Genomic DNA, 72089 nt, shown 5'->3' with positions numbered 1-72089 from the left:
ATGCAATATGAACGTATACAATATACGGGTTGTTCTATAAAAGTAAAATAATAATTGTACCTATCTTTCAATCTGGAAACATACTTTTTAATAGCCATTTAAAACCTACAAATTTAAATCAAATTCTAAGAAACGTATGTCAATTTGCAACATTACAAGGAAATTTTTACATAATAAACCATACTTGCTCTCTTGAATACCCCTGAAACAATGAGCCGCGCCATGAGAAAACCAACATAGTGGCTTTGCGACAAGCATGGATCCAGACCAGCCTGCGCATCCGCGCAGTCTGGTCAGGATCCATGCTGTTCGCTTTCAAAGCCTATTGGAATTAGAGAAACTGTTAGCGAACAGCATGGATCCTGACCAGACTGCGCGGATGCGCAGGCTGGTCTGGATCCATGCTGGTCGCAAAGCCACTATGTTGGTTTTCCCATGGCGTGGCTCAAATGTGATTTTGACCATCATTTCAAAACGGCCTTACCTTAGCTTTACACTTTAGGTTTCGACGAGAAAAGTGTATGTGAGTATAGTGGTTTCATTTTCATAATATCCAGTTTAGGTTAGTGTAGTTAAGCTAATGCAAAGTTTAATATTTCGGAAAATATACATACTTTATACATAAACATTAGACTATCACTCAATAAAATATCTCATACCTTAGATTTAGAACACAAACTGACATAAACATACATAATATCATAATAGCTGAAACATTTTTTTTTTCTTTTCTTTTGTTTTGTTTTTGTTTGTAAACTTATATAAGCTAAACAGGGAAAGAAATGTAAAAATTCTACTTACACTGAAGCAACATTAAATTACCATTAGAATAAACAGAATACGAGACAAGTTATACTTATATTCTTGTTTCTACATTGGACAGCCTTGTCATGTGCTAAATTATTTAAAACGCTTGTATTTAGGCAGCAAAAAAATGAGCTACAATGATAAAAAAAACACAACAATTTCTAAGAAAAATATTCACCTGAGACTAATTTCCAATCAACCAGAAACAGACACTGTATGAGTAAATAAAACGTTGGCAACATACTGTTAGGAGCTGTACCTAGATTATGAGAATCGTTGGTATCTCGTTTAAATGCAACTCTTTAAAATGTCATGCTTGATCACAAAATGAAAGCATGGAAAGGTTAGACTTTGGCATTTTACTTAGTAAATAGTAATAAATATATAATGGTAATTGATATATAACAACATAATTACATATAACAGCAATACATATATAATTACACCCACTAGCAGGAAAGCAAATACTCGAACGATTTGTCACTTTGTAGGCTAGGCAACAACAAAGCATTATTTTCTACTATTTCTGTCGTTTCTAAAATGATATATTTTTAAACAATACACTTAAAATTGTATAACGGTGAAATTTTCGAAAAGAAAGAGAATAACAATCACAAGGTATCTAAAAGCAAACGTGTTATATTTTCAGGCAAATATTTGCCTATAAAGCTATAACAAAGAATAAATAAAGAGAAAAAAGACATGTTTCCTTTCGCCTCGTTCGAACGTGGTCTAAATACTTAATTGTAAAAAAATGATTAAGATAGAAATCCTCTTACGCCGATACTATAGGTGGTCTCAGTGGAGTGGCACAGTTAAGTTTCTCTAAGGAACAAAAATCAGTTCGAGTCTCTATTATTTTGCTTGGTTACATTTTATATACATTTGAACCATAGTTTCAAGTGTCGCGTTTTTCTCCGAACTTTGCTATTATTTGGTTCTGTGAGTTCATGTAGAAATATCGGCATAAAAATAGACAAGGATCAAATTGACGCGAAGAGGCACTTGAACCTTAGCGACTTACAATACAATTGACCTAATGCGCCACGTTACAAGAGGTATTTACGGCACTCGGCATTGTAATTGAGCCGCACAATGTGAAAACCAACATAGTACGTTTGCGACCAGCATGGATCCAGACCAGCCTGCGCGTCCGCACAGTCTGGTCAGAATCCATGCTGTTCGCATTCAAAGCATTTTGTAACGCTCATTTGTCATAAACAGTTATCATGTAGTGGTAAAATGCTCTGATGAAGAAAACTCTTTCGGTTTCAAATAGCGGGAAAACCCGCAAGTACCCTGCGGTTTGACATATAGGCGTCGTGGTTTACTAACCGCCGTATTTTGACCGTTTTTATCATACATTTGTCTTTGAAAATAATTATGTACTGGCGAAACACACGGCATTGTTTGCAAAATTCTCGAGAACCAAATGCAAAATCCCAGATCTAGCTATTGTTATAATGACCCTTTTATAATAAACCTCTACTTTTTTGTTTGTTGTTTTGTTATTGAACGAAATCTTCAATGTTCATCAATATTAAAATGGAACTAAATGAAGTTTTTATGCGTTAACTGTGTCAGGTCATGCATATTAATGAAGATAGTTTGGCGGCATACAATACGATAAGGTACAATACGGAATTTAAAAGGTACAATACGGAATTCTTTTCTGTCTGTTAATATCTAATTGTGAAATACAAGTTGATTTGTTTACAGAACTTATATAGGTATATAATAAATATGCTCGATTCGATTTAGTATTTTTTTCACGTCTGCTAATCTTGGTTATGTCTCAGCGAATCGGTGACCAGAAGTAAGAAATTCATGTATTATTCCTTGAAATAATTACCGTTTCCTTAAATTTCTTTGATCCTGTGACTGACGAGACAGAGAACAGTAAACATTCTCGTGCAAAATTCATAAATGAAAATGCTAGATTATAAGAGGCAACTCGTATTTAACAAAGGACTCCGCGTTAGTACTACGGAAAAAATACGCCAGTGTCCAACTGATGTAGTTATTAATTAAGAAATAATTTATAACAAAGGAGTGTTTTAACACTATTTATACGTCCGGCGTAATAATTTCACGAGGGCGTAACCCGAGTGAAAATATTTGTACGACCTATAACCGCCCAAAAGTATAAAAAGTTTTAAAACAGGTTTTGCTATGTTAACTTCCACTACATACTGTTCGCATGTGTACGCAACTGATAAGCGTACCGTATAGATCCAGATAAGACTGTACGGATGTGCTGGATGATCTGGATCCAGACTGCTCTCAAAGCCCTAGTGCTGGTTTTCGCATAGCGGTGCTTATCTTTTTATTGAGCAATTGACATAAATTAATTCGACAAAAATCTTATACTTTCGACAAATACCTTATGGTTGTAGTTTCAACAAATATATTAAAGTAGGCAGAGTAATAATAAAATAATGATGTAAAACAATAAATTTTCATTTACCTACAGTAAGATTTGAGAGAACCTTCCGATAAAACCTGTCGAAAAACTGTTTTATTTTATTCCTGTACGGCTACAGTTTAAAAAGTAATTTAAAAATAACTTTGGCTTGTTTAGTGTTTGCCGTAATAATGCTCAGATAATTTCTTAGGTTTTGTACATTCACATCGAGGACAACTTAATTGATCAGTTGGTGTGCACACATGGAGAATAAGTAACACAAATGCGCAACAATTTTTTTTTTATTTACATATGAATAATACTATATAGAATATTGCGAAGTAGTAAAACTGACAGTTTGATAAGAAAGAATAATAGAATCCTAAGTAGTTTAATTCGCACTCATTAAAGGGTAATGAAATCCCCACTCAACTGCGCAGTAGTCTGTTACCTTTTTTGTCCAATCACAGTAAAGAAATAATGGAATCCTTGCTATCATAGCGTTAACAATCCACCAGTTTAAGAACACTCACACAGAGGAATAATAGAATCTCCGCTAACATTGCACTGATAATCTGCCAGTTTAAACTTGTACAATGGAACAAGAACGACGCACGTAGTATTTGTCCCGGCTCTTTTGAAATACTCTGGTCTACCAGGGTGCCAAAGACTAGGCGAAACTGTCGAGTTATCATCCGACCAAACAAAATCTTTAATTGTTGGACTAAATCTTGCAGACAGCCAATATCCTTTTAAGTTTTCTATCCCCCTCATGCTTGTATGTATCATTTCTTCAACTGCGTCGATGGTCCTTTGGTCCTTCAGCGAAGCTAACCTTCCCCCGTCGCTAATGCACTGTTTTGAAGCATCTTCCCTACTGTTTGTACTGTTTTCTGCCATTTTGAAATAACCGATGACAGATGGTAAATACGTGAATTCCGTGCACTTGACAGTTGCGCAGGACGTTGAAAAATTCTGATGTTGGCAGTCGGTATTGTAGAAATATACAGCACCTGGCTGTTTTATCATAAACGTGTTATTACCAGTCGAATCTTTTTCAAACTTCGTAGCATGATGAGTGCACGTTTGCGAGTGTTTTATGTAGAAAAATGAAAGACAGCGGTCGTGATTAAAACACCTGCTCGCGCATTTAATCAAGGTAGTCCTATAAAAGGTATCTAACAGACATCTGTCTGTTATAAGATCTTTAAAGTGTGTGTCTGCTTTCCATGTGGAGTCTATCTGTAAAGCATCGATACATATCATGCAACAGAAAACAAATTTCATTAACATTTTCAACAACATTTTGTTCAAAATAACTCGCCAGCGCCGACATGCCTTTATATAACGCTCTATGACCGGAAAAAACGAACAAAATATCTGGGCATGTGTTTGAAACACGTAACTTGATTGTAGCGACAGACACGGATTGATGGCATGTTTTCGAAATTTATTAATTCTATTTGCAGAAGTGGCTAGCAAAGAGGAAATTAAAACTCAATACTAGATTAAAATATTTCATGTGTTTGAGAATATTGATAGAATGTCACTTCTTGAGATGTAAAGATTTTTCCGTCTCCATTAGAATTGAGTTAAGATTACAAAAAAAGCTTTTTGGTACCGAAGACGATTGACTTAAGTCTTTAAATTTTATTTCCGTTTGCATATAATCTTAGCGTTCATGCATATAATATCTTAGCGTTCATATCTTTAAAAAAAATTCCTTAAACCGATATTGCAAGATTGATATATTAACCGAATAATCGTACATGTGTTTGAAACAGGTGAATAAACTTGTCTGAAAATTAAAACACATTTACTTGAAGAAATTACATGAAACTTTTCAAAATATTACATAATTACAATTTTTGTCAAGCACAGATAAGGTGGATTTTGAATGTTATTTATTTTTATATGCATTAACCGCCTCATTGATAAAGGAAGAAAATTTTATGGATAATTTTTAAAAACCTCTAACAGTGTAAGCATGCCAACTGTATGCGTCATTTATGGATTTGGCAGAAATCCCGATGTAGTTTACAAGGCGATACCCCAATGCGCTCCTAAATGTTCTTGTTCTCAATTTTTTTTATTTTTCTATGTTTTACTTGATTTTTTCTATCTTTACATATCTATACATGTGTTGTTTATTGTCAGGAGAATTAGGGGAGAGGTGGGGGGTTCTAGTAGCGTGGCTTTTCCTAGTAGATCTTTGCCTTCGTTTTTAGGGCTGTGACTAAAAACAGATCTGGTGCGCCTGTGATATATTCCAGACTCCAGTATATACCGGGTTCAAGCAGTTTGAGCGAAAAGTACCTTGAATGGGTATATTTTGCACCCATGGTGATACTAACCCTAACCTTTAGTCAGTATGTTATCCATATTATACACAAAATGCGTTCTGACATGCAAAAATTTGCGTAATTTTGCCGTGCGCTCCAAATGACAATCACTTCCAGGCATGCGCAGAACGGCTGCACTAGATCTGTAACCTAATGAGAAACATCGCGTTTTTAGAAGCGCATGAAAAGTAACATCACCTGATTTGTGCCATTGGTACATCCTTCTGTTACAGTAATTAACAAGTGAAAAAATATGTTAGGTTTTGTATAATTTATAAATACACTCACGAAGTATGTAACTACATGTACTACTGTGTAAAACATTTTTATCACTACGAGGTCCAACATAATAGCTAGAATCCTGTTTTAGTAAGTAAAATAATTATATAAAATATTATGATTCTAAATAGCAGTGATAGCTTACTAAAATGATTTTAGATTTGCAGTAATTAGTTTCTGCATTTACCAGTTACAGATTGCCCTATGAGATCATCTCATGATGTCAAAACATGTATGAAGTTTAAAAACATTTGCTTGACAGTTCCTGGGAAACCTGCTTACATGCTTTAACCGATATATTTTACTTAAAAAGTGCCATAATTTTGAAAACATAAAATCTAGAGTAATGTACCTTGTAGTAAGAGGTCATTTTATGATTCCTAAGACATGTGTGTAGGGATAATACACGTTTTTTTTTGTATTAACGTCTGCAGAAGCCCGCGGGATTGTTTGTGACCGAGACCGAAGGTCGAGGTCACAAACATATCCCAAGGGCTTCTGCAGACGTTAATACACAAAACAAACGTGTATTGTCGCTATTCTTGCATAAAAACATATTTCACGACGATTTATGTGTTGTTTTTATATGTGATGACTTGACGATTCCGGTACATTTTTTATTTACCATTCAAGTTGTTCTTGGAAACGGTAAACATGTTTTAAATATCCGTATCTAGGGTCCGGAAATAAACAACACTATCAAAAGCACATCCTGTAGGTTTTTAAGCGATTTTTTTATCTCTTATTATTACAAACATAAAATTACCAATAACTGTTCATATCATTTCACAATTTAATGGACTCGGTCACAATTTCAAGAATAATAACTTTACATTCGAGTTATATTGAGTACGAACACGCAGTTGGAGTACGGATGAGTACGAACGTATTGTCAAGTTTCCAAGCTGTTTATATAAATTCTTCGAGAAATTAGATAAAAACCTACTGACAGATACTTACCAAAATCATAAATATGATTCCTAAAAACAAAGAATCGCACAGGTAAACACGCGATTCTTTAACATTCACGGTTGTCTACAAAATCAGAATTGAAGAAAATTTTATGGATAATTTTTAAAAACCTCTAACAGTGTAAGCATGCCAACTGTATGCGTCATTTATGGATTTGGCAGAAATCCCGATGTAGTTTACAAGGCGATACCCCAATGCGCTCCTAAATGTTCTTGTTCTCAATTTTTTTTATTTTTCTATGTTTTACTTGATTTTTTCTATCTTTACACATCTATACATGTGTTGTTTATTGTCAGGAGAATTAGGGGAGAGGTGGGGGGTTCTAGTAGCGTGGCTTTTCCTAGTAGATCTTTGCCTTCGTTTTTAGGGCTGTGACTAAAAACAGATCTGGTGCGCCTGTGATATATTCCAGACTCCAGTATATACCGGGTTCAAGCAGTTTGAGCGAAAAGTACCTTGAATGGGTATATTTTGCACCCATGGTGATACTAACCCTAACCTTTAGTCAGTATGTTATCCATATTATACACAAAATGCGTTCTGACATGCAAAAATTTGCGTAATTTTGCCGTGCGCTCCAAATGACAATCACTTCCAGGCATGCGCAGAACGGCTGCACTAGATCTGTAACCTAATGAGAAACATCGCGTTTTTAGAAGCGCATGAAAAGTAACATCACCTGATTTGTGCCATTGGTACATCCTTCTGTTACAGTAATTAACAAGTGAAAAAATATGTTAGGTTTTGTATAATTTATAAATACACTCACGAAGTATGTAACTACATGTACTACTGTGTAAAACATTTTTATCACTACGAGGTCCAACATAATAGCTAGAATCCTGTTTTAGTAAGTAAAATATTATATAAAATATTATGATTCTAAATAGCAGTGATAGCTTACTAAAATGATTTTAGATTTGCAGTAATTAGTTTCTGCATTTACCAGTTACAGATTGCCCTATGAGATCATCTCATGATGTCAAAACATGTATGAAGTTTAAAAACATTTGCTTGACAGTTCCTGGGAAACCTGCTTACATGCTTTAACCGATATATTTTTACTTAAAAAGTGCCATAATTTTGAAAACATAAAATCTAGAGTAATGTACCTTGTAGTAAGAGGTCATTTTATGATTCCTAAGACATGTGTGTAGGGATAATACACGTTTTTTTTTGTATTAACGTCTGCAGAAGCCCGCGGGATTGTTTGTGACCGAGACCGAAGGTCGAGGTCACAAACATATCCCAAGGGCTTCTGCAGACGTTAATACACAAAACAAACGTGTATTGTCGCTATTCTTGCATAAAAACATATTTCACGACGATTTATGTGTTGTTTTTATATGTGATGACTTGACGATTCCGGTACATTTTTTATTTACCATTCAAGTTGTTCTTGGAAACGTTAAACATGTTTTAAATATCCGTATCTAGGGTCCGGAAATAAACAACACTATCAAAAGCACATCCTGTAGGTTTTTAAGCGATTTTTTTATCTCTTATTATTACAACATAAAATTACCAATAACTGTTCATATCATTTCACAATTTAATGGACTCGGTCACAATTTCAAGAATAATAACTTTACATTCGAGTTATATTGAGTACGAACACGCAGTTGGAGTACGGATGAGTACGAACGTATTGTCAAGTTTCCAAGCTGTTTATATAAATTCTTCGAGAAATTAGATAAAAACCTACTGACAGATACTTACCAAAATCATAAATATGATTCCTAAAAACAAAGAATCGCACAGGTAAACACGCGATTCTTTAACATTCACGGTTGTCTACAAAATCAGAATTGAAGAAAATTTTATGGATAATTTTTAAAAACCTCTAACAGTGTAAGCATGCCAACTGTATGCGTCATTTATGGATTTGGCAGAAATCCCGATGTAGTTTACAAGGCGATACCCCAATGCGCTCCTAAATGTTCTTGTTCTCAATTTTTTTTATTTTTCTGTTTTACTTGATTTTTTCTATCTTTACACATCTATACATGTGTTGTTTATTGTCAGGAGAATTAGGGGAGAGGTGGGGGTTCTAGTAGCGTGGCTTTTCCTAGTAGATCTTTGCCTTCGTTTTTAGGGCTGTGACTAAAAACAGATCTGGTGCGCCTGTGATATATTCCAGACTCCAGTATATACCGGGTTCAAGCAGTTTGAGCGAAAAGTACCTTGAATGGGTATATTTTGCACCCATGGTGATACTAACCCTAACCTTTAGTCAGTATGTTATCCATATTATACACAAAATGCGTTCTGACATGCAAAAATTTGCGTAATTTTGCCGTGCGCTCCAAATGACAATCACTTCCAGGCATGCGCAGAACGGCTGCACTAGATCTGTAACCTAATGAGAAACATCGCGTTTTTAGAAGCGCATGAAAAGTAACATCACCTGATTTGTGCCATTGGTACATCCTTCTGTTACAGTAATTAACAAGTGAAAAAATATGTTAGGTTTTGTATAATTTATAAATACACTCACGAAGTATGTAACTACATGTACTACTGTGTAAAACATTTTTATCACTACGAGGTCCAACATAATAGCTAGAATCCTGTTTTAGTAAGTAAAATATTATATAAAATATTATGATTCTAAATAGCAGTGATAGCTTACTAAAATGATTTTAGATTTGCAGTAATTAGTTTCTGCATTTACCAGTTACAGATTGCCCTATGAGATCATCTCATGATGTCAAAACATGTATGAAGTTTAAAAACATTTGCTTGACAGTTCCTGGAAACCTGCTTACATGCTTTAACCGATATATTTTTACTTAAAAAGTGCCATAATTTTGAAAACATAAAATCTAGAGTAATGTACCTTGTAGTAAGAGGTCATTTTATGATTCCTAAGACATGTGTGTAGGGATAATACACGTTTTTTTTGTATTAACGTCTGCAGAAGCCCGCGGGATTGTTTGTGACCGAGACCGAAGGTCGAGGTCACAAACATATCCCAAGGGCTTCTGCAGACGTTAATACACAAAACAAACGTGTATTGTCGCTATTCTTGCATAAAAACATATTTCACGACGATTTATGTGTTGTTTTTATATGTGATGACTTGACGATTCCGGTACATTTTTTATTTACCATTCCAGTTGTTCTTGGAAACGGTAAACATGTTTTAAATATCCGTATCTAGGGTCCGGAAATAAACAACACTATCAAAAGCACATCCTGAAGGTTTTTAAGCGATTTTTTTATCTCTTATTATTACAAACATAAAATTACCAATAACTGTTCATATCATTTCACAATTTGATGGACTCGGTCACAATTTCAAGAATAATAACTTTACATTCGAGTTATATTGAGTACGAACACGCAGTTGGAGTACGGATGAGTACGAACGTATTGTCAAGTTTCCAAGCTGTTTATATAAATTCTTCGAGAAATTAGATAAAAACCTACTGACAGATACTTACCAAAATCATAAATATGATTCCTAAAAACAAAGAATCGCACAGGTAAACACGCGATTCTTTAACATTCACGGTTGTCTACAAAATCAGAATTGACGCAGAGTTCAAAAGGGGAGTAAACAAGGGAAGAAACGTGTACGAACAATGTTGGGGGCAGCGGATTTGGCGTTAGTTAATGATACAGTAAAACATTCTATGGTTTAGATTGCATCTTTAATGCTTCAAGAAGAGGTTTTTATGAAAGAAAAAAGACGCAGATACCAGATGTCAATTTGCGCAGAATTACATATACGTCCCTGGGAAAGCATTTCAAAAATAAAAATCGGGTATTAACAGGACGTGAATTGCCTTGTTTGCACACGATTTTTCTCCCGTTAATACATGGGCGGGTCCAGTGAAAAAAGTAGTTTTTATGCAAGAATGAAGTTTAAAAGTATTTGACAATGCAGCTTTTTAGAAACCTGCTAACATGCAAAACCATAACCAAAATTTCTAAGCTGGAAAGAGGTTTCATTTTGACAAAATAAAGTTTAAGTTATCTAACTTGTCCTGTAGTCATATGATAATGCCGAATATAGGAATGAAGTTTGAAAGCAATTGGACTAGTAGTTCTAGAGAAACCTGCTTATATACATTGTTTTTGTTTAATGCACCAAATTCGTAAAAGGGGTTATTGTGTAAAGCAACTTACTTAGTCCCCTACCGTTGGACCACTAGAGTGGACTACAGGAACGTCTTCCGTCCGTACGTCTGCAAATCTGGATCCTGTGATAACTCAACAAGAGCATCGTGATGCAGAGCAACATACGCCCGAAGGTATGACCTTTGACCCCTTAGTTTAACCTTGACCTTGAAGCGAGCTGTCCAAAACACTCGCTCAGCACGTCGTCTAAATGTGGTGAACATTTGTGCCAAGTTTCTTTAAAATCCTTCATGCAGTCGATTTGGAGTGTTACAGAGTGGACAAGAAACAAATCATATGAACTTTGACCCCTATGTGTTACCTTGACTTTGAAGCGAGTCATCCAAAACATGCTCTTTGCACGTCGTCTTGATGTAATGAACATTCGTGTCAAATTTCTTTGATATTCTTCAAGGGCTTCAAGAGTTACAGAGCGGACACGAAATTGCTAACGGACGCACGGACACCGGCGTCAGAACATACGTCCCGTTGGACGTATAAGAAGTATTCAAGTTAAGTTCATCAAACTTGGTATGTAAATAGAGGGCAATACGTATAATAATACTATATTATGCTCGTACATGACTTAGGCTTGTAGGTCAAAGGTCAAGGTCACTACTGAAGATGAAGTACAAATTGTTTCTGCTCCATAACTTTTAAATGCATAAATGGATTATCTTAATGCTACACACAAATGATCCCCAATGGTGAGACAATGTGTCAACGCATGATTCAGCTTGTCGGGTAAAGGTAAAGGTCACAGTTCAAGGTCAAGAAAACATTTGTTTCTGCTCCATTACTTATAATTCCATGGAAGGATTTTTAGTACTACACAGAAATGTTCCCCATGATTAGACTATAACCCATGGTTGTCGATGAAAGGTCAAGGTCACTACTGAAAGTCAAGTAAAATTGCTTTTTTCACCAGCAGGGGACTTCTGTTACTCGGTCACTTGTTTTTTACAGATATTGTTATCAATTACATTCCAGGATTGCTTAGCAGCTAGTTGAAAAAATTTTCATTTTCCGCCTTGGTCACGTTAAGTAAATACTAGTATGTAACTCTAGTTCCTAATATTATATATCTACAGGCATCCGCTGACCCCCTCAAACCCACCCACCCCTCCCCTCCAATCCACACGCACACAGAATGCGACCGAATATTTTTATAACATGATGTGGTGCTTAGAATTTTGTTTTTAATAACAGCACCGTTTCTACATGCCAACGAGTATCAATAAATTATCATAGCGATTGTCTGATTTGTGCTTAAACTACATTGAATATTACACCATAACTCTCATTATTTATCACATGACAAGAGCTTGTAGAACACGAAATGCCCCCGCCCCTTAAAACATTCAGTAATTGCACAAGAAAAAGAAATAATTTGGTCACAGTGCACTGAATGTTCGGCCTACTGACCTCAAATCAACAATTACCGGTAATTTACCAGTCATACGTAAACTCTGTATCAAATGTGATCTTAGACCAAAGCAATCTCTAGTTATTTGGCAAATAAGTTCCACTGTTCTGGTTCAATGTGACCTCGACCTTTGACATACTGACCTCATAAACAATAGGGGTCATCTGCTGGTCATGACTAAACCAAAGCGTTCTTGAGTTATCATCCAAAAAAAACCGTTTAACTGTTCAGGGTCACTGTGACCTTTACCTTTGACCTACTGACCTCAAAATCGATAAGGGTTGTCTGTTGGTCATGACCATCCTCTCTACCAACTTTCATGATCATAGGCCCAAGCATTCTTGAGTTATCATCTGGAAACTGTTTAACTGTTCGGGGTCACTGTGACCTTAACCTTTCACCATCTGACCTCAAAATCAGTAGGGGTCATCAGCTGGTCATGACCAACTTCCCTATCGAATATCATGATCCTAGGCCCAAGCGTTCTTGAGTTATCATCTGGAAACCGATTGGTCTACGGACCAACCGACTGACATATCGACCGACCGACCAACATCTGCAAAACAATATACCCCACCTTCACATGAAAATACACACATTTTCAATTATTGTGCAATACCAATTCTTTTAAGAATTAAGTGCTAGTTATGAGCCTTTGATACGGGTTTAAACTTGCAACTTTCGATTCTTGGAGGAAAAAGTGCCAATGTGGTTTATACCATTCTAAAAGCACAAACATAGCATTCATCCCTTACATAAGAAGTCGTTTTATTTCTGTTTTTTTTAGCTCCAGCAGCCCCATAGTGCAGTCAAGCAGAGCAAAGGTTCGTCAAAGGATGCTAAGGACATAGCTTGGTAACATACATCCAGTTGTTAATGATAACTAATCGGCACCATACGATACATTATTACATACCTAAAATTATTTTCCATTGAGTGTCAATGGACCGCGATCGTGCAATATTTTCCATATTGACGTGAAACGCTTTTATATCGGACGTGGAGTGTTTTCTTAACGTTGTAATGGAAAGAATCGCGTGACCTCCATGGCGTTCACGCGCACGTTGCGACAACAAGTTGACGTCATTTTCTCGGAAAATATTAATGCGCGTCATTTTGATTTGTTTATTACATTTTCGGAGAAATTATTTTCGTAATTTTCCTGAATTTCGTTAAGGAACGAAAATTTAGACATAAATTAAGTATTTGATAGTGGGTATGTAATAAAAAGGTTATCAACTTTGTATGTGGATATATGCACTCGTTCTTTCGCGGATAATATTGCGCTCCTAAAGTCGCGCAATATTACCGCTACAGAACTCGTGCATATATCCACATACAAACTTAATAACCTGTAAATATTTTGCAATGTCGATCTAAAAGAGTTGTGTAATGAATAAAGGTCAGGCTGTGGTAATTACAAAACGGTTAAAATAAGGTTTTGCGCACATGTCTGCCAAGAGTAACAAGTTCACTCAACTGAGTTTTGTCTCATTTAATGCAATCAAGAACACAAAGTTTTTACTAGATTTTTTTTAACAAAGAATGTTATTGAATATACAACAAACTATAATGCAGCATGTCTGAGTTTGAATTTGCATGTGTGAAACTCTACAACTGCCAATTGTTTTTATTTGGGTTGAACGGCACACCAACATAGAAACTGGTAACATGATGCCAAACAAGACCAAAAATTTTGATTTCACAGCTCATACATATATGCAGGCCTTCCAGCATGGTCTTGCAAAAAAGTAGGAGAAAAGTAGGAGGTCCCTACACAAAAAGTAGGAAAAACAGGTTTGCAGACAAAAAAGTATGAAAAGTAGGAGGTTCTTAAAAAGAAACTTGCAATGTTTACCTTAATAGCTGTTAATACAGCACCTACACCAGGCCCGGACACAGAAAGGTTTGACTGGGTTGGGGATGGGGGGGGGGGGGGGGGGTACAAGTCTAGAACGAAGACATCACCGCTGACGTGCACAGTGAGCGTGGATAGGTACTGGAAGAGTGACTTTGCCCATGTTAGGGGATCTTCCCCTGATTTTTTTTTGAAATACATATATGCAATTATGGCCTCTGCTGCACTGGTGGCTGTACACCCCTCATTCTAGGGGTGTCAGGGGACTCTCGCCCTGGAAATTTTTGAAATACAGGCATAAAATGGTGGCCTCTGGTGCATTTTTAGGTCTAAATTTTGAGGTAATGGAGGGGTTACTCCCCTCTTGGATGTGGGAGAGGGGGTCGGGGGGCTCTTCCCCTGGAAAATTTTGAAATACAGGCATGAAATGGTGGCCTATGGTGCATTTCTGGGTCTAAATTTTGAGGAAAAAATATTCCTTTGCCTAAACAGCAGGGTACATCTTTGATGAGTATGTCACTTCTCAGCCAACTGGGAGATGCACGAGCCCCCTTGGCCCAGCCCTTGATCTGGGCTGTACACTGGCAACCAAAAATGATGACCACAGATATCTTGTCTGGCAGTTTCTGAGCTTTAATCAGTGTGTCCATATGGTTTGGTAGGATTACAGGTACCTTGATATTAGGCAATGTATAGCAGGGGAGACCAAATAGCTCCAGAAACATATCAAGAGTCCATCATCTGCAAATATAACTACTGAAAAGGCTGTTTATTTTTTTCGTTTTATGTCAAGCAAAAAAGTAGGAGAAGTAGGTTTTCATCAAACAGTAGGAAAAAGTAGGAGGCATTTAAAAAAGTAGGAAAATGTAGGAAAAAGTAGGAACGCCGGAAGGCCTGTAATATGAATACTAGGCATGGAATCAAAACTTTTACTCCTACAGGAAACACAGAGATACTACAAAACCAAGTGTCAAGGTCCTATATGACACTTTTTACGACATGCAAGGGTAAAACAGTTTACAAAAACTGTGCCTGAACTAGGTATAACCGGCCAGTTGCCTTTAAATATCTATCAAAATATGCCATCTTTCTTCTAGTAAAATTTCTTTCTTAAATTGGTAAGAAAATATAAGAAATGTAATGAAAAACTTAATTCTATTAAAGGGAAGTAATTCGAAGAAAGGACACTTACCTGGGTCAAAAGGTACATCATCTTATTATGGAGAAATTTCATGGCAAGTTATTTGAATATCTCTTCATGCATAAACATTTTATGACTCCACAAGAAAATCAATAAATGATCGAGTGCAAATGTTATCTTGACTTCTGAGGTAAGGGTCTGGGTGTTGCAAGCAACCAAACATCATGTAACAGTGAATGTCTGGGCCAAATTATTCTTATATAATCTATGTATGGCAAAGCTACTTAGTAGCTGACAAATACAATGACCTGAAATCTTTGAACACCGAGTGTGACAATAGCCTTTAAACTAGTGGCAGAGTTTAGCTGCATTATCTCTTTATTGGAAAGTTTGTGTCAAAACAGTATCAAATTCCTTTGATACATTGAAAAGTTACGAAGCTAACACAAAACATACCTTGTTGACCTTCGACCTAAAATGTGACCTTGAGCTACGGCCTACATGTTGTGCATGACATGTCTACAATTATGGATAGTATTTATGCAAAGTTCTCATTTGAAATATGAGATAAGAGAGAGCAGTTCTAGAGCTGGTACAAAAATTTGCACAGACTGAGTGAATGATAGAAAGATGGAATGATAGTTTGACAGATGGAAAAGTGTTGTATCCTACAGACTTCATCCCTGTCCTTGAACAGGTAGGGGACTAAAGTATGTAAAAAGATATCCTGATAATGATACATAATAAATTACTGATTGTCAATGACAAAATCATTAATACTAAATCTCAATATATTTTTTAAATGACTAGCCATCAGAATAACCAGTCAACAGACTCATACTATTTAATCAATAAAATTAGATAGATACTTTTAATCTTCATTATGTGCGAAGGACACAAACTTGTTCAAAGAAATGAGAACATTCTTCATAATATATACTTGACCTTGCATGTGTTTAAGAATAGATTTGCAACGATACATAAAACTCTGAATTAAGTGTACATTGAATACAACAAGGCAGTCTGAAAGACAGCTATATTCCCCACCATTGTTATGGATTGCGAAAGGGTTTATGGTATTGGGTGGAACCATTAAACAATCGAGTTGTGACCTTGAACTTAAGCTGGCAGGGGTGAATTTTGAATTCTGCATAATTATAGTCTTGTCAAAGGGAATATTAATATGTATTTATTTATTTATTTGGGTTTTACGGCCCACCAACACAGTATAGGTTATATGGCGCCAAACAGGACTACAAGTTTTGGTTTCACATCTCATTTACATCGAAATAAAAACACGAGGTATGGAATCAAAATTTGCATACCTGCTGGAATCACAGAGTTACAGCAAAACTAAGTGTTAAGACCCTATTAGTCGCCTCTTACGATCAAGCAAGGGTAAGGCAGTGGTTCCAATTCTTTTCATACACAGATTAAAGCCAAGTCATATTAAAGTCCTTCAAGGGGTTAAGAAGATATTGAGCAGACATAAAATAGAAGGCTCTAACCTTTGACCTTGAGATGTAACCTTGACCTTGAGCCAAAAAGACTGTCTCATAAGTTCTGCACATCGTCTTGATGATGTGAATAACTGACCCAAATTTCAGATGTGAATAATTGACCCAAATTTCATGAAAATCCTTTGAGGAGTTTAGGAGATACAGAGCGGACAATGGGAGGCTCAAACAGTTAACCCCGAGTTGTGACCTTGACCTTAAGCCGAAATGGCTGACTCATATGTTCTGTGCTTTGTCTTGATAAGGTGATTATTTGACCAGTTTCATGATTATCCTTCAGTGGGTTTAGGAGATACAGAGCGGACACAAGCTTGAAGACTCAAATGTTTGACCTCGAGTTGTGACCTTGACATTTAACCAACATGGCTGACTTATACATTCTGCATATCGTCTTAATGAGGTGATCATTTGACCCAAATTTCATGATTATTCTCCAAGGGGTGTAGGCGATACAGAGCGGACACGAAATGGAAGGTTCAAACCTTTGACCTAGAGTTGTGACCTTGACCTTGAGCCGAAATGGCTGACTCATAGGTTAGGCACATCGTCTTGATGAGGTACTTATATGACCAAAGTTTCATGAAAATTCTTCAAGGGGTTTAGGAGATACAGAGCGGACACGAAATCCTACAGAAGGACAGAAGGATGGGCAGATAGACAATTCCTATAACCCCCACCACTCGTGGCGGGGGATTAAACAAGAGGGCCAAGAGACACACCATAACAGTTTGACCTAGTAATTTCATGGAATCAAATATTCTGGCCAATTTTCATTAAGACTGCAACAAAAATGTATTGTCTTAATATGACTTAGTGACCTAGTTTTTGACCCCAGATGACCCATATTCAAACTTAAACTAGATAATTATCAAGGCAAACATTCTGACCAAATTTCTTGAAGATCAATTGAAAAATAAGCCTCTATCGCATACACAATGTTTTTCTTTGATTTGACCTAGTGACCCAGTTTTTGACCCCAAATGTCCCATCTTCAAACTTGACCTAGATTTTATCAAAGCAATCATTTTGACCATAATTCACGAAGATCAATTGAAAAATACAGCCTCTATCAACTACACAAGGTTTTTCTTTGATTTGACTTAGTGACCTAGTTTTTGAACCCAAATGACCCATATTCAAACTCTACCTAGATGTCATCTAGGCAATAATTCTGACCATATTTAATGAAGATCAATTGAAAAATACAGCCTCTATCGCATACACAAGCTTTTACTTTGATTTGACCTAATGACCTAGTTTTTGATCCAGATGACTGATATTCAAACTCGGCCTAGATTTTATCGAGGCAATCATTCTGACCAAATTTTATGAAGATTAATTGAAAAATACAGTCGCTATCGCATACACAAGGTTTATCTTTGATTTGACCAAGTGACCTAGTTTTAGACCCCAGATGACCTATTTTTGAACTTGGCCTAGATTTCATCAAGGTTATCATTCTGACAAAATGTCATGAAGATCAACTGAAAAATACAGCCTCTATCGCATACACAAGCTAACTGCTGACAGACAGACGTCGGACGCCTGACATCGAGCGATCACAAAAACTCACCTTAACATGGCTCAGATGAGCTAAAAATATGTATGAACACGTTATTCTTTTGAACACATAGGTGGCTTTACATCATTCAGTATAATACTATTTCAGATATGTAAATATCTGTTAGCACAGCTAATGTAAATTAACATGTAGGTATCACAAACACATTTGTTTCACTTGATTTTACACAATACATTTGAATATATTAGCATATATACAATAGGCAAAATTGTTTAAATTAATGAAGAGTATCTCTGGAAAACTAGTTTTCTCCATAAAAAACTTTACAATGTAGTTTGAGCAGGGGAACAACAAAACTTGTTGTACACAATAAATTGAGACAGTCAAGCCTTTCATTTTACAAAGCTGTTCATTATCACTAGTGGAAAATTCAACCTTAGTTCAATTTAAAAATGAATATATATATACACAAGAGCTGTCTAATGACAGCACGCTTGACTATTTGAAGCCCTTCGACCTAATACTACCTAACCTAATATACAAAAGCTTTAGCAAAATTTCAAACTTGATAAAGGGGCATAATTTTGCTAAAATGTAAGCCAGAGTTAAGAAACTTACCATGTTAGATCATCCCATGATGCCAAAGACATGTGCGGAATCTAAATATATTTAGTCAAGTAATTTTTGAGAAACATACATGTACATGCAAATCTATCACAAAATTTCTATGATAAAAAGGAGCATGCATAATTTTGACAAAGTAAAAGCTAGTTATCTAACTTGACATCTAATGTGTGAAGTTTGAAAGCAATTGGCTATGTAGTTTTCGAGAAATTTAACTTGACATTCTAAGATAAACAAGGGCTTATTTTAGACATGATAAAAGCTAGAGTTATGTAACTTGCAGGGGTGGCAAATTCAATTGTCCGTATTGCCCAGGTTGTCCCAAAGTATGTACAGACAAGTGAAATTTGACCAGAATTTACTATATAACTATCATATGGACAAGTACAAAATACATGTAGCAACTGACAACAAGAGCTGTCAGTAGACAGCGCGCTCGACTATTCTCAGTGCTCGATAGTATAATATAAGCTATGAGTAAAACTTTAACATTACAATAAGCATATTCTAAGTCGAAAAGTGGCCATAATTCAGTCAAAATGTTTGATAGAGTTGCCTCCTCCTTTTTACAGACTGGGATCATGATGGTAAACAAGTATGCAAAATATGAAAGCAATATCTCAATGGACTTTGAAAATATTTGGGGTGGTACGCAAACTTTAAAATTTGTGTGATGCTAACGCTCACGCCGATGCCGGGGCTAGTAGGATAGTTCCCCGATTCTTCGAATAGTCGAGCTAAAAACGGACAAGCAAGTCAGTCTCGGATTTTGCCACCCCTGACTTTTCATGGGAGGTCATCTCGTGATGCCAAAAGACACATCTGAAGATTGCTTACATGCCAAACTTCAACAGAATTCTAAGTTAAAGAGGGACATATAATTATTGTTATGTTACTTGCTTATGATGGGGAAGACATGTGTGAAGACATGTCTGAGAAACATGCAAAACTGTTTTGAAGCAGACCCCAAAGCCAATGAATGGGTAATCACAATGGTTGTACCATTTGAAACATTTTAAATAGTCGAGATGATAAATTATTGCTGAATGAAGTATCATTTCCAAATTTTCTTGCATTCTATAATTATGCTTATAAACCAATATAAAACTAAATCCAAGAATGAATTGTTATTTCAATTGCCAAATTCTTCCACTCAGAATTGAATTATTTGATTGGCACAGTTGACGTTTATTGAGAAATTCATTATTAGATTTCTTAGAATAATTGATATTTACTTACTTATGACATACTCTATTAAACAATAAGGAAAATCTTCAAATAAACTAAAAATAAATACAACAAGAGGGTCATGATGACCCTGAATCACTCACCTGAGTAATATGAGCAACAAGTTTCAAATGTCAAACTGATGATAAAATATTAAGAAAGTCAGTAGGTCACATTCATAGTCAATGCAATTCAGTTTTATGATCGGTGTGCAAAACTGTACATGTCATCTAAATTTCAAGGCTGTATCTTAAAAAACAACAAAGTAGGTCAGCAGGTCAAGGCCACAGTCAAGTGACATCATAATACTTAGGGTCATCAGGCCCCGTGTTCACAAAACATTTTTCGGTCTCAGTTGAGTCTGAGTTTAAAATTTTAATATCAGTTTTACTAAAACTTAAAGGGTTTAATTCCAACTAAGACTACCCGTCAATACTGAATAGTCATTTAAAAATAGTTATTAACGTAAAAGTTTTAACAGGCTATATTTATATAAATGACAAATAAAGTTTCATTATCAAACTCAGCTGAGACTGAAAATGTTTTGTGAACACGGGGCCAGGTAATTATTATTAAACAGTCTTGGAAATAGGATCAGATAATTCTTCAAGTATTTTTCCTATATAACTCATATAATAATTAAGTGACCCCAGGGTGGGGCCTCTTTTAACCCCAGGGGCATAATTTAAACAATTTTGGTAGAGTACTATTAGGCAATGCATCATACCAAATATCAAAAGCCTAGGTTGTGTGGTTTCAGACAAGAAGATTTTTAAAGTTATTTCCTATATAAGTCTATATAAAACATGGGACCCCCAAGGCAGGGCCTCTTTTCACCCCAGGGGTACAATTTGAACAAATTTGGTTGAGTACCATAAGACAATGCTACAAACAAAATATCAAATGCTTACGTCATGTGGTTTCAGACAGGAAGATTTTTAAAGTTTTTTCCTATATAAGTCTATGTAAAACTTGGGACCCCCGGGGCAGGGCCATATTTGACCCTAGGGGGATAATTTGAACAATCTTGATAGAGGACCGCTAGATAATGCTACATACCAAATATCAAAGCCCTAGGCCTTGTGGTTTTGTATAAGAAGATTTTCAAAGTTTTCTCTATATAAGACTATATAAACTATGTGACCCCCGGTGTGGGGTCATAGTTGACCCTAGGGGGATAATTTGAATTATTTTGGTAGAGGACCACTAGATGATGCTACATACCAGATATCAAAGCCCTAGGCCCTGTGGTTTTGGACAAGAAGATTTTTAAAGTTTTTCCTTCCGGTTGCCATGGCAACCAGAGTTCTGCATGGAATTCAATTCTTTGAACAATTTTGAAAGGGGGCCACCCAAGGATCATTCCTGTGAAGTTTGGTGTAATTCTGCCCAGTGGTTTTCAAGAAGAAGATTTTTTTAGAAATTGTTGACGGACGACGAACATCAAGCGGTCACAATAGCTCACCTTGTCACTTCGTGGCAGGTGAGCTAAAAATACACAGAAACACAAATATGAAACAATTCATACTGTTTTTAAAAGTAAAAGATAAAGTTTAAACTACAACCAGCACAAATTCTATCACACATTTAACACACACTACTTCTCAAAAGGTTAAAAAATAATAAAATCACATAACTGAACAACGAAAATAAAATAATACATACTTTTAAATTTGTAGTTTTACTTCAAAATGTACGAGATATAAGACAATGTACTGTTCTATTTAAGGTAGTTCTCAGGGCCTCCGCTGCCGATCGCCAATGTCGCCATTTGCGATAATTTTAAGAATTTGGCGCTAAATTTTGCGCACTGGCGAAAATAAGTGGCGCATAGTTTTTTTCCTCGGCATCTGTTTTTTCCGTAGTGATATAAGCGGCCCAAGAATTGGTTCCCGATACACGTGTTTACCTAGACGCTGGTAGTGAATAAAATCGATAACCAGTCTAGGCGGTGTATTTGACAATTCGACTATTGAAGTTGGTTGACACTTTGAGAAGATAATTGCGTAATAATGTGTGAATAGAAGATTAATCAGTAATCAAAACATCTGCTAGCTTGTATGTTTGACCTCTGCCGAGAATTCACCAAAATTAACGCCGATTACGGTGTACTTTTTGTGTTGCGATTTTTTACAAAAAAAAAAAGATTGTCATGTTTGTGGCATGCAGTTGTATGACTGACGAATTTTAAATAAGTACGAAAGATACATTTAATTTGTTACTTTTTTGCAAGATAATTTTTGATTAAAATTAAAACACATCGGCCTCAATTTGCATCCTGGACCTGGTTAATTTCTTTGAAATTGAAATGTTCAGAAACTGGAAGGTATCACTTGCTACTGGCTTCTTAAAAATCATTAGAAGAATGTTCAACTCGGCCTTTTAGAATAGAAAAAAATCCGAATTTTCCTTTCCGAAAATAAATGAGTCCTGAAATATTGGTAATTCTGACATGGATAGATATGATTCTTAAATTAGAGAATGATTTGTGTCATTTTTTATCCAACTACAAATTGAATTTACTTCTACAATAAACTAATACACCTTCAAAAGTTGTTATTATTCCTAATGAAAATATTTACAATATTTTATTTCTCTATGCACACTATGACAGCCAACTAAAAGAAATAAAAGTGGCTCAGAACTTGGGCTCAAAAATGGCTCTAAAGTGGCTCCAACTTTTTCAAATTGGCGAAAAGGTTGGCGACAAGTATGAAAAACCCAGAGGAGGCCCTGAGTTCTGCACGTTATGATTGAAATTTTTTCTACAATGTAGAATTTGATTAAACTCTGATTTTTCAAAACTTCTGAATATACTAAGAAAATTCAGCAAATAAAGAAGATTGGGTCGTGTGCTTGATTTTTTGCTAGACTGATTTGAAACATTTCACCCTCACGCAAGTTTTCATAATGGGAGTCTATGGGAATTTATTTATTTATTTGGGTTTTACGGCGCACCAACACAGTATAGGTTATATGGCGCCAAACAGGACTACAAATTTTGGTTTCACATCTCATTTACAGCGAAATAAAATCGCAACTTTCATAACATTTTCGCGAATAGAAATTTTTCTAAAATGTAGATTTTAATAAAACTTCTCAGTTGTAAATAAATATATGGCCTATAATATGGTGGAATAAAATATAAAGGTCCGTGTGCTTTTGAGATATTTGGCTGTGATTAAAGTGAACCGCCTATTTCAAGATAATTGTAAGACATTATTTTGAATTATTTGAAGTGTCAGATGGTTTGATATCATATTTTAATTTTAAAAGATAGTAACAGTGCCATTTTAATAAATTTACTCACTGGTTGCCATTAACTCATAAAATGATTTTCGTTTCCGTATGCTGAATCCAGGTATTATTCTACGTTTTACAGATAAATGACGTAACGCCATCACTTAAGGTTTATCAAACGTGCAGAACTACCTTAATCACAAATATGTATCAGAGCGTTATTTGAAATTTCATTTCTGTTAATCATATTAACATGAAAAAGTGAACTAAAAATGAAACTGACTTTTCAAAACTTGAAATTAAATTATTTTAGAAATAAAATGATACATGATGATTTTATAAAACTTCTTCTTTTACAACTAGCAACAAGAGGGCCAAGAAGGCCCTGTATCGCTCACCTGACCTATTGACCTATAGGTCATAAAGATTAACATTCTGACCAAGTTTCATTAAGATATGGTCATAAATGTGGCCTCTAAAGTGTTAACTAGCTTTTCCTTTGATTTGACCCAGTGACCTAGTTTTTGACCCCACATGACCCAGATTCGAACTTGACCTAAAGATCATCAGGATTAACATTCTGACTAAGTTTTATGAAGATATAGTCATAAATGAGGCCTCTAGACTGTTAACAAGCTTTTCCTTTAATTTGACCTGGTGACCTTGTTTTTGCCCCACATGACTTAAGACTTAAATTTGACCTAAAGATCATCAAGATTATCATTCTGACTAAGTTTTATAAAGATACAGTCATAAATGTGGCCTCCAGAGTGTTAACAAGCTTTTCCTTTGATTGACCTAGTGACCTAGTTTTTCACCCCACCTGACCCAGATTTGAATGTGACCTATAAATCAACAAGATTAACATTCTGACCAAGTTTCATTAAGATATGGTCATAAATGTGGCCTCTGGAGTGTTAAATAGCTTTTCCTTTGATTTGACCTGGTGACCTAGTTTTTGACCCTACAAGACTCAGATTCTAACTGGACCTTAAGATCATCAAGATAAACATTCTGACGAAGTTTCATCAAGGTGCAGTCATAAATGTGGTCTCCACAGTGTTAACAAGCTTTTCCTTTTATTTGACCTGGTGACCTAGTTTTGACCCCAGATGACCCAATATAGAACTGGTCCAAGATTTTATCGAGGGTAACATTCTGACCAAGTTTCATTAAGATTAGGCCAAAATTGTGACCTCTACAGTGTTAACAGTCAAATTGTTGATGACGAAAACGACGAAGACAGACTGACGACGGACACAGGGTGATCATAAAAGCTCACCTTTGAGCACTGTTTGCTCAGGTGAGCTAAAAAGGGTCCAATAATATGTGCAACATTGCTTTTGGCGATTTTTAAAATTAAACAATGCTAGAACTATAAGACCAGTCTCCAGATTTTGCCTTTGTATTTCTTGACATTGCTCATTTAACAAATCAAGACAACATGTATCATAAGTCAATATGCATCATAAGATAATAATTATGTATTTTAATTAAGTTTTGACTTTTCTTCCTTGTAATCCTTTGCTATCTTGAGCATAAGATTATTCAACTTCGGCTGCTCAAAACCAACCTTTGGGCATTCTGCCACAGCTCTCTTAAAGCTCTGAAGGCATGCTTCATCTGCTTTTATCTCTTTCCATTTCTGAAGCACCTTGTAAATTATGACCTCTGCACCTTTGTTATCTGTCTGTATCTGCCAAACCTCAGTGTCATTCAGTTCTAATTCTGCTGCTAGTAATTCCCAGTTTACATTTATGCACTGTGCTATTTTTGCTAAATCCTTTGAAGTGAGTGGAATCTTCTCCTCAGTGGGTATGTTGTTTCCAACAGGGAGATCATCTGAAGTTATTGTTGAAGTACATGGACCTGAAAAGTAGTAACATGTTGGCTACTCACTCAAAGAAATACCATTGCTCTTAATGGCAAGTTGAAGACAATAGGATAACATCCGAAAATCATAGTTTTGTTCAAGAAACCTAGTTTATCGAACATAAACCTAGGTTCACGTTTGTAAACTTTGGTTCATGGTCGTAAACATAGCTGCTCGTTCATAAACACAGGTTCAAGTCCATAAACTATAGTTCACAGCAAGCCAATTATCTAATAATTAAGTTCTTGGTCAAAAAAGTAGGATTATCTAATACTAACCTATATTTTCGAGTGAAAACATAGGATAACAGGCGTAAACCTTTGCTAACCACCTTGAACCAATGTTTACTTTCGATAAACTAGGTTTTTCGATTGAGCAAGAACCTATGTTTACTGGAGTGAACCTGGGTTTACGAGCATGAACCATAGTTTATGAACATGAACCTATGTTTACGACCAAATATCATACTTTTGTTCAAGAAACCTAGTTTATCAAAGGTAAACCTAGGTTCACGCTCGTATACCCAAGTTCACGGTTGTAAACATAGGTTCATGTCCGTAAACTATGGTTCATGGCAGAAATTCATGGTTGATTTTATTATCCTAAAGTAGCGATCGTAAACCATGGTTTACATTTGATAAACTCAGTTTCTCCATTTGACAATGAATTTCAGTCGTAATCCTATGTTTATGGTCCTTATCCTATGTTAACACTCATGAACCCCGGTTCACGCTCGTAAACTATAGTTTATGAACCTGAACCCATCTCTTAATGACAGTAAACTTGGGTTTACAAATGGATTCTATGTTTATGAGCGTGAACTATGTTTTACGGGCATTGTCCTTTGTTTTCACTCGAAAATATAGTTTATTAAAAAAAACTGGTTTATCGATCATTAATCTTAGTTTTTGGACCATGAACCTCGGTTCAAATTATTGGACAATTGGCGTGCCAATTATGAAATCATGTACTTATGTAATTAGATGATAACAACGTGTTCGAAGTTTCAAAGACATATGGCATACAGTTTTGAAAAAACATGTACTTGTACATAAATCTGAACCAATTTCCAAGTCCAAAAAGGGCCATAATTCACCAAAAAATTTACAAAGTTATGTACTCTTGCCTACAGGTAGAGACTGTTACGATGAACTTTTGTTCCAAGTTTGAAGTGCATATTTTTATGGTATACAAGATATTACCATTTCATAAAAACTTTAACCACACCGACACCAGGGTGAGTAGTATAGCTCTCCATATTTTTCAAATACTTAACAAAAGTGCCAGAATGTCACAATATACGCCCGTCACAGCAACTTTCCTTACTCTAGCATCTGTATTTGCAAATGGATTTTAATTTTTTGGCTGTTTAGTAATTATTGTAATTCTTTTGTTCTAAATCTGCATAAAAACTTACCAGGTAGAGATACCTTAAAATACACTTAAAATTTGAAAGTAACATCAATGTTGTACCACAGAAAAGTGGTCTTGGTTTTTCCCTACGGTCAATTACAAACAAGAGTGCCAGAATGTCACAATATACGCCCGTCACAGCAAATTTCTTTACTACAGCACCTGTATTTGCAAATGGAATTTTAATTTTGTGGTTGTTTAGTAATCACTGTAAGTCTTTTGTTTTTCTAAGTCCCACAAAAAAACTCCTTACCAGGTAGAGATACCTTAAAATACACCTAAAATAGGAAAGTAACATCTCTATGTTGTACCACAGAAAAGTGGTCTTGTTTTTCCATTATGGTCAGTTATAAAAAAGTTACAATATAAGTTATTTATAGTAACAACTATGGGAAGTTAATCTTAAAAAAAAAAAAAAAAAAATCTATCTATTTTTAAATGGTGCAGACAAGCGCATTTCGGATTATAATTTCTCTGATTTATTTTTGACTTGATATTCAGATTTGACAAAATTTTAAGGAGTCAACTATTCGACTATTCGTTCGCATGACTCTAAGGTGACGAGCATTGACAAAGATGTATGCTTAGTGTACTGATAACTGTGTCTAGCTTACCAATATCATTATTCTACAGCTCCTGAATCTGAATAACGTGTTTTTGCAGCAAGCCCGAGTCCAGAATCATGACTAATTGAGACGCCAGGGTGGGGTAGGTACGGAATGGTGCATTTTAGGCTATTTAAGACATTATATTGAACAAAACTATTTTATTTATTTATTAAATCTATTTATGATTTATGTTACAAGTCTGGTTGAAAAGTACACTGCACCGCAAGATTTCTTGAAAATATGGAACTTTTTGTCTGAAGAAAACAATAGCTAACTTAGCGTTTTTAAGCCAGGATATAAAAGCATGGCACGTGCGTGGTGACACGTGTGGCAGCTATGTAGTGAAGCGGGGGTTCTGGAATATTTGAAATCAAACAAGTAAAATGATGCATTCATAAGCTAGGAAATGTAAAGAGGACTTTGAAATGTTTTGGTAAGTTGTGTGCACAACAGTCTCACCAATGTAGAATTTCAAAAACAAAAACCACAATCATTTACCATTGCCAGAAAATATTTGAAATTTGAAAATAAAATAAAAATTCTGACTTAAGTTATAATTCAAATTATATTATTATTTTATTATATTATATTATATTATTATTATTTTACTGTAACAGCATATATATCACTTGTTGAGTTTTAATTTTTTGGTAATAAAGCTTCTTAATTTAGTTTCTCAGCTCACATCCCTAATGCATTTATTGCATTTTTACGTATTAACATTTTTTCATTTTTGCTGAAAAATGTAGGCCCGGGCCTGTAGTGCCTACAGGGCACTGCGCCGATGTAAGTCCACACAAAAATCTTTACCGGGAAGAGATTGGTCAAAATACACCTCAAAATTGGATGCAGCATGCATGTTGTACTACAGAAAATTGGTCTCGATTTTTCCCTACAACTAGTAATGAAAAAGTTACAATATAAGCTATTTATAGCAACAACAAAGGGAAGTAATTCTAAAGAAGGGAACTGCACATGATACTTCGTCTCATGATGGTGTATAATTGTGCCAAGTTACATCAAAATCCCTCCATGCATGAAGAAGAAATGCTTCGGACAAAGTCATTCTTGTATCGGACCTTTGGCCTCTAAGTATGACCTTGACCTTAGACCTAGGGACCTGGTTCTTGCGTATGACACTCCATCTCGTGGTGGTGAACATTTGTGCCAAGTTATATCAAAATCCCTCCATTCAAGAAGAAGATATGCTCCGGACAAAGTTTTCTTTCTTGGATCCTTTGACGTCAAATTGTGACCTTGACCTTAGACATAGGGACCTGGTTCTTCCGCAAGACACTCCGCTTCATGATGATGAACAATTGTGCCAACTTTCATCAAAATTCCTCCATGCATGAAGAAGATATGCTCCGGACAAAGTCATTCTTGAATTTGACATTTGACCTCTAGGTGTGACTTTGACCTTAGACCTCGGGACCTTTTCTTGTGCAAGACACTCTGTCTCATGATGGTGAACAACTGTGCCAAGTTTCATCAAAATCCCTCCATGCATGTAGAAGATATGCTCCGGACAAAGTCTGTGGACGCCGCCCGCCAGGGGCATTCCCAAAATACGTCCCGTATTTCAAACGTGCGTATAAAAAGTTACAATGTAAGTTATTTATAGTAACAACCAAGGGAAGTAAATCTTTCTCTAAAAAAAAAAATTGTAAGTCCACACAAAAAACTTTACCAGGTAGTGATAGGTCAAAAAACACCTCAAAATTGGATGTAACATGCATGTTGTACTACAGAAAAGTGGTCTCAATTTTTCCCTACAACTAGTAATGAAAAAGTTACAATATAAGCTATTTATAGTAACAACAATAGGAAGTAATTCTAAAGAAGGGACCTGTGCACGACACTTCGTCTCATGATTGTGTACAATTGGGCCAAGTTACATCAAAATCCCTCCATGAATGAAGAAGAAATGCTTCGGACAAAGTCATTCTTGTATCTGACCTTTGGCCTATAAGTGTGACCTTGACCTTAGACCCAGGGACCTGGTTCTTGCAACTGTTACCTTGACCTTTGAGATAGGAACATGGGGTTTGTGCATGACACTCCTCACCGAGGTAAACATTCATGCCAATTATAAGCAAGATTGGTCCATGCAAGTCAAAGTTATGATCCGGACAAATTACAATTTGATCTTTGACCTCCAACTATGATCTTGAGGAACATTGGGTTTGCGCAAGACACTTTTTCTCATTAAGGTTAACATTCATTTTAAATATAAACAAGATTGGTCCATGCATGATAAATAGTGATGGGCCGACAATCGGCGACAATCGAATAATCGTCGGCGTTGCATTCATGAGCGTGATCGCCGACCACTTTTCCCTGACCAATTAATTACTTTTCACCCTAACGGATAATTTAGTTTTTTCTGACCTTTTTCTTTCTGGTTTTTACGGCTCTTTGGGACAATTACACCAAGGGAACGGTATGTCTAAACACCGAACATGAGTCATGTCCGCGGACATGACTGGTAAATACCGAACATGAGCGATAATTATTTTATTAAAGCAATTTATTATGTTTTTGTGATCTAAATTGATTATATAGGCTGAAAAACTAGTGCATGCAAAAAATAATTAAAATTAAACCATATTTATGCTTTTATTTTTTATAAAAAAGAAAACTGCCGATCTGGCTCATGTCCGTGAACAGACTGGTAAATACCAAACATGAGCGATTATTGTTTTATTTCAGCAGTTTTTCATGTTTTCTTTATTTAGACTAATTATTAATGCTAAAACACTAATGCAAACCAAAAATAATTGAAATTAAACCATATATATGCTTTTATTTTTTATAAAAAATAAAACTAACGATCTGACACATGTCCGTGTACAGACCAGTAAATACCAAACATGAGCGATTATTTTTTTATTTAAGCAGTTTTTCCTGTTTTCTTTATTTAGACTAATTATTAATGCTAAAATACTAATGCATACCAAAAATAGTTGAAATTAAACCAGATATATGCTTTTATTTTTTATAAAAAATAAAACTGCCGATCTGGCTCATGTCCGTATACAGACCAGTAAATACCAAACATGAGCGATTATTTTTTTATTTAAGCAGTATTTCATGTTTTCTTTATTTAGACTAATTATTAATGCTAAAATACTAATGCAAACCAAAAATATTTAAAATCCAAACATAATTAAGGTTTTAATTTATATAAAATAGAAAACTGAGAATCTGATTCATGTCCGTGAACAGGTCGGTAAATACCAAACATGAGTGATATTTTTTTCTATTAAACTGACGATCTGACACATGTCCGTGTACAGACTAGTAAATTCCAAACATGAGCGATTATTATTTTATTTAAACTGTTTTTCATGTTTTCTTAACTTAGATTAGGTAGTGTTTTAATATATATATATATATATAATAGAAAACTGACGATCTGGCTCATGTTCGTGACTGGTAAATACCAAATATGAGCGATTACTACTAAACTAAAGCAATACTTTATATGTTTGTGAAATGATTATAAAGAATAAGAAACAAATACAAACCCAAAATGTACAACATGTAGCATTTTTATGGCAATTACTGGTGATTTGAATTGAATAATTATGCCGAAATACTAGTGCATGCCATTTTTCATGTAGGGATATTAAATTAATTAATTAATACGGCTTTTAGTTTATAGGAAATAGAGAACTTATCTAAACTATAAAACTTGCTATATTTTCAGTGTTCACAGACATGACCCGTTTACTGAAATGAAAACACCGTACATGACATGAGTAAGTATGACCAGCCGCTGGTTTCACACATTGAAAATGTAGGACTTCTCATTTCAAATTAATACTGATTAATGAATTATATTGCGAAGTAGATTTTTCTACGGAAGTATCGGCTTGATATTTACATCAAATTCTAAATGAAATATTGTGTTTAATCCAATTACCCGTGTAACTGCTAGTGCTAATTGGATTATAACACCTTTCGAAATTTCTTAATCAGACACATGCCGTCCGTGTTTGAGGTCAAATTTGTTACCGGTAATCATTTTTGATAGCGCTGATTGGATTATAAAATATATTTTAATTGCAGTTGATTAAGAAACTAATTCCCTAGCGGTTAACTTTGAATAAAAATAGTGACAAGCGGCTCATTTGATGTAATTTTTCACATTACGTTGGTTTGTTTTTAAGGAATATATAATTGCAATCGCTCAATTAAATGGTAAGTATATATTTCGTCTTCGTTATGAATTTGCCTTCCAATTCTGGAAATGATAGATCATTCTTTCAAAATGCCTAAATATCCTTGTTATGTGTGTTCGGATAATTGTGATGACTTCTGTATCTACTGTGAGGTAAGTTAATTAGTTTTTTGTTGTTGTTTTTTTAATTGTGATTTTTGATATCTTGCTATATATACTTGATGCGCGTTAAAACATTGATAAAAACACAAACGGGAATGTTGAAGCTTCTGAAGTTTATTAAAGAGCTAATAGGATTATTTCAATACAAAAGCATTGCTGAATTTATATTATATATAATCAAATAAGAATAACTACATACAAATATATTATTACACGCATAAAACATAAAATTAATGATATTTGGTGATATACACTAACAGTGTCCGGTCTTTTTGAAGGCTTTCAACACCTCATGCTTGAATATCTTCATTCCTCCTTGTCTATTTCCTGGATGTACTAAGTCCAAATCATAATGTCTCGGATAGATCAGTCTTTTACCAATTTGCACAAAATCACGTGCAAAATATTTCTTTAACTTTTTGTTCACAGATCTTCTGTATACATTGAACAATTTGTGACTTAAACCAGTCCACTTTAGAAAAACCAGATCGGCAGTTTTCTTTTTTATAAAAAATAAAAGCATAAATATGGTTTAATTTTAATTATTTTTTGCATGCACTAGTTTTTCAGCATATATAATCAATTTAGATCACAAAAACATAATAAATTGCTTTAATAAAATAATTATCCCTCATGTTCGGTATTTACCAGTCATGTCCGCGGACATGACTCATGTTCGGTATTTAGACATACCCCCAAGGGAAACTACTCTGCGTAAAAATGGCTTCCTCCAAAGTGTCAAAAGAAATTAATGTCATCTGTGATCACCCAAATTTTGGAAGATATATGGCTTTTACAAAATTAAGCCGGGAAAGCCATCAGCCTAAACTCTTAACATTAGTATGGCAGTATGCATAGCATAACGTAAGACTTACGCAAGCATATTAGCAAAAGTATTTTCAATTTTGTGGGATTGAAATCATTCCAGTCGTTAACTAAGAATTAATAAATCGTTAATACTTTTTTTGCTCCAAATTTTAATTTAATAACATAATATCACTGGATAAGTCCCTGGTGAAATTAAGACAGTACCTGATTTGAAGGTTACTATCTTTACAACTTTTTTACTTTTATGCTGTTAACTTACTCATATTTATGAAGGGATACAATAGAAATAGGATATTTGATTCTGTGAGGTTCATTTCTTAAGTAATGACATAAAACATTCATTGTGAGGTGAGCTTATAGATTTGCAACTAGAGTAACCGATTATCCGATTATATCCGATTAATCGAATCAGTTGGCTTGTCCGATTATGCCGATTAATCGGTTTGCAAATCTAACCGATTTGCCCATCACTAATGATAAAGTCATGGTCCGGACTAATCAGAGAGAAGAATGCACACACGTACATACACCGACCAGCAGGAAGTAGCAAGCGAGCTCAACAAAAAAACCTGCTGACCTTTGACCTACTTGTGTGTGTGTGTGTTTGGGTTTAACGTCTTTTTCAATAGTTTTTCAGTCATATAAACGACAGTATCTACTTGTAGCAGTAAGCACAATGCCCAACTTTATAGTGCTGCCTCACTGAAATATCACGCCGTAGACACGTGACATGATACCCCACCCAGTCACATTATACTGACACCGGGCTGACTAGTCCTAGCACTACCTATTAATGCTGAGCACCAAGTGAGGAAGCTGCTAGTACCAATTTTTATGTCTTTGGTATGACCCGGTCGGGAATCGAACCCAAGACCTCCTGCACTCAAAGCGAACGCTCTACCACTAGGCTACCTACTAGTGTGATCTTGACCTTTGAGCCAGGTGCCTGTGTGTTGTACATAACATGTCATCTCATTGAAGGGATCATCTGCGCCAAGTAATATTAATTTAAAAGTTTTGAATGGACAGGAGTATGAGGACAGGTCCTTTAGTCCCAAAAATTGATATTCAACAAGAAGTTCCCGGCCGGGTCATACCAAAGAAGGTGACTAAGAAGCACAAGTTTTCTTGATTTCTGTAAGTTTTGAAAAATCTCTAGAAACTGTAGGACAAATTGTTCTTGGCAAGGCCGGATATGGCAGCAACCCTAGCCCACTTTTTCGGAGAACATACTTTGCAATGGCAATATTTCTTCAATAACAACAAAACATTTTTAAAAGTACATGCTTTACCTCCTAGATTTCCATTTTTCACAACACTCTTGCCCATGTCTCTCTGCTAGAATAGAAATATAAAATCTTATCATTAACCTAAAAAGGGCATTTACTGATTTAGTTTACTACACAAACTTGTCTCATAAATTAAAATGGCTTGTCCTTTCAGCAGGGGTGACCAGATAAACATATGGTGCTGTTAAAAATAAACCTCGCACTCTAAACAATAAAATCTGAAGGCCTGTCCAGAGAAGCGACTATATGCTTCCCCTTTGCGAACATAAAATCTCTGACAGAGGAGTACATTCGATTGCACCATTTGATAGAGATAGGCCCTAAAATTTTCAATGATAGAATTACATTAAATAAAGTCTAGAAATTAATTTCCAAGTCCTTGAAATAATCAAAAATGATTTCACAAATGTGAAGTTTATGATAGTTTTGTTAATATCAATAACAGAAGTTTTAATTTTTAATTTAAAGTTGTTATCCACAAAGAATGACAACTCTTGCCTTGGACTAGTACTTATAAGTAGAGATTTATTAGTTTACTTCCCTTGCAATTACACAATTGAGTGGAAAATGAAAACTGTTAAGACACAATATCATACTTTTTTGCACAACAAAATCATTAAGGATTTATTTATTTGTGTTTGATTTACCCCTCAAGACATGGTTCCTATGATTCTGTCAACTTACATATGGTAAAAAATTAACTTTTAACAAGCCAATAATAAAACGAAGTACCAGTAGGTAAATAATAGTGCAGATAATACAGTTTTGCTTGTATCAAAATGTCACAATAGATCCACTTTTGTAATACAGAACACCTGGTAGGATTAGTAAAGGTGCAATTATATTGATCTCTATTTCCTATGCCTACATTTGAGTATATTTACCACAAACTTAAGAAGGGAGACAAGCCCTCGAACAACCTAGATATCCTTACTCAACTGATATCTTGGATCTGCCTCTGCTAGAGGATAAATTTAACTGTTTTATTCAACAGTTGTCAGTTATGTATTAATAGTTAGTTAACAAAACCAGTGTTCCTACATAATGTACCTGTCATGAGCAATTGACAATTGACTTCCTATCATGAATCAAAAGATGGAGGACATTTTGTCTCCAGTCAAATCCTTACCCAGAATCAGGTATGACTTATGTGACCTCTTCATTTTACAGTATAGTGCCCTACTTAAATTTGAGCTACATGTCACAAGGTAGGGTGTATGCAGTTAAAATAACCTGCATATTATATGCTACCTTATATTATCCTAATTGTTTTTATTTCAGTCAAAATGACTTAAACCAAGAATTTCCAGTTATTTATTTATACATGTCATGAATATTAATGAACATTATAAGCACGGTGGGGAAACCACGTGACTAAATCGGATAACGTGCACGCAAAAGTGCTAAAAATAGGCCCGCTTCAGGTATGTTTTTTCACTATAACTTTTTTGATCCACAATTGTTTTAAACGAGATAACGTGCATAAACCCCGCAATAAAAAGCTCTTTCAGCGGATATATGTAACCTGATGAAACCTCCTCCCGTTTTTACGTAATCCTTGCCCAACCGATTCGAAAGATGCAAAATATTTTGGTAACGAACACGTCTGTTCACAAGTTACGCATCTAGGACATATTCTGCAGAGAATTTTCGCTGGAATGTAGGTTTAGAATAAAGCTTGTCATTGTCCAAAGTCCTGTACCAAATATTGAACATGACTATTCATGAATATTGAAGATATCGTAAGACAAAGGGTGCGGTAACGTACACGTTGCGGTTTTCAGGAGGTAACGTACACGTCATTTTTCCCCAGAGGATAACGTACACGTCAAAGACTATTTATCATGCATGTAGAACATATTTGTCTTTAAATGATTGAACTGTAAACATTTTGATATTGTTAAAAAGATGCAGATGCTGGAAATAGGCTGTTTTTCTTTCGATAGGTTAGTATATACACAAAAATGCTACAGTGAAAATGAGCAGCGTCATTCCTCACCCTAACTTGGAAATAATTATACGTTTACTGCTCTTTAAACGTTTCTTATATATCTATACATAAAAAGGTAAAATGATAAAATTTTGAAATTATTTTGCTCTAAATATATCATATGCACAACCGACCATGTATCTTTGAGTGAAAATGTTGACAGTTGTTTACGGGGGATGGAAGCCTAGTACTTGTTCTTTCCAGTAACGATGGTTAGTTTAGTTGTCCGCACCATATGATTATGACGTTTGAAAGAGGACGTAAATCAAAGACAAACAAAAATAAGTATTAACATTTAATACGCACATAGTTATCATTGTTGCACCGAGGGTAACAGCATTAAAACTATAATAATTATTATCTATTTATAGCATGGAGAATGAATAAATGTGCCAGGAGTGCAGAAAGTCTTTTCGGAGAAAAAGTAATTTAAAGAGCACGAGAAGAGACACAGTGAAGCGTGTCCTTACCACTGTTGTGGGAAAAACTACTCTTCAAAAGCCCATCTAACCAGACATCGGTAAGTTCGGATATATTCAATTCATCAAAATCTGTTTTTAATTTATCAGTCTAAATCTAACATCATAATGTATGGGTAGAGCGTTGGACTTGTAGCCCGGAGGCCGCGGGTTCGAATTACGTCCGCAGTATTTGACTGCTACCATCACAATGCATTCGTTCCTCGCGAGTACTGGCAGAACTCAAGGAAACAGTCATGGAGAGTGGACGATATAATGTGTATGAATTTTACTCTACAATCGATCTAAAATTATAAATTATTAAAGAAACCTATACACTTTTAGTTTTTTTTATCAAGAATCGACTAAAATGATGCCACAGCAAGTACTAGACTCCCATTCTCTATAAGCAACTGTCAACTTTCCCAAATAACGTTTGAACGTGGCAACATTGCATGGAAAGTCTTACAGCGCTTGTAATGTTATGATTTATCCTTAGCGTTGGAGTCCTGAAATTATGGTTGCAGGGGTGTATGCGCTAGATCGAATCTAATTACTAATGTTGGGGAAATGTGTAAGTGGCTCGTAAGCTCAGTCGGTAGAGCTTTTGCCTTATAAGTAAAAGGCCCCGGATTTGAGTCCCAGTCAGGCTGCATATCGTTAGCAAGGGGCTCGAATTCATGACCGTCTATCAGTAAGAGGTTACAGCGACTTGAGATAAGCGACCTTAAGCACTTGACAACGGAGACGGATCATAAATGTATGTGGTAACATTGTTCAAGAGTAAAATAAAACGTGAAAAATAAAGGTTTCCTTTAAATCTAAATTTCAAAGGAATCTTTATTCGATGGCTTTCCAGTCCGTCAGCATTTCACAACAACTTTGGCCAGGCTCCTAATATTAGGGTACGCCCATGTACTGTATTCCATAACATTAAACACTTTTAAAAAGTTCCAACATATCATCAAAGGCTTAAAGATACATGAATACTTATGCCAATGATGATCTGGTACTATAATGTTAAAATACTGTACACATGCGTGGTTGATATGAGTGGCCTTGCGAAGAAGGTAACTTTGTGTTTCATCGACAGGTCAAATTATCCATTTGATATTTATGAAATCAGTACTCAACTGTATTAAATTATTGTATGGATTTTTATAACTGAAAAATGGCACTACCTAGAGTTATGGTTCTTCGATACTGCACATCCTCCCATTGTGTTCTATCATTGTGTGAAGTAACAAATTAGCACCATTAATACTTCTTGAGTTATGCTCCGGACAAGAAGCGTGACGGACGCCTATCAGTCGGCAGACGGACAGACAGATAGACGACGGAAAAGTGATACCTATATGTCGCAGCTACTTTGTAGCAGGCGACACAAAAACTGTCTAAGTTATCTGTACTTGTTTAAAAATACTCACATTTTTATAAAATCGCAATCCAATATAGCTTAGTTTAGTTTAATAGTTAATTATAATCTCTTTAATGTTTATACATGTACAATAAATTAGGAAAAAAATGAAATCATTATCAAAACATATAAGATATTTGATTTTGTGACTTAACCGAGTCTGTTATTTTAAAGCTTTGAATGTAATTGACGCATTTATAGATCTATATTATCAGAATATGTCAGCATTTATAACTTAATCAATCATGGAATGGCTATAGTCTTTAGATATGCTAAATTTAGGTCAATACTGATATGTTGTTTCAGTAAGGAGGTCTAAATGAATATCTAGCTGACCAGCAAAATGATATGTCACTAACCTCCAGAAAGAATAACATATTACTCCCGCACGATAGTTTAAACGACAACGTGTTTATATTATTGGTTGATTGTTATGGTCCCATGCATAACTGAACTGAAAAATGTTGTCAATGATACAAATAAAGTGCATGCTGTCATATTATACAAAAAGAGTTTCTGTATTGAAATGTTTTAAGGTTTCGATGGAGGCATTGAGAAACAAAAATCAAACAACACCAAATCATAGAAAGAAAGAGTTGTTTGACATGAAAATTGAACAGCATGTAAAACATGTATATTACTTTAAGAAACAAGTGTCAGTATACTGATATAAACATTGAATTCCGGAAAAGGGCTGCCAAAAGGGGCTCCACTTCCGGACAGTTAAACGCCTTTAAAAACTCACCATTTTCAAAGAACTGTTACACATGTTCGTTTTGATGCATTTGCAATAGCGTGCGAGTGGTGAAATTTCGCATAACAAGGTGGAATACAGTTTTCAGCAATTGCTTATCTTTATTTCTTTACAAATGGCATTCATTTTCAAAGGGAGACAACTGTTCCCGATTATTTTAAGTACAAATGGCATTCATTTTCAAAGGGAAACAACTTTTTCCGATTATTTTAAGTAATCTTTGAGAAAAAGTTGTCTCCCTTTGAAAATGAATGCCATTTATAAAGAAAAAAAGATAAACAATTGCTGAAAACTATGTTCCACCTTGTTACATGAAATTTCACCACTCACACGCTATTGCAAATGCATCAAAACAAACATGTGTAACAGTTCTTTGAAAATGGTGAGTTTTTAAAGGCGTTTAACTGTCCGGAAGTGGAGCCCCTTTAGGCAGCCCTTTTCCGGAATTCAATTTTTATATCAGTATACTGACACTTGTTTCTTAAAGTAATATACATGTTTTACATGCTGTTCAATTTTCATGTCAAACAACTCTTTCTTTCTATGATTTGGTGTTGTTTGATTTTTGTTTCTCAAGGCCTCCATCGAAACCTTAATGAAGAAAATCATGGTTATCAAACATGTTATTCGTTCGAGTTATCGGTCGGAATTTATACTAATTCCAGCATCTTTTAACAACACCAAAAAATGTTTACAGTTCAACGGGGTCATCAAAAAGATTTGAACACATGGATTTGATTAAACACCGCTGACAGACAAAATTATATGGTTTATTCCCAGAAACCTAATCGACTTTTGATATTTGGAAAGAAAACAAGTTGACATTTAAAATGGAAACTGCTAACAATGTCTACTTGTCAAAATAACATACACGTTTAGACAATAAAATTCCAACTGCTGCTCATTTTCACTGTAGCATTTCTGTATATAATAGCCTATCGAAAGAAAAACATAAAATTCCAACTGCTGCTCATTTTCACTGTAGTATTTCTGTATATAATAGCCTATCGAAAGAAAAACAGCCTATTCCCAGCATCTGCATCTTTTTTAACAATATCAAAATGTTTACAATTCAGTCATTTAAAAACAAAGATGTTCTACATGCGTGATAAATAGTCTTTGACGTGTACGTTATCCTCTGGGGAAAAATGACGTGTACGTCACCTCCTGAAAACCGCAACGTGTACGTTACCGCACCCTTTGTCTTACGATATCTTCAATATTCATGAATAGTCATGTTAAATATTTGGTAAAGGACTTTGGACAATGACAAGCTTTATTCTAAACCTACATTCCAGCGAAAATTCTCTGCAGAATATGTCCTAGATGCGTAACTTGTGAACAGACGTGTTCGTTACCAAAATATTTTACATCTTTCGAATCGGTTGGGCAAGGATTACGTAAAAACGGGAGGGGGTTTCATCAAGTTACATATATCTGCTGAAAGAACTTTTTATTGCGGGGTTTATGCACGTTATCTCGTTTAAAACAATTGCGGATCAAAAAAGTTATAGTGAAAAAACATACCTGAAGCGGGCCTATTTTTAGCACTTTTGCGTGCACGTTATCCGATTTAGTCACGTGGTTTCCCCACCGTGATAAGTATGACAAAGGTAAACTGCAGAATCTGATTTACACCAAGTAAAATACAGATTTTATTTTCTACCAGTTTGTTTTTATTAACAAAATACAGGCCATAGTTAAAATATTATTTATTGGCACTGTAAAATCCAATATTTTGGAGAGACTAGATGTTTGCTATATATACTAGGGATGGCATTTATTACTGGTTGGGAAAAATTTCCAGACAGGACCAGTTTCTGGACACATGTAATATTCTCTTTATTTCGTTGAGGTTCATTGAATTGTTTCATCTAGATCGTTTAGAAGTTTGTTCTTCATGTCCACAACAAACAACTATATTATAAGGCTGTATAATGTTTCGGTTTTTGATGATAACTCACCTGCGTTTACAAAACAACTTTCGGTATTAACAGGGCATGAAGATAACATTGCGCATGCGCAGTAGTTCACACTTGCCAAGGCATCAAGTGGGGAAGAAATAATTAAACTACATTAAAAGATTGTCTGCTGATAACATGTTCTACTTTTAATTTCATGGTAAAAGTTACATAAGATGCAGGGCTGTCGTTTTTTTTCCTCTAATTTTATTCTATATCTATTGGAATTATCAAGAATTCGTGCTAGACGAAATTCAAGCTTTTTATAGTCAAACTCGGTTTGCTCTCTAGCAGCTATTGAACGTCGGGTTATGTTTCATGTACAAATTTGAAGAGATGAATGATTTTTTTTTTATTTAATGTCGCACCAACATGTGATAGGTCATATGGCGACTTTCCAGCTTTAATGGTGGAGGAAGACCCCAGGTGCCCCTCCGTGCATTATTTCATCACGAGCAGGCACCTGGGTAGAACCACCGACCTTCCATAAGCCAGCTTGATGGCTTCCTGAAATGAAGAATTCAATGTCCCAAGTGAGGCTCGAACCCACATGGATGCTGGGCAAGTGATTTGAAGTCAGCGACCTTAACCACTCGGCCACGGAGGCCCCCCTCCCCCGCACCCCACGAGATGAATGATAAAGAAATGGGTAGAAATAGATCAATTACTTATTTTGATATCAAATTAACAGCAAAACACTGTCAAAATATTTGTCCGGCAACTGGTTTACCTGATGGGGAAAATAACTTCTTTTAGTGACCCCATTTGAGGCCCCATGGAACCCATATTTTACGTCACAACGCGGTGCTGATTACAACATCGGATGCAGAAGGAGCTAAAGTTTGTGCAGTGTGGATTTCATTTATGTCAAATATTTTTTTAGGGAATAATGGAGCTGAAATATGAAAATGTGTACGGAAAATGGTTCCCAACCAGCACACAAATATTCAAATACTGATTCACTATTCGAATATTTGAAAAAAATATTCGCGGAATAATATTGCGCACATAAAGTCACACGATATTTTCGCTGCAGAAGTCTTGCATAACATCCCAAAACAAAGCCAACTAGAGTTGTCACAGGAGTGATGAATTATACCCCCACAATATAGCTTTGTCACAGAACTAAGCCAATGTCAAAAGATGAACTTGTTTGACCTTTGACCTAATGACCTCAAAATCAATTGAAGTCATCTGCTGGTCATGATGAATGTTCAGTCATGAAATGTTCAACAAGTGGACTCAGATTCGTACGTGTTTATCATACCCTAATCAGTGACAGGCATAAATTCTACTTTCATTTACACCTGAAGTAATCAAGACATTGGTGATTTAAGACTAACATATCGTTCTCATTACTTGTTCATTTTTTGGAACATAAAATATTCATTATTTGCCATCATATACATACATGTATAATTTTTATAGGATTTATTTATTTTTACAAGGATCCACGTAAGTATGGTTCTCTCCACACATAATACACGTAGTCGATTTCCTATCAGTGGATCACATGATGTAATTCAAGTAACGGGAGAGGGTGTGTTTATAAGGGGAGGGACACTGTTAAGAGAAAATATGGTATTTAGCATATTCACATACATACATGTTGCACTGTGCTCTTTTTCTTTGAAAATGTTTTGTCAGTGGCAGCATCGACATTTCCTGTACTGCGTTTTCTCAGGTTGTTTTTCTGAAATTATTTTATATATAAATATGCGTCATTCTAGATCTTTGTATGAGCAAATAAATATGATTCAACAAGATTTACACCTAATTTGCAATAATGCAAATGGCATCTTAGAATATTGCTTTCTTCAAAGTTGTCTATTAGTCATATTGCATTAGTTTTCTGTCACAAGTCAGAATAGAAGGTTTAATTAACCCAGATAATAAACACATGTATAAAATTACAATATATCACTAAACTAACATTAAAAGTTGGGATATGGACAGAAACTTAAGATGGAAAAGTGACTTTGATATCAATATACTAACAAGAGGGCTATGGAGGCCTTATATGCTCACCAGAGTTGACTTAGTCTACTGACCTTATTTTTGACCCCACATGTCAGATCGTTTCAAAGTTGACCTACACTGTAGAGATCATCAAGACAAACATTCTGACCAAGACTCATAAAGACTGGGTCACGACTGTGGCCTCTAGAGTGTTAACAAGACTTTCCTTTTATTTGACCAGGTGACCTAGTTTTGCACCCCACACGACTCAAGATTCAAACTTGACCCAGAGGTCATGAAGACAAACATTCTGACTAATTCTCATGAGTTTTAAACTTAAATCGTGGACTGTAGATTGTTAACAAGACTTCCCTTTGATCTGGCCTACTGACCTAGTTTTTGACCCAACATGACCCAGTTTAAAACTTGACCTAGCGATCATCTATACAAACATTTAAAGTTTCATAAAGATTGGATTACAACTGCGGCCTCTGGAGTGTTAACAAGCTTTTCCTTTGACTTGACTGGGTGACCTAGTATATGACCCCACATGACCCAGATTCTAACTTGTCATCAAGACAAACATTCTGACTAATTCTCATGAGTTTCAAACTTAAACTGTGGACTGTAGAGTGTTAACAAGACTTCACTCTGATCTGGCCCACTGACCTAGTTTTTGATCCAACATGACCCAGTTTCAAACTTGACTTAGAGATCATAAAAACAAACATTCTGACCAGGATTCATAAAGATTGCATCACAAATGTGGCCACTAGTTAACAAGGCAAATGTTGATGGATGACAGGTGCTGGACAATGACCGTTAACAATACCTAACCTTGAGCACTTTGTGCTGTGGTGAGCTAAAATGTTACATGTAAAACATGCTCATTATGTCAAATTAATTATTTAATGACTTACAACCAGAAGTTCAACATGTTTTTTTTATTCTAGATTTCACACTTCCATATAAGCAGTTCATGATGAAAATATGTCATAAAAAACCACTTCTAAAAAAAATTCCCTGTTTAGTACTACTAGCTTCAGCAGTCTTTATGTTTAATCAAGCAGAACTAGCTGAACAGAATCTGATATGCTATTAACCCATGCAATACCTCTTCTAATCAAATTTAGTAAATATCCAACAAAAGGTTCGCTTGAAATGTTGTTAAGGGTTGTTTTCCTTCAATTTTCTGCTTTGGCAGCGCATGTGCATACATTAAAACAGGCCCACTTGCTATGAACAAACAAGGAAAGATACTTCAGACCAAGTATAATAAACATCCATCCAGCTGTTTCTAAGATTTCTTTCATACATATTTAATACCTGAAACCTGCACAATAATAAATAAACTGCATGGATGCTACAGACCAAGTTTGGAGAACAGTCAAGCTGAAAACTTTCCGAATACATGAATAAAGTTAAATCTGGTGGATTATCATCAAGCAATTCACTGTAAGAAGTGATTTGAAGCAATTATAAGTAAACTACGGAACAAGAGGCAGACACAGAACAATCAAAACAACTCTTTAGACTCCATGGCTATAATAAGTTCATGTAATAAATCAAATTTACCTTAGCTTCATTGACCTTTTTAAACGAGATTTTTTTATTGTTGGCTTTCTTCCTTAGTTTTGCAACAGCTGAAATAAAACAAAATATATTTGCACATTACATTTATACAAGGACCTAAACAAAACAATTAAACAAAACAAATTTGGCTTAAGTTGCTCACCTGTTGAGGATGTAGCCTTTAGATACCAAGTTTGGTGAACATCCATATTAAAAGCAGAACTTCATTTAAAGTTATTTATTTTTACTGTGGCAGCCAGCAAAACTATTTGAACAAGAGCCATGTTACACATGGCTAATCCCCCCACTGGACATATTATAGCTGAAGGCTAAAGTTCCTGGCAAGTTAGTGTCTGAAAGTATTAATTTTGGGGAAAGCTTTGAAGAACCGTTTAGTTGTGGTCTGCATCAGGGGTTTTAAAGATGTGTCAGTAGTGAGGTGGTTTACTGCTAAATTTTATTAATTTTCATGAACAGTATAGCTATGATGTTTTTCTATATGGCTACTGTAAAAAGAAGGAATGGAAAGCTAACAGGGAACAAGAGTGCCAGAATGTCACAATATATGCCCGTCACAGCTGTATTTGCAAATGGAATGTTAATTTTGTGGTTGTTTAGTAATCATTGTAAGTCCACAAAAAAACTCCTTACCAGGTAGAGATACCTTATATATAATAAAATACACCTAAAATTGGAGAGTAACATCTATGTTGTACCACAGAAAAGTGGTCTTGTTTTTCCCTACGGTCAATTATAAAAATGTTACAATATAAGTTATTTATATTAACAATTAAGGGAAGTTAATCTTTAAAAAAAAGAAATTTGTAAGTCCACACAAAAATCTTTATCAGGTAGAAACTGGTCAAAATACACCTCAAAATTGGATATAGCATGCATGTTGTACTACAGAAAATTGGTCTCGATTTTTCCCTACAACTAGTAATGAAAAAGTTACAATAAAAGCTATTTATAGTAACAACAAAGGAAAGTAATTCTAAAGAAGGGAACTGCGCATGACACTTTGTCTCATGATTGTGTATAATTAATTGTGCCAAATTACATCAAAATCCCGCCATGCATGAAGAAGAAATGCTTCTGACAAAGTCATTCTTGTATCGGACCTTTGGCCTTTAAGTGTGACCTTGGCCTTAGACCTAGTAACCTGGATCTTGCGCATGACACTCCGTCTCGTGGTGGTGAACATTTGTGCCAAGTTATATCAAAATCCCTCTATGCATGTAGAAGAAATGCTCCGGACAAGGTTTTCATTCTTGTATCCTTTGACCTCTAAGTGTGACCTTGACCTTAGACCTAGGGACCTGGTTTTTGCACATGACACTCCGCCTCGTGGTGGTACACGTTTGTGGCAAGATATATCAAAATCCCTCCATGCATGAAGAAGATATGCTCCGGACAAACTGTTTTAAGAAAATATGATAAAGGGAAATAACTCAAAAAATAGGCAAGGTAGAGTTATTGTTCTTGCACACTGCACTTCCTCCCAATGTGTTCTATCAGTGTATGAAGTTTGAAGAAAATCCCTCCAGTACTTTTGGGGTCATGCTCCGGACAAAATGTTTTAAGAAAATATGATAAAGGGGAATAACTCAAAAAATAGGCAAGGTAGAGTTATTGTTCTTGCACATTGCACTTCCTCCCAAAGTGTTCTATCAGTGTATGAAGTTTGAAGAAAATCCCTCCAGTACTTTTGGAGTTATGCTCCGGACAAATTTTTTTAAGAAAATATGATAAAGGGGAATAACTCAAAAAATAGGCAAGGTAGAGTTATTGTTCTTGCACACTGCACTTCCTCCCAATGTGTTCTATCAGTGTATGAAGTTTGAAGAAAATCCCTCCAGTACTTTTGGAGTTATACTCCGGACAAAAATCGTTGCGGACACACGGACGGACAGACGCACGCACGGATGGAGAGCATTTCTAATATCCCCTTCGCCTTTGGCGAGGGGATAAACAAATTATGTGAGACAGGTTCATTCAAAGATGCTACAGACAACATTTGGTCAAGATGCATAAGGTAGCTCAGCAGGAAGACCCCAGGTGCCATTCCTAGCATTATTTCATCACATGCAGGCAACTGGTTAGAACTAATGACCTTTTGAAGCCAGAAAGCCAGAGTCAAAACATTTAAGTATGAAAGGGGCATAATTCTGTCAAAACTGCAATTACAGTTATGGGGATTGTAACTACACAATGTCATGCAGATGATTATAAAGAAATTTTTTATCTCAAGTCACTATCTTTTAAGTACCAAAGATATGTCTGTATTTATATTTTTAAACGAAGCTTTCTGAAAATGTAACATGAAAATAATTCCAAGTATAACACCTTGGTGGCCTTGACCTTCAATATAATGGAACCAGCCCCAGCACATACTTTGTTTGTACGCTGGACAATGTTTATGTGAAGTTTCGGCATGATATAAGCAACAGTAACAAAGATATGCAAAAACAAGAGCACCGCCTTGTGAGTGCTGGTGCTCATCTGATTTTTTTTGTACATGTATAATAGAAAAATTGTCCTACCCATGAATTTCTAAGTACAAAAGGGCCATAATTCTTGCAAAAAGCAGGATGGAATTATGTTTCTTGATGTACAGAGTCAGCTTATGATGGTGAACAACTGTTAGAAGTTTCAAAGCAATAGATTGAATAGTTTAGGAGAAAAGCTGACCTAAACATAAAACTTAACCAATAAATCTGATATTTTCTACGTCCAAAAGGGGCCAAAATTCTTGCAAAAAGGAGGACAGAGTTATGTTTCTTGCTGCACATGGTCAGCTTATGATGGTGAACAAGTGTTGCAAGTTTTAAAGCAGTAGCTTTGCTAGTTAATGAGAAAAGCTGACCTAAACATAAAACTTAACCAAGAAATCTGATTTTTCTAAGTCCAAAAGGGGCAATAATTCTTGAAAAAAGCAGGATGGAGTTACGCTTCTTGATGTACAGGGTCAGCTTATAATGGTGAACAAGTGTTGCAAGTTTCAAAGCTATAGCTTTGATTATAAGTTTAGGAGAAAAGTTGACCTAAATATAAAACTTAACCAAGAAATCTGATATTTTCTAAGTCCAAAAGCGGCCATAATTCTTGCAAAAAGCAGGATGGAGTTATGTTTCTTGCTGTACAGGGTCAGCTTATGATGGTGAACAAGTGTTGCAAGTTTCAAAGCAATACCTTTGATAGTTTTGGAGAAAAGCTGACCTAAACATAAAACTTAACCAGGCAACGCCGACACCAACCAAGTGATGACAATAACTCATCATTTTTTTCAAAAAATCAGAAGAGTTAAAAACAAAGGTTGCTGAAAAACTTTAACCTTAAAAATAACCTTTAAGTATTACATTTTTGGGACCTTGACTCTAGGTATAATAGGCCCTGCTCCTGCCCTTACTTTGGTTGCATGCTGATCAATGTTAATGTGAAATTAAGATACAAGCAATAGTAACAAAGAAAAACAAAGTCTGCCGAAAAACTTTAACCAAGAAAGCTTATAAATACCAATGCCAAGGTGAGTAGAATAGCACCCCTTTTTATCCAAAAAGTTGAGCTAAAATTCAGTAAGAACCATCAAACATGTCAAATAGTTCATGAGAAATTGTTGTTAGATGCTTTTGCATTTTTAATTTTAGTGATCCATTAAAAGGGGTCTGTAGAACTATTTGAACATATTTGAGAATGAACATGTTACAAATCATGTTTGGTGAACTGATGATCTATCTATAGTGTTTCATGAGAAGTTAATTGTTTTATTGCAAGTTTTCAATGAATTATCTAATATTAAATTGAAACATATATCTGGTACATGTATCTTCACAGTGAAAAATACCAATTATATTTTTCAACAATTCAGGAGAAAAAGATTTTTAAAGTTAAATTCCAACAGAAGACGAGGGACATAGCACCATCAAAATAGGTCAGACTGAACTTTTGGTTGAGATGTGCTTCAAACATGTCAAAGATAAGACAAGAAATACCATTTTATTAACTTCAAAAAGAACCGTAGTTTTTACATATGTAAAACTTCAATTATGGTCTACATACTTAATTTAATGTTTAATGAACATGCCTAAGCATTAACATAACAAGAACATATGTACACATATATTACCTTCTCTGGCCACACTGACTGCAGTTTTTACCAAAGCTGTTTTAGTTTTATTAGATCCATATGACCAAATATATTTGCAACGGATTTCTTCGCCATTCGGTCCATTCACTGGTGTAACCTGTAAGACTTGAGCCTTTATATCACCTCCTGCTTTTAAAAAGTTCCTTGAAACTTCCTGCAATTCTGTTGGTACTGAACCATTTACAGATTTTCCTTTAACCACTTTTACCGCACCCTTTTGGCTGATTACACAATCTAATAGTTGACCACTTCTTGGTGTCCAATGCCGCTTATGCACAAAAAATCCACGAATTGTAAACCCACTGATAGCGTAAGTATAATTCACCATTTTCTGAAAATAATATATAGAAAATTTATATAAAAAGTACTGTTTTGATCTACTGAGTATTTGTTCTGTGTTTTCTCGAATTACTTGGCAACAGCTTAATATCCTTTCGACTACCACTACCGTACACGGACGCACTACCTAAGCTGCCAAATGCAGACTATACTTTGGGGGTTCTCCATTACCGCTACTGTTTTGCAGGTGGGCTACCGGAGACGACTAATACATACCAGAAAAAATGGCAGTGCTCATTTCCATAGTACATCATGCAGCATTTAGGTAAAAAACGTATTTATTGACAATTAAAAATAGAAGGAATTACCAAAGATAAACTACATTACGCTGCGGTATTTTTTTACGTAAGACGGTTGTTACTCTATGGTAGTCATGGTAGTTATGTCCTTTGTATTATTATTCGTATAACTACACAGTAGCACAACTAATAATTTCTTGTTTCCTGCAATAGTCTACTATGGTATTTATATGTAGATAAAACATACAGTTAATGCTATTTATTAAAAGTCACATATTTAAATGGTCACTGCATCACTGTGGCAGTACATGCTATTTTGTATGAATAATATATTAAAACACTGCGGCACTGTCTTGAGTTTCGCATGTCCTGCATTAAACTACTGTGGTATTTGGGGAATAAATAATGCCTCCCGGCTAGCCAGACACTTTTGGAATATTTTTTACAATAACTTGGGAAATAGATATATCTAATGGTTGAAATTTCACGTGAACAAAGCTAGGTTCTCCTCCTAACTAAAGAGCTAATTTGTTTATTCTAAAATTAGGTCAAGAACTTTTTCGAGGCCCGCACAAAGGGCCACCAAATCACGTTATTTTAAGGTCTAACAGTACCATGTTTCTGGAAAGCGAGTTGTCACTTTATTGATTTTCAATTTACATTCAACAAAATCATTAAATTAAACTTTATTTTCAACCAATGGAAAGTAGTCGTACAGTGTCTGAGTCCAAGAATTGTACAAATTACCTCTCTTGATCTGATAGTATCTCTCCCAACCAAATCTTTTAAAATTTCACTTTTCAAAGTGAATCTTTTGATATGAAAATGTGTTTTAGGGTGTGTAAAAGTCATGCACTCAATTATCAAAGCTGTATTTCCCCGATATAAGTATTTACTAAACGTCTCGTCTGCTTACCTCAAATTTTCATGGGACCATTAGATTTAATGGCGGGACATCACGGAAATAATGCGCATGCGTATCGCGCCACTTCCAACTTCCCCCGACATGTAAACATGCTTCGTGAGTGCAGACGAAATGAAATGTATTAACTGTTGTAACTTTGCCCTGTTGTTGACAAGGTTAAAGACCAAAATAAGCGTTTACAGGACTGTCTGGTTTGGTGGTCGTACGGATTTGGTGGTCGCTAGCCAGTACAGGATAAATTTTTATTAATAGTATAATCCTTTCGCATAGTAACTTTCTCAGCACCGTGGAAAGTCACTTAATTTCATATAATGTGTATAACTACACTATGGATACTACCTGCGTGAGTATTATACCGGGAAGAAATACCGATGTGACTGACTACCAGAGACATTCGAGCCAATCAGGGCTGATGATTCAATGATTAGCATGTAAAGTGTCGACAGCGATGAAAATTTCATTGGAAGTTGCTTCAACTATTTTGGTCTTTCATGTGTTTGACGCAAGTGGGGATATTGCCCATATGAAAAAAATATCTCAATATTTCCTTATAAAAACTTAAGATCACGTCTGACGTCAAATTAGTTGGACGAACTTTAGTCCAGCTAATCTGACGTGATCCTAGGAAATATTGAGAGAGTTTTTTCAATATCCCCACTTGCGTCAAACACTCGAAAGACCAAAATAGTTGAAGCAACGCCCGATGAAATTTTCATCGCTGCCGACGCTTTACATGCCAGGGGCGTAGCTAGCTTTTTATGAGTTGCAGGCCCGGTAGATCGAGAGCCGAAGGCGCAGGTTTGGTAGGGGGTTATGGGGGTATCCTCCCCCAGAAAATCTTGAAAAATTAGAGTGTCTGTGGTGCATTCTGAGACATTCTGGCGGATTAAAACCGATGCTAAGCCGGAGGACTTCAGGTCAATAAAACACAAGAAACAATCAAAATTCAGCTTGTGATTAAGCCAACATAACATATGACTGACCCAACATTATAATTTAATTTTCTGACAGCATTTACAAATAAAGGCAATTTACCGTTAAAATGTCACACATCTGGTCCATAAATTTTAACTTTAATCCATTGACCAGACTGACGCCTTTTCGCCGTTAATTGCATCACATAGTACCAATTTTAATTTTATTTAATACCCCGCCGTGGCAGAGGGATTATAGAAATGGCCTGCGTCCGTCCTTCCGTCCGTCCTTCCGTCCGTAACAAAATCGTGTCCGGTGCATATCTCCTAAACCCCTTGAAGGATTTTCATGAAACTTGGGTCAAATGATCACCTCATTAAGACGATGTGCAGAACCCATGAGTCAGCCTTGTCGGTTCAAGCTCAAGGTCACAACTCAAGGTCTAAGGTTTGAGCCTGCCATTTTGTGTCCGCTCTATATCTCCTAAACCCCTTGAAGGAATTTTATAAAACTTGGGTCAAATGATCACCTCATCAAGACGATGTGCAGAACCCATAAGTCAGTCATGCCGGCTCAAGGTCAAGGTCACAACTCAAGGTCAAAGGTTTGAGCCTTCCATTTTAGTCGGCTCTATATCTCTTCAACCCATTGAAGGAATTTTATAAAACTTGGGTCAAATGATCACCTCAACAAGACGATGTGCAGAACCCATGAGTCAGTCATGCCGGCTCAAGGTCAAGGTCACAACTTAGGGTCAAAGGTTTGAACCTTCCATTTTGTGTCCGCTCTATATCTCCTAAACCCCTTGAAGGATTTTCATCAAACTTGGGTCAAACGATCACCTCATCAAGGCGATGTGCAGAACTTATGAGTCAGCCATGTCGGCTCAAGGTCAAGGTCACAACTGAAGGTCAAAGGTTTGAGCCTTCCATTTCGTGTCCGCTCTATATCTCCTAAACCCCTTGAAGGAATTTTATAAAACTTGGGTCAAATGATTACCTCATCAGAACGATGTGCAGAAATTATCAACCATGCAAGCTCAAGGTCAAGGTCACAACTAAGGGTCGAAGGTTTGAGCCTTCCATTTGGTGTCCACTCTGTATCTCCTTAACCCCTTGAAGGATTTTCATCAAACTTGGGTCAAATGATCACCGCATCAAGAACTCATGGGTCAGCCATGTCAACTGAAGGTCAAGGTCACAACTGAAGGTCAAAGGTTTCAGCTCTGTATCTCCTAAACCCCTTGAAGGATTTTCATGAAACTTTGGTCAAATGATCACCTTATCAAGACGTTGTGCAGAATTCATGAGTCAGCCATGTCAGTTCAAGGTCAAGGTAACAGCTAAAATCAAAGGTTTTACAATTTCACTATCCATAGAAGTGGCGGGGGATTTAGCTGTCTTTCAGTCTGCCTTGTTATTATTCTAACACGACCCGTCACATATATAAATACATAGAGGAACCACCTACACGGTGTGTATGCCTATCATGCAGATACCTGTCTGTGGTAAATGAAAAAAGGATTCGTCTCTGTTCGCCCACAAGACCTTCTATGTGGTAAACAATGAACTCCAAGGTTGCCGCTTTGTCAGGGAGCTAAAAAATAATCAAAATTTTTGTCCTGAATAAAAGCACATGCATACCCTTGCTTTTTTATCGTTACGTTTGTTTTATCACTTGACGCAAGTCCAAACGAAGATTGAATAAAGACGGAGGGTACTGGTTCCAATAAACACCATGCGCTGTTTATGAAACTGAAATCAATCGCCTTTCCTTCGATATAACAAGTATCTAGTGCCTTAGATGTGAAGGCGTTGATTCCATTTTATTTGTAAATACACTTTATGTGGTTATTTCTATCATGTTTAAGGCTTAAAAACTTCGTTAATGCATGGGATCCTTCGCAGTCAGCGCAATTTTGCCTCTCAGGATCCCTCTTGACACTCTGCACACGGCCTAGAACCTTCTCGGACACAATGCTCTATCGGCACCAGCGCCCTCTAAATTCAACTTCAGTGTTAGAATTATGAGGTGGTTTTCATATATAAAGCAGCACAATAATAACACAGACTTGTGTGCCCGGGCGGACGGGAGTTCCTATATTTTTTACGGTACAGATGTGAAATGCCACCCCTACCCCCAACTCAACACTACATGAATAGCCCCTCCTTGAATTCTAGTTTAATTAAGTGATTATGGTATCATTCAAACACTTTTAAGTTTTTTTTATTATAAACCAAGAATGGTTTTACGGTATATTGTCTTTTTGATTAAAACAAGTTTCGCAAAATGACCTATTAATGGTAATGCGTCCATTTACATATAAAAAGGATTCCAGTTTAGTATCCCTTCCTTGTGTAATTCGTACGTGTTAGAATGGAAATAGATTTTAGTTTTGCGTTCTTTGATGGCAAATAAACAATTTTTTTTTGTTCAGATGTGTCGTAATTAATTAATAAATATCTGTCTTATCTCCTGGGTCAGGATAAGGCGGTCCCAATGATGGCATTTTCAAATCTGGTGCCAACATACCTGGCAATGTCTATTTGCCGACATTAACAATGTTGTGGTGATATACGAGCGAGAAAGCAAATAAACTACTGGTAGGCCTATCTGTTTTATTTTTTAATCATGGAGGCTCTATTTTCTCCTAATTATGTGTTCAATATTGTTTTTAGATTATTAGCTCCTACAGCCTAACCCCCCTCAACCTTCGATTTTTATTGCATATTTAGCATTTTTATTTTTTTGTTTTCTCGGATAATCTGCAGGCCTGGGCCTGCAGTGCCTAATAGAAGCTACGCCACTGCATGCTATAGGTTTAAATGCCGATTATTTCACCAATTGGCCATGAATTAAAATAAAACTTACATGTATCGAAAGGGGATTCAATTCCTCATTAATCTACTGGTACTGATGATAAATCCAGACAGATGATAAAGTCGACCACCTTGGAAATATTCGATTGCAATCGGTTATTTATAAAATTGAACACACCATCTAATAGTTTCCACTTACAACACCAACTGGTGTAAATGAAAACAAAATTGGTAAATATTCTGTATAAATAAATGACTTACATTTATCTGTATAAAAAATATTTATCCAAAATTATAGGGGAAGAGGGTGTTTTTTGCACATGCTCACTGTCGCCACATGAAGGCCTGACATTTGGTTACTTTTCATTACTTGATGAGGAATGACTTTTGCAGCTTTTTGGGGAAAGTTTCAATATAATACTACAAAGAAAATTTTGTAAATGACAAAGTGGTCGAATTTATCATCAGTCAACCTGCGTACAGTCCCCATTTTACAAACCCAAAGAGTTAAAATTAATAATGTTAAAAGTGACTGGTTAGAAATCATTAAAGGAGTGCCCCAAGGATCGATTTTAGGACCTCTTATTTTTAATATTTTTAGAAATGACATTTTTTATTTTGTTCAGCAATCTACTCTATATAACTATGCAGATGACAATACTCTGTCCTTCAGTCATGCAGATCCAAACACCTCCAAATACACCTTAGAAACAGAAAGTAAATCTTTAATAAACTGGTTTGACATTAACCAGATGCAGGCAAATCCAGAAAAATTTCAGTCTATATGTGTAGGAAGTAAAACAAATAAGTTAATAAAATCCTTTCAAATCGATCAAAATGAAATCATGTGTGAAGATGAAGTTAAACTTTTAGGAATAAGTCTTGATTACCTCTTAAATTTTGACAGTCAAGTTACTAATTTATGTCAGAAGGCAGCAAAACAACTAAATGTCCTGCAAAGGTTAAGTAAATTTTTAAATTTTGATACTAAATTAGTTATTTTCAAAACTTTTATTAAATCCAACATTAATTACTGTCCGTTAAGGTTTAGGAGTATATCACCAAAACACAGAAATATTTTATAAACGAATAACATCGTTACCAATATTTTACTTAACCATTACATGTTCTGCCGTACTGTCCCGTACTGAAAATATTCTGAAAAAGTTGTCCCCCTTTGAAAATGAATGCCATTTGTAAAGAAATAAAAATAAACAATTGCTGAAAACTGTGTTCCACTTAATTATGTGAAATTTCAACACTCGCATGCGATTGCAAATGAATCAAAACTAACATGTGTAACAGTTCTTTGGAAATGGTGAATTTTTGAAGGCGTTTGACTGCCCGGAAGTGGGTCCCATTTAGGCAGTCTTTTTTTCGGAATTCAATGTATATATTAGTATACTGACACTTGTTTTGTTGTTATTGTAATGATAGCGTGTACATTACTTATATTACTCTACAAAACAAGTGTCAGTATACTGATATAAGCATTGAATTCCGAAAAAAAGAACTGTTTAAACAGGCCCCACTTCCAGACAGTCAAGCGCTTTTAAAAACTCACCATTTTCAAGGAACTGTTACACATGTTTGTTTTGATGCATTTGTAATAGCGTGCGAGTGTTGAAATTTCACATAACTAGGTGGAACACAGTTTTCAGCGATTGTTTATTTTTATTTCTTTACAAATGGCATTCATTTTCAAAGGGGGACAACTTTTTCAGATTTTTTTCAGTATGGCACAGTACGGCAGAACATGTAATGGTCAAGTAAAATATTGGTAACGATGTTGTTCGTTTATAAAATATTTCTGTGTTTTGGTGATATACTCCTAAACCTTAATTTGGCACTTCTGTAGCAAAAGTAACACAGAAAAAATGGAAAAAAATCAATATAGAGCTCTTAGGATTGTTTTTGACGATTTTTCTTCTTCATATGACACATTACTAAATAAAGTTAATATGACATCACTTCATTTAGGTAGGCTCAGAACTATTGCCACTGAAACATTTAAATTAATTCACAACATGTCACCAGAAAATTTAAGATCTCTAATAAATGTCAAAGATTCTTCTTATAATTTCAGGTATGTAAATATGTTAGAAGTCCCCAGGGTGAAGACTGTCAGGTATGGCAAAAATACATTTAGGTTTGAGGCTGTCAGGGTGTGGAACAGTCTGCCAAATGAAATCAGGACCACTGATAACTACAAGGAATTTGTCAGACTGATCCACACCTGGACTGGCCCCAAATGCAAATGTGCCATGTGTTTTTAGTTTTGCTTTATTTGCTTCCCCTGTGTGTCTTAGGTTTTTTGTTTGTTTTTCTGTTTGTTTTTTTGTAGTTTGCTTGCTTTGTCATCTGTAATCCATGTATTGGTATTGTATAATACCAATGGTTTTAAATGTAACTTCTAGTTCTGTGTGTGTAACCCTTTGTTTTCTTTTTTTTAGTTTTAGTTATAGTATGCTACATGCTGGTGATGCAAATGTTTTCCTCAGCTGTTTCAAGTAGTTTTAAATGCCTGTTGTAAAATGTGACTCTTCTTATTAATTTTTGTGTAGTGTCAGCTAATCTTTTTTATGTTGCTTTAAATGTGTTCTAATCTGTATGTGGTAAATTGCTTTCCTTTTCCTTTTATTTGCTAGTACCTATGTGCTTTTTGTTTTAATATACTGTAACATGTATGTGATAATTTGTGATTTGTTTATCAGTTGCTTTATTTGTCTTAATGTGCTTAACATGTATGCTTTTTATTACAGCTGTTTTACTTATGTTTGGCTTATTTACATGTGTTTGTCGGAAAATAGCTTTAAGCTAGTGTTATATGTTTTATACTTATCCGACGTTAAATAAATCTTCTTGTATCTTGTAAACCCCTTTCAGGGCCTCACTTCGTGTGAGTTTGCTAACTAAATATAAATTTGAATTATCTAAAGTTTTCAGTGCCTGTTAGGGGTTTTCTAGGGGTACGGACCTCCTTTTTCTAGAGATTTAGGGTTATTTATATCTTATTTTTTGTTGAAAATGAAATAACAGATAAGTTTTAACTAGTCTTCACTTAAAACTTGGATCTAATTGGTTTACAGATACCAGCGTTCACCCGATTGTTTACCTTCTCTTTCAAAACCTAAATAACCGAGGATTTCCAAATGAATAAACTGTTCCGTGCCGATTAGTTTGTTGTCAAATAAACTGTTGATAACAGTTAGATTAATGAATGAATCTATCCCTTAAATAAAGTCTGTTTCAAATTCAGCAAAAAAAAAAAAATAAATATTAGGTATAATAATATGCACCAATTAATTTTGTTATTCAACAAGGTATAATGATAATCGGCACGGAACTGATTGTTTAATAATCAATTAAGAGACATTACAATGTATAAGTAAAAGAAACTGTTTGTGAATCTCGTAACGGCTACCAAATGTGTGAAAAACATGAATACACTAAGGGTTAATTATCAATTAAAAACAGTTTTTCCCCAACATATTTAACATTATTTTGTTTAAGCTTTATATCTTTTTTTTCTGCCAGTTCGAATCCTCGTGATTTATTTGGTGTTCCTCGGTTATTTACGTTCCGAAAGAAAATGTAACAAATCGGATGAACGTTGTTATCTGTAAACCATTTAGATCCAAGTTTAAGGTGAATTCTGGTGAAATGTTATTTGTTATTTCATTTTCAACAAAACTTGAAATGTAAATGACCCTTAATCTCTAGAAAAACGGAGGTCCGTACCCCTAGAAAACACCTAACAGGCTTGTCTAGAGGTACGGATCCGTACCTCTAGAATCAGATTCTAGAGGTACGGATCCGTACCCCTAGACACTTCCTTTCAGCAAATATTAAGCCTTATTTTGATACCGACCATTGATTACAAATTGCAGAAATAAAAAAGTTACAGGTAAAAAACCTCATTTTCTGTTCAGGTTTATCATCAGTACCAGTATGTAAAAATTATCAAGTAGCCATATATATAATATCCAAAATTACAAATTTTCTGGTGATTTAAACCTTTGTATGTACTGTACATGATCAACGTTTACTGTGTGTTTACATATAAAACCAATAACTTTACATGACTGTGTACTGTGATTTAACTTCCATTATTTTGGTTCTTCAAAGTTTTGATGTTAGATTGCCCATCACAAATATAAAACAATCTGAACGTTGAATTATTTTGACTAGACAAACATTTGACATTTCGATTGCCTGTCACAAAACAATCTAAATGGCGAATTATCTTATTTAGATTGCCCATCACAAATATAAAACAATCTAAACGTCGAATTTGACTGCGTACAGCTATGCGAAAATTATACAGCAACTCATGTACCCTGCAAACTGGTTCGAGTTAATTAAGGTACGACTGACTCTACGCCAACTTAATCAGATTTTTGTACGATCGCATCAAACTGTGCAAACAGAAGTCAAGTCTTTTACCTTATACATATAACAGATTTTACAAAAAAAAATGACAGCAAGGTTGGAATATATTACCAAAACCGCTGACATAACTTACAACTTTTTGGCCGCAGTTAGTTTGAAAATTCTAAATTTACATTTATTGGAATTCCCCAAGCGTACAGTATAAACCCGTACCCGTCCCTTAATTCTTCGCACAACATGTGAAGTCCACTTCAAGACATGTCTGCTGCGGATGTTTCTTTAAAAGACACAGAGTCCATTGTTTGAAGCTCAAACAAATAAAAAATATATGCAGATTAGATCTCTTGAAGAGATTGTAGATCTCTTGAAGAGATTGTAGATCTCTTAAAGAGATCCAGGTTGACAACTTCATGCCTCGCTTAGAAGAACGATTTCATGAATGGTGATTTTGAAGGCAAATGATGACGGATTGCCATCAGCTAAACACCATTTGAATGACGGAAATTCAATTTTCAAAAGTACTTACATTACGGGTCATAATTTTATCTAAAATTTACATATTTATCTGGAATATACAGCAGTTTTGGTATTCGGCCATTGTTAGTCGTGCTCAGCGTAACATAGAATGTTTTTACTTTCATCTTAAAGTTTGTATATGTTACAAACATATGTTACGCGCATATAGCCAATCTGCGCATTTGGTAAATCGCGCAGCGCAAATAACCAATTTGTTATCTGCGCAACGATTTGTAAATCGGGCAACCTTATATATTTCTTATATGCGCAGAGTAACTGTCTTGTGCGTTTGGTAAATGAGTCTGCGCTTTTAACATATGGATGATATCTCCTGATAAAATTGAATATCATTAGAGGGTTAGACTTGTAGGCCTACATAAAACTGTCTTGCGCGTTTGGTAAATGAGTCTGCGCTTTTAACATATGGATGATATCTCCTGATAAAATTGAATATCATTAGAGGGTTAGACTTGTAGGCCTACATAAAACGGTTTAATTTTAAAACTGACGGTGATCGGACACGCGTAAAGGTGTGAATTGACTGTGCTTAATTTGCAAAGAACAAGAAAAACATTTTTTTTTTAAATAAATGAGCGTATTTATGCGGTAATTTCAATGAGATGCTCACGTCCCTGGTAGTTGATGGACTAAAAATTTCTGTTGACGACGGTATTAAGAGTCATTTGTCATAGGTGTAAAAAAACTTTAAAATGATACAAAATATCCAAAGTATATTTAATAACACAAGTTTTTCTGTTTTGTTTATTTAACTTTTAAACGCCGTAGCCTGTGCGGGATGTCGGTCCAACGCTAATATCAAATCCTGAAATGCCACCGGTCGTGGTCGATATTTCAAATATATATTGATCATTTCTTACAGATCGTATTGATATTTTTTTTACATTGATAACTGAGGTGCTGTTCGAGATATCAGCTCGCTGGTATTGAATGACTAAAAAATACGCGATTTACTTGCCAACCTGTACTATTTCATAGTATATATTAGGTGGATGAGATATGATAATGTATCTATTGAGAGCTTCAAACGCCTGTGGTCTAGAATTATATGACAGCAATGTAACGAGGCAAACCATTCCAGAGTACTGTGACATTTGGAAAAAAAAAGGATTCGAAATAATCTGTGCCAACATGAACTTGTCGGAGACGAGAATGGTGAATAAAGCGGATAATCTTAACAGCTAGGATATTGGAGCTAATGTTGAACTTGTGTTGCGACTAAGTTATATTAAATTTTATAAAACATTCTAATTAAACCCAGCATCATTTCTATAGTGTTCAAGGGACCTCCAACCTAATCTTAAAATTGCATTTTGAAAACATTAGAATAAAGGGAATAGTCATTTCTTACCCAGCATGTTGTGTCTATCGTTATGCACGGCGCTGCATTATCCTTAACTTTGTTTGTTATTTTTAGGTATGAGGCGACCAGATGGTTGACGCGCATTCAAGTTAGAGACGAACAAGGGCTTTATAAACAGGGAATCGGACATGTTCATTTTTAGTAACAATGTTTCTGCGGATGAACCCCACTGTTTTGTTGCCTGTTATGCTACCTTTATTGATGTGTGTATTCCAAGATAAGCATTACAAATGTCCACCCTTAGAGATATTTTGCATTTGTTAATGGTTTAAGGATTTTCCCCAAGTTTATAAGACCTGATGCTTGTGTTACACTCCATGTTACACTTCTTCCCATTTTTCTAGTTGCTGAACATCATGTTGAAATGTATAGCAGTTTGAAATAGAGTTGATGGCGATATAGCTAGACTGCCGTGCCATCAGCAAAAAATCGCGCATGAGAAGTGACAGAACAATGGGGGTTATTGTTTTAAATAAAAAACAGAAGAGGACCAAGGAAAGAGCCCTGTGGTACTCCTAAAGATATAAACGGGACTTCTTCAGAGGAAACACCATGGAGGACAGTTTGAGAACGACCCAAAAGAAAATATTCTACCAACTTCTTGAAGCTTATACAAAAGTTTTAAAACCTTGTCAAAAGTTACAGTTCGTTAATATGAAAGACTGTTTATTACAACGGCAACGTTACTTATACTAAGGTATATTTTTTTCTTATTCTCACGATATTTTTCAAATCACCAATTATCATACTTATTTTAGTTGTGTTTTTTATTGTGACAAGTGATAGAGCTAGCTTTTTCAAAAATCTTACAAAATTTATGGATGAGTGTAACTATGCGCAAAATATACATCATTGATTGATACTTCCAGTTCAAACCCACATTATTTCAAAATGACTTTCTGTTTCATTTTGTGTTACTGTTATAATAGATGCTGTGTAATTACATCTACATAGAAGGTGCTTTTAATATGCTACCTTCTTAAAATGAAGTTATTATCATTATTATTGTTGTTGTTGTTTGTTTGTTTTTGTTGTTGTTTTTTTTTGAGGTGGGGGGTTAATTTTGCTATTGTTGCTGTTGGTGTTGGTAATCTTTGGTCCAATCGGATGGAATAGAGCCAATAGACAGGGACGTTTAGAAGATAAGACAGAATATATCAGTACTTTCTTCTCTTAAATTTTAGTAAGAAGATGTACAGGAAAACAAAAATATGAAATGACTATAAAGTTGGTGCCACCCTAGATTCTCAGAACCCGATTTCGTGCATATCGACTCTATTCCTAACTAAGGGGAAGCAATACTTATCATTCAAAGATGTAGCATTATAAAGAAGTATCTCCCTTAGATGTAAATGTGCTAATTCACAAATTGATGTAAATAACTTTAAAAAGTTAAGACAGTCGCCAATTAAGGTTGTCATTGACGTTATAGATATGTACTAGCGTTTATCTATATCCATACAGGTGTTTGTTTTAGTTTGTTAAGTCATTGTTTTTGTGGGAAAATAGCTGATATATAAAGTGTTTATTGTTGAATAAATAAAGTTTCTGTCTTGCTATTATTCTTCTGGGTTGCATTCTTTGCTTCTAAAGGATCTTTTTACAGATTTTATTAACTATCACAACAGCAATCTTTAAGTGTCGTGTGGCGGCTGTAAAAAGTCTCTCCCCGTACTTGGATTCAGTGTTGTTATATTTCTGGTCCTTTTGGGATCATGGAGTCCGTTCAACTTATGTGCAATAGAGTTCCGCTTAAGCCGGTGCTAGGGGTCGTGAAAGGTGTTGCACATTTCATTACCTCTCATGAACAGACTCAATCAAACCGAGCCTATATTATTCTTCTTGGTTACATTCTTTGCTTCCAAAGGATCTTTTTACAGATTTTAATATTGTATCTAAAATGTACGTTCCATTCAAATCCCGTCATTGAATAGTGAAGTAGAAATAGTAAAGACAAATTTCATTCAGAAATTACCTTTAAACTTGAAAACATGATTGCGTAAGATATAATCCAAGCCAGACAAGGCGACGATATACACACCATGCGAGACTTCGAACCACTTTTATTAAAATCCGATAAGGATTTTTTTTCAGATGTAAATGCAGTCAGACGGACAGACGGACAGACATACAAACAGACAGACGACAAAGGCAAACACAACTTCCAGGAAGCTGGGAGACATGATTATGAACTTCGCCTGTCTACCTAGGAAATTTGTATACTAGTAAGCCTATGGAGCGTGTAATTGGTTTATATTAAATTGTTGGTAAAACACTGACCTCCAAATTTTGGTTAAAATATTATTTCTTTTAACTTGAAGTTTGGCCATATAATGAACTGTATAATATGTGTTTTTGTTTCTAAACTGTCTTAAAAATGCCAAATCAAGAGTAAGAAAAATGTCCGAGTCTGGAATCGAACCTTGGCCGCGACGGCAAAAAAAAAAACGGGGAGAGCTCCGATCTACGGATCGCGGGGTCGTAAGTTCGATCCTCTGGTGGGCCGTTTGTTCTCCGTGACGATTTGATAAAAGACATTGTGTCTGAAATCATGCGTCCTCCACCTCTGATTCATATGGGGAAATTTGGCAGTAACTTGCTGAGAACAGGTTTGTACTAGTACAGAATCCAGAAACACAGGAAAGGTTAACTGCACGCTGTTACATAACTGAAATACTATTGAAAAACGGTGTTAAACCCAAAACAAACAAACAAACAAACAAACTTCCATTTGTTCGTGCGTTTTCAGAACGTGACGTTTCCTGTTTGATATTAATAGTACTAAAAGAATATATTAAAAATTTTGAGAGCTGTATGCATCATTCGAAGGATCTTCTGACATTATTTAGAAATCCTTTAGAAAAAAAAACAACTTAATTTAAATCCTGCCTAGATATAAACATTCCCTGAAATAAGAAATGTATCATACCTAAATATCGACTTTTTCTCTGTAAGCAATATCGTTTCTTTTAAATTCATGCGAATATTTGTTATGAGGATAAAACCTGTCCCATTGTTTCATTGCATCAATGATCAGACACCCTCTTCGTCTGAAGGAGATTGCTATAATTATATTACAACATAAAATAATTTGCCACACAAAATAATTGTTAGCGTACCGCAGGGAAGTTTTCTAATTTATTAGCCGACGTCGCTTTCCTTATTTATAGAAAAGCAAATAACTCCCATAGGCATTTGAGTTACAATAGTACAGGAATACTTGGACATAATATGAAATTTGATGCAATGTCAAAGATTTGAAGGTAATTGGAAACGATAGACCAATTACAGTATCTATTTATGATTTCATGTAACTGTAGGAGAATGCTGTTCTATGCAATCGAACTCTACAACAATGTACTTACAGACGTACACACGATACACATGCACACAATATGCATTAAATGCATAGGCAAAGAATAAAATACAACATACACCACCTTTGAACGGTCAGTGGTAAAACGTATTGACATTTTGTTAAGTTTGAGTATCTTATTACTTTCCTCTGCAGTTATGGTCCTACATTTTTTTTGATACAGAGATATGGAAATACACAAATTTGATATTCTGTTTATCCTATGTTTGACGTCGTGGAAGCGAAATATAGCCACTACATAAATTTTGTATTGCTGTAGTTTGTTGCGGTCGAATAATTCGAAGGTGGTCTAGCTACTTTATCATCTGTTCGGGTTTATCATTAGTACCAGTAGGCATTATTAAACAGAAGTACTTGAGTAAATATTATGTTTGATGCAATGTAAAAGCTTTGAAGGTACTTGGTAACGATAGATCAATTACAGTCTCTTTTTTTGTCATATAATAATATGTAACAGACGTAATTTCCAGTAGGAAAATCTATGGTTTACTGTGTACTGATCGATCGTCTTTGTAAGCATTGGAGGTGTTGGTCAAAGAAGAAAGTTTGAATAATTCAGCATGAAAAGCTGAAGCGGGATGGAAAGAGTATTATATTTGCTTCTGTCAACAGTAAATTCATTAAAGTCGTTGAATAAATTCAAAATGAAAAGACATTCACGTACTGTGGTCTGTCTCTGAAATGTCTCTTCAGAAATATCTAATTCTCTGCCATTTTACTCTCAGGCTGTTCCATTCAAATTCTCAGACATAAAGTTCAGTGATCTGTGTAAGGAAAATGTCACTTCAACACCCTCAACTATATTCACATACTTGGTTTGCTGTTTGAAAACGCTATTCTGTCCTGTAAAATATAACACACTATAGTTCACTGTGTCTTTTGTATTATTGTTTCAGACAGATTAAGATATTTCAAAGGGAATGATTCATGTTGCAGCAGTATTTAAATACTTCATAAATTAGAAGAAAAAAAGAAAGAGATTATTTCACCGAAAGAGAATTATTGCCACGAGTCGAAGTCAAGCAACACGCGAGATCGCATATTAATAAAAAAAGTAAACTGAAATTAGTCTATTGTATAGCACAGTCAGGCATTCATATGAAGTTACCGACATAAATGTTAAATTTTGGACACGGAAAGAAATAAAATCGAACATAAAATCGCATAAAGTTTAGCAGAAAGGAACTCCTCCACGTCAATAAAGTTTCAAATTGATTGAAAATTTTCTTAACTAAGTACTGCACACGATGTGATTCATGCGAACATCATTTAAACATGGTGTTTGGGTTGGGCAAAATTTGTGCTGAAGTTTTCTACAAGAACATATATACAGTACGCACCAGTAACGGCCAGACATACCGATTACAGATTTAGTTCAAGACTGTGCGATGTTAAATGCCAGTTTCATTTATCAAAGAGAAGACACAATGCTTTGTATGAGTCTCATTAGCTTTATATGGTACGCTTGTGATGTGTAATGTATCCTGATATTTGCAAAGTTTTGTCTTTCAATCTTAATGTCTGTTGAATATCAACATGAACAACAAGTGAGCCACACCATGAGAAAACCAACATAGTGCATTTGCGACCTACATGGATCCAGACCAGCCTGCGCATTCATGCTGTTCGCTAACGGTTTCTCTAATTGCAATAGGCTTTGAAAGCGAATAGCATGGATGCGCAGGCTGGTCTGGATCCATGCTGGTCGCAAATGCACTATTTTGTTTTTCTCATGGTGCGGCTCAAGTATGCTATATATGGAAGGAGGATCCGAGTAACGATTTTAATACTCAATCATAATTAGTTACACAACAATAAATCAGAATCTAAAATACTAGTATATTATTTCTGTCCACATATAATAAAAGAAACAAATACGTCAGTTTTGCTTGTATTACTCACTGAAATGTCAGTTTCTTTCTTTTCATACGAAGTGCAGTGCCTTAACAAATATTCTTCAAAGATAAAATATAACATGGAAGTAAACACCGAAGAGTCGAATTAAATTTATACTAATCATTAAACCTAAATGCGATCACATATACTAACAGGGCGATTGTTTTGCCTTTCTGAAGATATAAGAATATAAACAACCGTATTTCTAAAACCAATTTCATGAAACATTGAAGTGTAAGAAATTTACAAATTCCCGATGTTCGCCAACAACGTACGCGTCGTCGTATACAATTTGACATACAGTATGAATCCTAGTAACATGCCGCAGTAAAATTTTGACGAACGTTTAGTGTTTGATACTGTCAAGCTTAAAATGTCCTTTCACATAATTGATATACAAACATGTATTTTGCTTTGTAAATTCCAAGTCAATACAGTTGTAATCTGTGTATGGGAATATTTAAGAGGCCGATCATTTGATATTCTTGTGAGAGGGCGCCATACATGTGTGTAAAGTGTAGCCCTTGACATGACTAACTATTAGGTCCGAAGTCACAGTTTATTACATAATTATTTTCAAAATTGAAGAACACACGTCTTTAGAAGCACATCCATTAGTGTCAGACTTGGTGGAAGCTTATTTATTCACATAATTTATATATATACATTAATAGCACAGTTTTTTGTTGTTCTGTTTTTGGATAAGAAAATAGTAAAAATTAAAAGCTATTACTCGTGTCAATCTGATTCTGATATGAAATAAACCAAAGAAGTACAGCACAAAATGTTTGCATTTACCTATTTCATTTACTTTAGGTAGCGAACCAATCATCGCAATCGGTATTTTCATACAATTACGCATACTTCTAGCCCGCCCGCTTAGCGCAGTGGATAGAGCGCAGTTCTACGGATCGCGGGGCGAGACATATGTTCTCCGTAACGATTTGATAAAAGACATTGTGTCTGAAATAATTCCTCCTCTACGTCTGATTCATGATTGGAAGTTGGCAGTTACTTGCGGAGAACAGGTTTGTATACTGGTACAGTACCAACCTCCGCGCAGGAATATTGTTAAACAATCTACTGTACCGATAAGGGGAAGTAACACTGTGTTGGAGTTTGTTAAAGTACTATAGTATCTAGGAACACTGGTTAGGTTATTAACCCGCCATTAAATAACTGAAACACTGTTGAAAATCGGCGTTAAACCCAAAACAAATGAATACTTTTATGGCGTTTCGGCATTCTTCAGATGATAATGAAGCTCATAAGGGCCCCTGGCATTCCAAGCTATAGCCGAAATTCGTAATCGAATGTAAATTTCCGATGGTCATTACGTAACCATCACCTTAAGCAAACTATTTAATACAAATATGTAGATCTTTATCGTGATTATTATTTTTTTAATAAACTTAGTTTTAGAAAAATACATTGATAAAATGTATTTGGCTTACTCTGAAAGAGATCTAGCCTTCAAGTTCCGACAAACAAATATTCTGGGTGTATACACATAGAACATGTACGCATGCCTGGTGTTCGAACCTACATTGAGGTCTTGTATGTTCCACCTGCGGGGATGTGCTTTGTAGTGTTCAGCATAAATATCAATATTTCTTTAATCTGTATAGACGTTTCAATCTGTCTTTAATCATGATGACTCTTGTTATGAAATTTACAGTAAAAAATTAAAGCTCATGACTATCGGGTAGAAGTAGTACTTTGTACCTATACTTATATAGTTTTGACAATGCACTTCCTTTCGTTGTCAGGATGTCTACTGTTGGTCAGTTCAGAAACGGCAACTTAAACATAATTCAGTCTCACCATTTATTACCGTTCACGGATTCCAGTAATTCTGTGACCGTTATACTCTATAGTAATACGATAATTTTCAAACACGTACTCAAAGGATATAAAAAAATATATTTATATTGGCAACTTGTATTGTTATGCGCTTGTTTTCAATAGGATTTTTATTGTAATATTGCCATATTTGCGCTTTTCCCGCATCATTTGATGCATAACATCCGCTGGCATATATAGACATTTACTCAAATTATATATAAGGCCAACCTTCTTTTTTTTGTTGTTTTACAATTTTTATCATACCAAAATACCCTCGGTACCAATTATTACTATAACAAATTAATCATGACGCTGCCATTTGGACAAAAGCATCGTCTTTACAATTAAAATACCATGCACATCTGACAAACCCTTAATTATAACGATTGAGCCGCGCCATGAGAAAACCAACATAGTGACTTTGCGACCAGCATGGGCCCAGACCAGGAGCCATACTGTTCGCTTTCAAAGCCTATTGCAATTAGAGAAACCATTAGCGAACAGCATGGATTCTGACCAGACTGCGAGGATGCACAGACTGGTCTGGATCAATGCTGGTCGCAAAGCCACTATGTTGGTTTTCTCATGGCGCGGCTCAGATTTACCTTCAGACAGGTAAAAATACAAAAAAACGCAGAGGTGGAAGTTTTTAAACTCTTCTTATGAGGAAATTTACGAAGTGTCGTAAATAACGAAACCTTCGAGATAGAGGTAATATCTGTTACGAATATCTTAAGTAGCAAGTTCGAAATTAAGTAGCCAGTACGAAATTAAGTAGCCAGTACGAAATTAAGTGAGTAGCATGTACGAAATTAAGTAGCCTGGACGAAATTAAGTAGCCAGTACGAAATTAAGTGAGTAGCATGTACGAAATTAAGTAGCCTGGACGAAATTAAGTAGCCAGTACGAAATTAAGTGAGTAGCATGTACGAAATTAAGTAGCCTGGACGAAATTAAGTAGCCAGTACGAAATTAAGTGAGTAGCATGTACGAAATTAAGTAGCCTGGACGAAATTAAGTAGCCAGTACGAAATTAAGTAGCCAGTACGAAATTAAGTAGCCAGTACGAAATTAAGTGAGTAGCATGTACGAAATTAAGTAGCCTGGACGAAATTAAGTAGCCAGTACGAAATTAAGTGAGTAGCATGTACGAAATTAAGTAGCCTGGACGAAATTAAGTAGCCAGTACGAAATTAAGTGAGTAGCATGTACGAAATTAAGTAGCCTGGACGAAATTAAGTAGCCAGTACGAAATTAAGTGAGTAGCCTGTACGAAATTAAGTAAGTAGCCTGTACGAAATTAAGTAGCCAGTTCGAAATTAAGTGAGTAGCCTGTACGAAATTAAGTAGCCAGTTCGAAATTAAGTGAGTAGCCTGTACGAAATTAAGTAGCCAGTACGAAATTAAGTAAGTAGCCAGTACGAAATTAAGTAGCCTGTACGAAATTAAGTGAGTAGCCAGTACGAAATTCAGTAGCCTGTACGAAATTAAGTGAGTAGCATGTACGAAATTAACTAGCCTGGACGAAATTAAGTAGCCAGTACGAAATTAAGTGAGTAGCCTGTACGAAATTAAGTAAGTAGCCTGTACGAAATTAAGTAGCCAGTTCGAAATTAAGTGAGTAGCCTGTACGAAATTAAGTAGCCAGTTCGAAATTAAGTGAGTAGCCTGTACGAAATTAAGTAGCCAGTACGAAATTAAGTAAGTAGCCATTACGAAATTAAGTAGCCTGTACGAAATTAAGTAAGTAGCCAGTACGAAATTAAGTAGCCTGTACGAAATTAAGTGAGTAGCCTGTACGAAATTAAGTAGCCAGTACGAAATTAAGTAAGTAGCCAGTACGAAATTAAGTAGCCTGTACGAAATTAAGTAAGTAGCCAGTACGAAATTAAGTGAGTAGCCTGTACGAAATTAAGTAGCCAGTACGAAATTAAGTAAGTAACCAGTACAAAATTAAGTAGCCTGTACGAAATTAAGTAGCCAGTACGAAATTAAGTAAGTAACCAGTACGAAATTAGGTAGCCTGTACAAAATTTTTAGTGAGTAGCCAGTACGAAATTAAATAGCCAGTTCGAAATTAAGTAGCCAGTACGAAATTAAGTAGCCAGTACGAAATTAAGTGAGTAGCATGTACGAAATTAAGTAGCCTGGACGAAATTAAGTAGCCAGTACGAAATTAAGTGAGTAGCCTGTACGAAATTAAGTAAGTAGCCTGTACGAAATTAAGTAGCCAGTTCGAAATTAAGTGAGTAGCCTGTACGAAATTAAGTAGCCAGTTCGAAATTAAGTGAGTAGCCTGTACGAAATTAAGTAGCCAGTACGAAATTAAGTAAGAAGCCAGTACGAAATTAAGTAGCCTGTACGAAATTAAGTAAGTAGCCAGTACGAAATTAAGTAGCCTGTACGAAATTAAGTGAGTAGCCTGTACGAAATTAAGTAGCCAGTACGAAATTAAGTAAGTAGCCAGTACGAAATTAAGTAGCCTGTACGAAATTAAGTAAGTAGCCAGTACGAAATTAAGTGAGTAGCCTGTACGAAATTAAGTAGCCAGTACGAAATTAAGTAAGTAACCAGTACAAAATTAAGTAGCCTGTACGAAATTAAGTAGCCAGTACGAAATTAAGTAAGTAACCAGTACGAAATTAGGTAGCCTGTACAAAATTTTTAGTGAGTAGCCAGTACGAAATTAAATAGCCAGTACGAAATTAAGTAAGTAGCCAGTACGAAATTAAGTAGCATGTACGAAAATTAAGTAGCCTGTACGAAAATTAAGTAGCGTAAAGTAAGACCCCTGACTTTCAGACAAAGCAAAACAAACATCGTGGTTCCATAAAAATTCCCAGCTTCTTCCCCCTCCCCAACCTGAAGTTCAAATTGTCGACCTATTAGTAAATTAGAAAAAGTCATTGAACACAACAGTCAGCAGAGCAACCTTAATTATTTGCTACCCCTAGAAATATTTTTCATAAAAATAGATCACGTTTCTTTTATAGAAGATCTAAAGAAGTTCTGCAACTATCATACCTCGATGATTATAATAACTTCAATATAGGCTTGTTGCTTGATGTTCAGATTACCAAGGGATGATTTTGAGGTAATGATTCTGACATTTAAAATTGCGTACGAACTAACAAGACCCGTATGTGTGGAGAGCTAATTCAGCATAATTATGATATTTTAAAATATCCTTTTATATTCTGCTATATTCCTCCAGCACCGCTTAATCTTGAAATAATTATTTGTTAGCCGCAAAAGCCGCAAAATCAGAAATATGTTTCTGACGGATTAATAATAGAAATATCGTTTTGAAAAATAGACATATCTTGTTCCAGGAGGATGGACGGCATACAGCGCAAGAAAACATACATTGCGGAATACTCTTTGTTATTTGTTTTCTAGCAAATCTAAGCACTTTTCAATTACTTCAGAAAACCATGCGAAAATAGCAGGTAAACAATGCCGTGACTCGGAAAAAAAGCATAATTTCCAGTACGTTCTCTGATAAACATACAATATTACCAATTCCGCGATATCACTGATACATTCATGTAACATGTTTGTTCTACGAACGATGAATTAAATTTCTTGGAGACCTATAAAAGGCGATTCATGAACGAACTGATCGGCAAAACAGGAGCTACAAGATCAACGACTGCAAAATGCAGTAACGTAAGAGCTTCGGATATTTCTTGTGTATTAGTTTTCATGAATTTCAAAGGGAAACATACCTATATTCACTTAATTTATTTATTAAAAAACAGTGAAAAGTAGTGGCAACCCAAAGAATAACATAATCAAAAAGATGTTTGACGCCCCACTCTGGTAACATCAGCATAAAAACAGTTATGCTAGTACTAAACTGAAGTGTATGAAAATTGAATAGAAGGCTTCAACTTACCTAAGAACTTAAGATCAGTACTGATTTTAATAGTTATCTGTACATTATGCTGAGCGTTCCGCACTGTGGACATACCACACTGGGTTCCCTGTTCTATGAAGGTTTCCGTCTCGCCATTTATTACATGTATTTGTTACACCGGAGAATTTAGTCTTTGTGTCTGTTCATATGTTTCTTCAGATTGAGAATCATCTGAGTATAGTCACGTGACGGCGGACCAGTTCTTACTTGAGAAATTCTAAGAGGTATGCTTGCGTGTTTAAATGTCATTGCGAATGTTTTTGACATGTTGGCAGAAACGCATTAACAGATTTATTTTTGTGAGATAGTATGAAAAGTTGTTCAAGTCCAAGCATTTTAATTTGGATCTCGGGATGAATCTCTCCAAAATACATGGCCTATAGCTTTGCGTCTCCAGTAATTTCCGGCCACGCAAGGTATTAAGGTATTATCGAAAGGTATCATTGAACCGCCAAGCTACACAACACTTGTCATATCCATAAAAACTGATTAATTTGTTTTTCAAACTTTTGCAGAATGCATCATAATATTTTCCGTAATTCAACTATCGCAAATCTAACTCCATTATAGTTTTTTAGTGTCAGTCTGATCCTTTACATGTATGTGAAATAATCTACTTGTTTAATGCCCGTCGTCATTTATTTACAGACAGACAGTTGATAAACCTTGTCTTCGCTGCTGTGAAAAACCAGTTCTAGACTCACAGGTTCCGTAAGAAATTACCGACTTTTCCAACTAAAGAGGCATGGTCGGTTCTGGGAATCGAACTTATGACCTTCAATCAGTGATAGGTTACAGTGATTTAAAATGAGCGACTCCAACAGTTCGACCACGAGTCAGTCGCGTTTTATCTTGTGAAAATTAAACACGAGATACATTATTTAAAAGAAAAGTATGCAACTAAAGGCACTGAAATTTAGGCAGGGCAATGCCTATGATGTATTAGAGGGTTCCGTTTTTTTTCCACACCCACGTGACTTAAATGTTGTGTGCATGCTCAACGTAATACTTTGTGGCAAAATTCTTTCATTTATTTAAAATTTAAACGACGATTAGTATATCTTTTACATTTCGGTTAAACACCCGTTTAAATCAACCTTTTATCTTGTAAAATTCTAGGTCATGTGGCCAACGTACACAAGTTCATTCAGTGTATGTACCGAATTGTTGCGTAAATTAATCTTACCTCGTACAATGTATCGGTAAAAAGTATACTGAAAGGGCGGAGGTACCTGCATAGATGATGTCCAAAATAGTTTCAGCATTGCCGCTTTTGTGACGTAAAGGTTAAATTCTATCGATTTAAAAAAGGCGATGGGCAATTTGATCTGCAAACAGTAGTAATACAAAGACATTAAAAATGCCAAATGTATGAAAGCAATGAAAAGAAAGAACTTCCAAAGCTCTGATATGCCTCCTTAAATTG

At 35.4% G+C, this 72089-nt stretch overlaps 2 protein-coding genes across 5 annotated transcripts in view; both read right to left on the bottom strand.

The window, feature by feature from the left end:
• Window positions 1-1145, bottom strand: part of LOC123534272 (protein jagged-1-like) — a 9788-nt gene extending 8643 nt beyond the window's left edge. Inside the window, exon 1 of the mRNA XM_045316446.2 lies at window positions 986-1145. Coding sequence (XP_045172381.2) covers window positions 986-1049 — 64 coding nt within the window. The 5' untranslated portion in view covers window positions 1050-1145. The remainder of the gene's footprint in view (window positions 1-985) is intronic.
• A 12690-nt stretch (window positions 1146-13835) lies between these two features.
• On the bottom strand, window positions 13836-57903 carry LOC123535218 (uncharacterized). 4 transcript variants are annotated; one of them, XM_045317782.2, is made up of 6 exons: window positions 57864-57903; window positions 48081-48432; window positions 43958-44025; window positions 42030-42116; window positions 33847-33892; window positions 13836-25353 (listed from the first exon to the last, which is right to left on the bottom strand). In XM_045317782.2, the coding sequence occupies exons 2-6, from the start codon at window positions 48427-48429 to the stop codon at window positions 24974-24976; spliced, it is 930 nt and encodes a 309-aa protein (XP_045173717.2). In that variant the 5' UTR covers window positions 48430-48432; window positions 57864-57903; the 3' UTR covers window positions 13836-24973. The 4 variants fall into 4 exon arrangements, with proteins under 4 accessions (XP_045173717.2, XP_045173716.2, XP_045173715.2 ...); XM_045317781.2 differs by lacking the exon at window positions 57864-57903 and adding an exon at window positions 52018-52555; XM_045317780.2 differs by lacking the exon at window positions 57864-57903 and adding an exon at window positions 49596-49766.
• Between the last annotated feature and the right edge of the window lie 14186 nt (window positions 57904-72089).

Source organism: Mercenaria mercenaria, chromosome 12, assembly GCF_021730395.1.
Source record: "Mercenaria mercenaria strain notata chromosome 12, MADL_Memer_1, whole genome shotgun sequence".
Classification (NCBI taxonomy): domain Eukaryota; kingdom Metazoa; phylum Mollusca; class Bivalvia; order Venerida; family Veneridae; genus Mercenaria; species Mercenaria mercenaria.
This window is presented reverse-complemented; position numbering and strand designations above follow the sequence as displayed.

What these genes read in the sequence shown, in the direction of transcription:
- LOC123535218 (XM_045317782.2), bottom strand. Translation starts at nt 48,429, where the DNA reads ATGGTGAATTATACTTACGCTATCAGTGGGTTTACAATTCGTGGATTT. An exon ending in AGTCAGTGTGGCCAGAGAAG is followed by an intron (nt 44,026 to 48,080) that starts GTAATATATGTG and finishes GTTTTATTTCAG; the next exon opens with CTGTTGCAAAACTAAGGAAG. An exon ending in AAAAGAGCACAGTGCAACAT is followed by an intron (nt 33,893 to 42,029) that starts GTATGTATGTGA and finishes TTTCTATTCTAG; the next exon opens with CAGAGAGACATGGGCAAGAG.